The sequence below is a fragment of the Leucopleurus acutus genome (genome assembly GCF_964270905.1).
Source record: "Leucopleurus acutus genome assembly, chromosome: 19".
Taxonomy (NCBI): Eukaryota; Metazoa; Chordata; class Mammalia; order Artiodactyla; family Delphinidae; genus Leucopleurus; species Leucopleurus acutus.
Genome location: NC_139161.1, coordinates 17,013,565 through 17,066,200, shown reverse-complemented (window position 1 = coordinate 17,066,200; position 52,636 = coordinate 17,013,565). Strand labels below are relative to the sequence as shown.

Here is a 52,636-nt window from a genome sequence, read left to right as displayed (position 1 = left end):
AATTAAGACAGCCCTTTCATTCTCTTGGTTGATAGTAAAATTCTATCCCTTGGTGGGGAGATTGTGGGTAATACTGGTCCAGCTTTACAGCCAGGGAAGCTTTGGCTCAAAGAGATGGGGGTGATTGCCCGCGATAAAGTCGACACCACGTTTGCCTAAAAGTTGACTGGGCCTCAGTTTCCGCGTCTGTGAAGTGGGAAGAATAGCCCATTCCATTACCCCCGTCCCACCCCTCCCCGACGCTTCCAGCCCTCAGGGAATCGCGTCCTTGGCACCCCGCTCCCCAGGCGTGTGCGCCCAAGGCCCGCGGGAACAGGGTTGGGGCGCGGGCTCCTGGAGCGGCCCCCGCTTTGCTCTAGTCTGGGAGTGTCCCTGCCCTGCTTAGTCCAAGGGCCTTGGCGTAAGGGGCCGCAACTGCCAAGGCCGGGGGAACCGGTTCTCTCGGTTGCTCTTTCCTTCCCCGGCGGCTTTGCCACAGACGTGAACCCGGAGTCCGGCCAGCCCAGACCGACCGGCACCGCCCCCTGCTCTCTGGCTCCCATCTCCACCTCCCGAGAGAGGCTCGGCCTTGCGGCCTGCCCCCCTGCCCTGTGATCTCTACTTTGCCCCATGAGAATGGCCCCTAGGGAATGCACTTTGGGACAGTGACTACCCGTGCGGTGTAACCAGGGACCTCCAAAGCTCTCCTGGAGTGATCACCACAACACGACCCCCTCCACGCCAGCTCAGTCTGGCCCTTGGTATGTTGGGGGAGGGAGTCAGAGCCCAGTTGTAAGCCTGCCTGTGTGGCTGGTCTCTCCAAGCCTTTACATCGACCACAGCTACTGACCCACAAAGGTGACCTGGGACCAGCAGCTGGGAGCTCGGCCTCTTGCTGAGGCTGAGGGATCCAAGGCACAAGGTCTGGTCTGGTGTAGCGCTCCTTCTCCTTCTCAAGCTTTCCCCGATGGGGAAGGGGTGTAAACTGAGTCATTAAGCACGCTGGGCCCTGGAGGCGGGGTCCTTGAGCTGACGGGAGCTAAGCCACCAAACCCTAGGGGGGGACACCACTTCTCACGACCTTCCCCTGGACCCCCGCGCTCACTCACGTCGGCAGGGCTGACCTCAAGGAGCCCATGGGCTGGCTGGGCGGAGCCGGCGGATGTACGCAGGTTAGGCCCCTGCCATCTCCTTGGGCGGGGCTTCAAAGAGCTAGGCGGGAGAGACCTCGGGAAGGAGGAGCTGGCGAGGAGAGCAAAGAAGGAGAGGGCTGCCTTCAGTTCCCAAAGCGGCTGTGTCTGGGAGGGGCGAGGAGGAGCCTAAAGAAATCTGCCTGGGCCGGTGGGGACTTTGGGGGCGGGGCCCGGGGCAGGAGAAGGCCAGAGGGAGGGGCAGGGGCAGGGAGGGCTGCGACCGAAGGGGCGCTGGAGGGTCGCGAGCGGATCCAAGGGAGGGTAGGGTCCCGACCCTGCCCCGCTCCACCCCGACGCGCGACATTCGTTGTCCGCGAGCCTCTGCGTCCCGCGGGCGCGCTGCTTAGGGGCTGTTCGACCCGGGCTTGCAGTCTTGCCGGGGCGTTCCCAATCCGAGCAAGGCCATTTGCATCCTGAACTGTGCGGATTGCAGGCACTACCCGCTCCCGTCCCATCTACGTCCTCCCCAGGCTCTTTCCGAACGCAACTCGGCCGGGCCTGGCAAAACTTGGAGCGGGGTTCCCACCGCAGGGACGCTCCCCGGAACGCAGGGTCACTGGCTGGGTGGGGAGGGGACCCAACCCTCGGCTCCTTCCCCGACCCTGGGGGAGCTAAGAGAACGGAAGGGATGGGGGAGCTGGGAGGATCCCTGGAGCGCGAGGACGGACCCATCACCAGGAGGTGCACTGCGTCCACTGCCCGGGAGACAGACAAGAGCCACAGCGGCGCCAACGCCTGGGTCGAAGCTGGGGGCCTGGGCCTGCGCCCCTCCTGCCCCGGGACGGAGGGCAGCCCTTCGCCTCCCACCTCCTCCCGGGGGAGGGGAAGATCCGTCCCGCGCGGCCCTCCTTCCGAGCCCGCGCAGCTCAGGCTCCAGCGCAGTGCGAAGGGGCTGGCTCGCGATGCTCCCGGGTGAGGACCCGCCACCTGCGGTCCCCTTCCCCGGCCCAGATCAGCACCCCCGCCCAGTCCGGCCCTACCCTGGCACCTCGGGGTGTCCGACCGCTGGCCTCGCCTCCACTTGTCCTGGCAGCCGCGCGGGGGCTCGGCGTCCGGCGCTCCCTCCTCCACCGCCCTGCTCCCACGCTGCCCTGTTTCCTGTTCAACAATATAGCGAGGGAGGCACCGGCGGAGAGCACCCGGCAGAACTTCCTCCCGGACTGGGGTTGCGGCTCCGAGAGACAATCCCCGGTGTCCTAGCTTCCTGTCCCCTCTGGGACGGGCCAGCGCCCGAGGAGCAGAGGCGCCACCCCTTCCCCTGCACCTCCCGGGATCCTGGGCCACACCTGGCGGTCTCCCGGAGGTGGAGACGGCAGAACCAGGATGGTGGGATGAGAGGGGAGGAGGCCTTCTCACCAACTGCTGGCCAGATTTCCCTCCACTGCTCTACCCCACCCCTTTCCCCCACTGCCCTGCCTTGATCCTTGTGGGGGAGGAGGGCCTCCTCCAATCTGTCTGTAGGATAAGCTCAGAGCGGGCTCCTGGGGCTTGAACTCAAGGTGCTCACCTTATCTCTGCATCTCAGTTTTCTTTCCTACAAACTGGGGATTATAACACCTACTTCATAGGATTGTTGTGAAGATTAAATGAGATGCACTAAGCAAATGTATTGTTATGATCACGTTCTAAGAACACACATTAGATTAGTTATTACCACTAATTTTATTATGAGGTGAGCTGTCCTCCTCTTTGGGGTTGAACTGAGGTCTCCAATCCCCACTCCCCCCATCCTCCTTTAGGCAGGAGGGGGAAGGGAGACACAAGTGTTCTCAGAAACACCTTGCTAAGGATGCAGGACTGAGTCCAAAGGCAGCACACAGGTCATGTGCTCCTGGCCCTCCTCTGGGCCCGCCTCCTCTAGCCCGCGCACCAGGTCCCTCAGGTTTCCTCGGAGCCCACCACTGCCTGCCCTTGACGGAAGCTGGGGCTCATGCAGTGGGCGGAGAGTGAGTGGTCCCTCGAAGGCTGACAGGCATCTTCAAGGACAGGAAACTGCAGACCTGAATCTTTCAGTCCCATTTTCCTGCAACCTGATTTCCCTGGGAATTAGTCTGTTTCCTTCTTCTGTCTTTACAGTGGGCAGTGGCGGGCTTCCCACTGCAGGCGCCCCCCACCCCCACCCCTGGGACTTCTTCTGGAACGTCAGAGGAAAGTTGGCAGCCAAGTAAAGGCCACATTGAGCCCTAAAGCCATGAGCCCTGAATCGGGCCCTGCTCACAAACCTTTCCTTCCTGAGCCCCTTCTCTTGCCTTGGATAACCCTGTGGAAAATGGTTTCACATGTTCAAGTGTCAGGAGTCTGTGCTTTGACATTTAAGGAACAGGAAAGAAGCCATCACGGTGGGATTTCAGGCATCAGCTTCATTAGTTATATGAGTGTATGTAAGTAAAGCTCCCCAAAGGCCCTGAAATCCTACCCCACGGTGGGGGAGGGGGGCTGACGCCGGGGAGAGGCAAGGGTCGGGGGTAGACTGAAGAATTACTTCCCCTCTTCTCCATGCCCACTCCTGGCACACAAGCCCCCTGCTTGCAAATGTTTACCAATAACCACCCTCCTCCTGCCCTCCGTTGCCTACGGTTTGACTGACAAGAGAGCAGAGGCGGCTATCAGATGGTAACTGAGGGCCTGTGGTCTCCCCCAGTCAGTGGCAGCATTAAGATTCAGAAACCAGGGACTTCCCGGGCAGTCCAGTGGTTAATACTCTGTGCTTCCACTGCAGGGGACCTGGGTTCGATCCCTGGTCTGGGGAACTAAGATCCTGCATGCCAGGTGGCACAGCCTAAATAAATAAACAAACAAATAAATAAAATAACCGAATTACATATTAAAAAAAAAAGATTCAGAAACCAGACCACAGGTTAGAAAGATCAGGTCTTTACTGCAAAATCATTCAAAAATCACACGCAGCAGTTCCTTCGGTACATTGCAAAGCACTTCTCAGGGCCAGGGCCCCTCACTAGAAACAGTTTATTGCATAAAATGAAATTTTAAAAATAGTGTGGGCACTACCGAGGTTCACATCAGCTTCCCATTGGAGGTGAGGGTGTTAAAAGTCAACTCATCTGAAAGCATCAGCAGCTTTTTGGTATGGGGGAGGGTCGGCTCTAATGCTACTGATCTCAGGGAGGGCGGGGAGCGGGGCGTGCCAGGCCCCGCCAGACCAAAGTGAGCGCCTCCAGGGCCTCCTGCTGCCTCCTAGGGACCTTCCGGAATACAGAATATACTCACAGGCCCGAGGAAACAGGGCTGGGCTCAGGCGGCGCTGCCCACCCCAGGCCCACTCAGCGATCTGGACCAATTACGGCTCTGATCAGGCTGTGTCTGTGGTGGAGCATTAATGCTGGCTATGGGGGGTGGGGATGGGGGTAAGGATCCACCTTCTTTGGTGCACTGGGCACAGGTGTGCACCATCTTCCGTGATGGGGATAGAGCAGCTGTGTGACAGCCCCCTCCCCCATCCGCCTGCCACCTCCTCGATTCTATTGCACAATTTATCCAGCTCCACAGGGCCGGGCAGGTGACTCAGCAGTCAGATCAGCCCAAGGGAGAGGTGGGAGTAGGTTCGTATCTTGACAGTGAAGGCGGATCTCCACCTGAGGGCCCCAATCCAAGCTGAGTGCAGATAGGATGGCCAGAAGACCGCAGGGCTGAGGATCCAGGAGAGGTGGGGGGGAGGCAACAGAGAAATCATGCCCAGATTTCACCCCCCAACCCCAAGGGTCTAAATATCACTTTGAAAACAATTCCAGGCTCCACCCCAAGACCCCTTCAAAAGGCAGTCGTGCTCCAGTGAAATTTTCCAGTCTCTCGGCAGCGCCCCTCCTGGGCCAGTCCAGCAAAGCTCTGTGAACTCTCATGGCTTTGTAAACTGAGGCTGAGCATCCTTCCACGGGGGTAGCTTCTCCTGCGTGTCCCTGCACATCTCAGCAGCAGGGCTGACGCTCTTCGTGGAAGGACGAGGGTTCTGAGGGTTCCACAGTGGGGACCCAGCCTACCTCGGTCCTGGTGGGGGTCAGTCAGGCGGGGATGCATTCCTGCATCTGCAGCAGTCCCCCGCCGGTCTGGCTGCTTGTCGGTGGTAGGAGTGAGGAGGGTAGGGGGCTGAGGGATGGGCTAGATGATGACCCTTCCCTGGACCAAGAAAGGCTCAAAGTGCTGACAGTGCTGGTTCCGAGTCACTCCCCTCCTCCTGCGGGACCGAGATCCCAGGCTATAGGAGAGCCAGGGGCTCTGACACGGAGGAAGTGAAGGGCTTTTCAGGTGAGGAGGGGGCGGGGAGCAGAGAGGAGAGGGCGAGGAAACACATGGTCCTCAGGACTGAGCCTGCCTGGCCCCCCGGGGGTTTGGCACGTTGTACAGGAGCTGTCGGCAGCGAGCGCTCGGTAAGGGGGAAGGAAAGGTGCCCGCCAGCTGGCAGGCTCTGTCCTAGGGGGCCTGTCCACCCAGCCGTCACCCGCCTACAGGCCTGGCCTGAGCGGTTCCTGCACATTTGCTCAGGGTGAGAGTGGCTGGATTTCTTGGGTGACTTGTAGAGGGTCAAGAATAAAAAAATATTTTCTGTTGAAATATGAAGGGAAAAAACCCACCTTAAAAAAACTAGGCCTTTTAATCAGGAATGTGGAATTGAAAATGCTTCCCAAGTCTTATTTCCACAGTGTGTGAACAGCCCTAATGGAGATGGTGCGTCAGTGAGGCGATCCAGGCCAATGAGTGCAAAGCCCCCTCTCCTCCCGCATCCTTGGACAGGGGCATTTGCTGGTGTCCTGGCCTCCAGACGGGTGGGGGGCAGGAGGTGTCATCAAGAGCTCCCAAGGCTCCCTCTCATAGGCACATGCTCTGGTCACATCTGAGAGTCTTCCCGACAAGGGAGACATCTGTGACACCTTGAAAGTGTGACCCAGGCTGATGGCCAACCCAGCTGGGATGGCTGAGCCCCGGGTCCCGGGTGGGGACAGGAAATGGGGTTAGGCGAGAGTGCTCTGTTGCTGGTACTTGAGCCGGCGGGCACAGCGGGGGCAGCCCTTCTTCATCACGGCCTGACAGCTCTGGTGGAAGACGGTCTTGCATTCGCCGCACCTGGGAGAAAGCAGCAAGCACTGCTGGGACCGACGGGCCTCCCGGGGCGCGAGGCTGGTCAGTGCTCCCGACGGGGGCCTGCCACCCACGGCACATGGCGCTGCCCCTCCGTTCCGGGACAAAAGGTTCTTGCCACAGTGCTTACTAAGCCCCGCGATGCACACTGATACTCTCTATTCTATTTCCCTTTTATAAATACTGCTGAGACTCACAAAACGATTTCTTGCCTATGTTTCAAACACTCTGCAGTTTAAAAAACTCAGCCCCAGGTCTGTTCAGAGGTCAAATGCGGGTCCGGGGACACCTACTGAAAATGAACGAATGCTCCCACCAGTTCCGCTTTCCACTCCCACATGGATCGGAATGGAGGTTTGGGGGATGAATGTTTCCATTTAGAGGCTTCTGATAATGAGCAATAACTGGGGACAGGAACAATTGTTGCGGGGGCAGAGGCAGTGGCAGGCACCACCCACCAGGTGCCCGCTTTATGCCCGGCCTGTGCCAACACTCCAGGCCAGAAACCCATCCAGTTCCTCCTCCACCTGCTCATAGAGGACGAAACTGAGGTCCTCCCACCGCAACTCAAAGAGGCAGCAGCCACCTCTTCTCCAGAAACATGGATGGCTCGGTGGAGGCAGGGAGTCCTGTGAGGGCTTGTCTTGTCCCCCTCCCTGGGTACCGGGCCTGCCGCCCGGGGACTCCGTGGGGCTGGGTGGGAATGGGGGTGGGGCGGGGTGGCTGGCTGAGGGTCCGCATACCTGACTGTGGTGTCAAACTCAAAGGGGAAGATGATGTCATGGTGGTGGCAGATCTGGCAGATGAAGCCGCGCTGGGTGCACAGGTCGCAGTGGTAGACGTGCTGGGAGGCAAACTCGATCAGGGACTTGAGGAATCCTTCATACAGCCCGTCCGCGATCTGTGGAGGGCAAGCGTGGGCCACCAGGCCTTTTAAGCAGCTGTGCTGAGCCTGAGGCTGCCTGCAAGACGTGGTCTGCTGCTGCTCCTGGCACCCTGCCTGAAGAACTCCTACCCCAAGAGGAGTTTCCTTCCACTTGGGCAAGAAAACCTCCCGGAATCAGGCCGAGCACGTGCAGCCCTTGCGCACGGAGGAATCCACTGTACCCTCCCTTGAGGAAAGGAACGTCCCAAACCCTCACCCCTCCCTCTGCCCTCCCTGCCGGGGAGGGGTCCAGACGCAGGGAAGGGGCCGAGCCCTGTGAGCCTGGGCTTTGCTGCAGTGCCTGCTTGTCCCAGGGGCGCTGGGGGCTCAGCCACTGCCCAGGAAGCGTGGATGGCGGGACACCCGTTCCGAGCTACCAAAGAGCTGAAGACGGCTGTCTTGCCTCAGTAAACTGCAGGCACTCTCCCCGCACCCCATCATCTCCCTTTCTGATTTCTCCAGGAATAAGGTCCCTCTAGAGAGGTCTGGGGGGTGGCATTCTCACCTGCTGGAGGTCCGCGACACTGTACTTGTGAGGAGACTCCAAGAGATAATTCCTGTGGTTGAGTCTTCAAAGAAAACACAAGAGATTCCTTAGAAGGAACCCGGGCCAACCTGGGTTTGGTTTCATTCCCTCAGCGCTGCTGACCAGGCATAAACAGCTCCCGCCTGGGCGGAGCAGTCAGCCGCCTGGGCTTCCAGGTGAAAAGCTGTTGGGACCTTGGGTAAGTTACTTAACCTCTCTGAACCTTAGGTTTCCTCAACTGAGAAAGAGCGCTGTTCTGAGGATGAAATAATTTATTTAAAGCATCCGGTACAGTGCCTCGTACATAGTAAACAAGGAATAATTGTTAACCGCAGTTGATAACACTGCACTGCATAATTGAAATTTGCTAAGAGTAGAACTCAAATGTTCTCTGTCTCTGTCTCTCTCTCAGACACACACACACACACACACACACACACACACACAAACACCATGTATATATATATATAAAAATATATAAAATATGTGAGGATGATGGATATGCTAATTAACCAGATGGGAGGAATCCTTTCACAATGTAATCATATGTCAAATCATCACAACATACACTTTAAATGTCTTACAATTTTGTCAAGTATACTCAATAAAGCCGCAAAAATTTTAATTTGAAGATATAAAAAAATAAACGTCTATTTAAAAACTAATAATGATGAGGATGATGAGGAAAGCTAACGCTTGGTACCGAGAACGGGACTAAGCTTTATATATATTAACTCACTTAATTTTCACAAGACTCCTGTGAGGTTGACACTATTATAACCCCCATTTTGCAAGAGGAAATGGAGGCCCAGAGAGGTTAAATAACTTGCCTGTGGTCACACGGCTAGTAAGTGGCGGAGCTGGAGTCTGAACAAACGCAGGAGTCTGGCTCCAGAGCCTGCATCCTTTCCACCCAGTGAATGCCTGTAGGTGTTAACTGTTGTCATTATTGCCACTATTACATACCAGGGACAGGGCTGGGGACAGAAATGCACAGGACGTGGCCTCTGCCTTCCTGTAGCCCCTGGTCTAGTGGAGGGACAGACATTTAAGCATCTGGTTTCAGTGCTACGGGAGAGGAGCTGAGACACGTCCTGAGTGCAGCAGATCCCATTTCAGAGATGGGGGAGGGCGGGAGGTGGGGGAGGCAGAGGACGAGAGCTCAGCTGCCAACCCAGCTCTAGTTTCCACCTCACCAATGGCACAGATCCCAAGGGTCACATCCTGAGAGATGGAGAGGAAACACCTGCAGAAATTCCCCTGGTACAAAAACTTGTCTAGCCTTGCTGTGTGTCTGTGCTGGTACTGGGGTTGGGGGGAGAATTCTCCCAGTCTGAGGAAGCGTGGGAACCTGCCCCAGGATGCTCTGGACATCTGGAGGCGGGAAGGTGCCAGGCCCCGCGGCATCTGGAGTGGGTGCTTGGCTTTGCCCACCCCGTGGCCTCAGCTGTGGTCCAGGGAGGACCCCACCCGGGGCCGAGATGGCAAGTTCCACCAGGCAGGCAGGCCAGGCTGTGCTGCGTGGGGTGAGGATGTGGCCACTCAGCTCAACGTTCTGGTCTCCCCAGTAAACTTCCAGCTTTCTGGGAACAGGACGCTGCCGTTTATCACCAGGAAAATGCAGGGGGTGCGGGGTGCTGCGCCGGCAGGAAGGGTGGGGCTGATTTGGATGGAGAGTCCTCTGCCCACAGTCGTGGAAGCCCAGGGGGCCAGCCAGGCCCAGGGTCTTCCCTACGAGCCACCTACCCTGGGTCTGTCATACCCTCAAGTGAGGCCGTACAACTGTTGGGGGTGATGAGGTCAGGGAGGAGACCCTTTGCCAGGGCAGCCCCCTGAGAGAAAGGGGATCCCACATCCAAAACCTGCCTGTTTCTCCTCAGCCCTTCCCGTCCTCTCACCCTTCACTCTGGCTGACTCAGTCCAGGCCTCCTCACCTCCTGGGCCAATTCCTACACCAGCACCCACGCTCCACTGCTGCTAAACTGGTCTTTCCTAAACTCCTGACTGAACGTGACCATCCCTTGCTCAAAACCCCTCAACAGCTCCCCAATGCCAGCAGCATAAAATCCAGACGCCTTTGCTGTGGCACAGGGCACCTTCGAGGTCTGGCCCCTGACCCACCACCTGGCTGCCCTGAGTCCCCCGAAGGCCCTGGCGAGCCGTGCTCCTGTCCCGCCTCCATGCCGTGGGTTCCCTTAGCCAGGAAAAGCGGGCCCTCCCTTCTGCTTTCTTCTCTGCTTCTTTTGCTGAACCCCAGTTCACTACACACGTGATGCGGTTTGTGTGGTGGCAACTCTATTCTCCTGTGTGAGGACCAAGTGGGGTCTGGAGCATCTAACAGAACTGATGGTGGCCAGACTAGAGAAGGGGGATCCCAACTTTCTGCTTGCCTCTCTTTCATACTATTTGAATACTATCTTTGTAAAGAAGAAAAAGAAAAGTACTTTTTCTTTTTAAAAGAACAAAAGAAATGAACTTCACAAACCCTCAACTGATGCCACCTCCTCCGGGAGCTCCCCTGGCCCTTCCTTCCTTCTTCATGGCACACGCCGCCCTGACCCAGGGCCATTTGTCCACCTGTCCCTGTCCCGCCCCAGACACTGATCCCCTCATGTGGCCCTCACCGCAACTCTGGTAAGCCACGTCAACACAGGGATCACTGGCCCATTTTACAGACAAGAAAGCTGGAGCTCAGAGAAGTGAAGCAACTTCCCTGAGTCACACAGTGGATCTGGGGCCAGGCGGAGGCTGCGCCTGGACTCCTTCCCCCGCCCCACGCTGCTTCTGAAATGGGACTTCCACAGGCCTGGCCCTGAGCACCGTGTGCAGCGCTGCCGCCCAAGGATGGGAACAGAGAAAGAGGCAGGACTGTCCCCAGTGCCCAGGCAGGGCAGCCCGGACAGGCCAGTAAGGCTGCTGACCGAACAATCTCAGCACGGCAGGGATGGGTGAATGAGGCCGGCACCCAGGACCCACCCTACAGGCACCTGGTCTTCTCAGGTCTGCAGAGAACCCTGGACTGGGGAGGGTGACAGGGTCCCACTTGACCTGAGCTTCTGCCACCCTGGACAGAGGGGCAGGAGGGCAGACTCTGGAGCCCTGGGTCCTGGAATCTCAGGAAGGATGGGAGTGAGTAGGGACCCAGGCACTCAGCTGATTATGGAGACAGAAAGAGCCTCCCCAGAAGCAGCCTTTCAGGTCCCTCACGGCGGCCCCCAAAGGGCTTTCTGTCCTTCTGGTCCCTGTGGAGGAGACCAGGGCTCAGCTGGCTGCTCTGGGAGCCTGGGAGGGGCCAGCCTCTGCTCTCTGCCTAGGAGAGGGGCTCCCCGCAGCAGTCTCTCCCTGCGCCGCCCTGACGGGCACCAGGACTGAGCAGGGAGCCCGTCAGACAGGCGGTCTCTGGGCCAGCGCTGTCGGGAGGGGTGGCTGCAGGGGGAAAGTGGAGGGACTTGTGAGCCACTCCAAGACCTCAGAAACCCAGCAGCGAAGCCCAACTGGGCAGCCGGCAGCAGCTCATCCGCCTGAGCTCTGCCCTCCTAGGGCCCCACAGAAGGTGTCACCCCTCAGCCCCGACTGAGCACTGAAGGTCCCCTTCAGGCCCTGCGTACCAAGCAGCTTCTTGAAGGGCATCCTAAGGGTCCCACACAACTCTGTCCTCTTGCTAGGATTTGGGGACGGATGCTGCCACAGCAGCAAAGGCAAGCCGCATGGGGTGAACGGCTGGCGGGAACCAGAGGAGCCAGGGCGACACAGCCCTTCTCACCTCTCCAGCCTCCTCTCACCACATCCCTACTTCCCTCCTCACCCCCTGGAAGTTCTGCCTTCCACGCATGGGGCCTTCATTCACAGCCTGAGCACACCACTCCTTCTATCCGGAAGTCTTTCCTGCGTCTCCTCGCTTTCCCGCTCGTTTGGCAGGTCTAACCTTGGATGTCAGTTCCTCCAGGAAGCCTTCCCCACTCCGCCCTCCTCCAGTCTGGGTTAGATCCCCCGCCCCTCCAGTAGGACTTCCAGGGCGTCCGACTCTCTCCTCCAGCCCTCACTCAGCAGTAAGGTGCTGCCTTACTCACCTGCCATGCAGGACCCAGGTCCACCTTGCTCAGCACTGGGGCCCATGCCCCAAGCCCAGTGATGGACCCTGAGCACGTTCTCAGTAAATATTTGTCAAACGAATGAATGAACAAATACAAGCACAAATAAAAGCCACTCCTAAATGCAAAGGGAAGGCGTTCTCCACCCAGCCCTGGCATTTCTTCCAAGAAGCTGCTTTTGCACTGACCCCGTGTGTATGTGTATTTGTGTGTGTGTTCGTGCGTGCGTGTGTATTTGTGTGTGTGTGTGCGTGCACGTGCATTTGTGTGTGCGCGCGTATTTGTGTGTGCGTGTGTGTGCGTGTGTGTGCGCGCGTGTGCGCGTCCATGCACGCCCAGGGTGCTCACCTCTTGCTCAGCTCCTTCAGGGCTCCGCTTCGGCACAGGCCCAGGTAATCCCCCAGGAGCTTCAGCTGCTCCCGGCTCCTACCGATGAGGTGCATCCGCTCCACGTGCTCGTACAGAGACGCGTTCACCAGCTGCAGGTTGATGAGGGGCTGGGCCCGGATCCGCGTCAGGAACTTCAGGGCCTGCCTGCAGACCTGGGGACACCACCAGGCAGCGAGGGTGAGACAGGAGGGCCATCTGGTGAGCACCTGAGGGCCAGGCACTGTGTTACCTACTCACTCGCTCACGCCTCCCACCACCTGCCGAGGGAAGTGGTACCATCCTCATTTTACGGATGAGGAAACTGAGGTTCAGAGAGAGGAAGTGACTTGGCCAAGGTCCACAGCTCGCACAAGTCATGATGCGAACCCCGTTTATCTGACTTCCAAACCCACTCTTCCCCCTTGACACCAGCTGCTGCCCCTCCTGACAGTGCTGGGACGGAGGAGGGGCTGCTCCGGTCAACACGCCTCTCCTCCTGGGCCTCACAGATCCTTCCCACTATTTCCTGTCGTCCCTGCCCCCACCTTCCTGCCGAAAGGAAACAGGCACTACCCCGGGCCGACTCAGGAACCAGGTGACGGGTGTGAGTCAGGCTCCAACCACAGTAAGCTACGGATCACACACAGCTTAACTAGAGGTTTCCTGAGCTCCCTCCACCCCTGCCAGCAGCACCAACCAGGGCCCCCCAAGTCTCCATGTGGATTTGAGTGATCAATCTGGGCCTCTCCCACGTGACAGGACTTTGAAGGTTCTACCCTCAGCCCTGACCCTGACGCCAAAGCCAACTACTGAGCACCTACTATTTGCCAGACGCTGGGCTAAGGACCTCGACCACATCCTCACAACAACCCGAAAGGGAAGGTGTCATCATCCCCATTTTACACATGAGGAAACTGAGACTCAGAGAAGCTAAAGTGGCTTACCCAAGCCACCGGAAGAAAGCAGAGCCCGGGTCTAAACCGAGGTGTTGTCTCTGCACACTTGGCTGCCTCACGTGCTGAAGAGGAGCCCCTCTCCCCTGCAGTCTCCTCCTTGCCGTGATAAGGATGGAGGAGCTGAGATGTTCTCCACTGTCAACCACCCTGCAGTGCTCAGGAGTCGGGCTTTGGCTCCTGGTTCGCCCCTTCCCAGCTGTATGACCTTATGAAACTTACCTAACCTCTCTGTGACTCAGTTTCCTCATCTGTAAAATGGGGAAAATAAAAGCACCTAGCTCATGGGATAATTTTGAGCTTAGATGAAAAGAAAATCCATGTAAGCATATCCTCTGTAAAGGGGAGCTGCCATCAGACTCTGTGATGTGCCTGTGGGTCCCGGTGTCTGTCCCCTGGCTCAGGGGGACGTAACAGGGCCCTCAGGAGACCGTCAGGCTGGGGGCTGCTCCACCAGCTTCACCAGCATCTCTCGCCTCCCGCAGCAGCTGACAACTCCATCTTTTCCCATTTCCCAGAGCCCTGGGGAACCAGCCCCCAGCCGATAGGCAGCCCACTGGCAAAAGCCTGGTGAGTCCGTGACTTGGGTCAAACTGCTGCTCCCCAGCCCTTCCCACGACTCAGCCCCAGGCTTCTGGCGAGGCTCAGACGAAATACCACGCAGGAATGTGCGCTGAAAACTGCCAAGTTCTGCCGACAGGCATGGGCTTCGAGCTCCCCAGGGACTGTCCCTCCCCCGTGGGTGTGGAGGAGACAGACAAAGAGAGAAGCCCCAGGCCTGGGCTGACATCCTGCCAAGTAGTGCCAGCCAGACCTTGCACAAGTGGGTCAGCCAGAGTGGTAACAGTGGACAAAGGGCCCTTAACCCGCCGATCAGCCACTTTCTAGTGTGAATTTTCATGTCCTTCCCAGGCCCGGGATCTTTGAGAGAACTGGATATTTCCTGACCTCAGGCATGCCAAGGGAAGTGTTAGAATTCTCCAGTTGGAAAAAGGAAGTGGTACCAAAATTACAGCAGTGAAAAGAAGGTGGCTCAACAGAGGCACCTGGGTGCTGTAAGCAGGGAGGGTGTTTTATGGGCAGAGGGTTCTTCGCATCTGCGGTGATCTTGAGGCTTAATTTTCTCCATGTAGTTAGTTAAATACTTACCATTGAGGGCAGGGGTGGGGATGAGGTAACCAATAAAAAAGCCAAAGTGAAGCTAATGTCTTTGGAAGGTTCTCACCCCCAGCGGGGTGGGGGTCAGGGTGGTACGGGCTCTGAGAACCATGTTCCCTGGACTCTGATGAGGACATGTGAAGACACCTCCACATAATGAGACAGCACGGCCGGCAGGCCTGGGGGTCTTGAGAGAAGCAACCAACCTCTTCCCGGTGTTTCTGTGTCTTGTCTTAGCAGAAATCTGTGCCTTTGGAAGAAAGCCAAGTTTGCGCCCCTTGAGGCAGACCCTCAAGCAAATTAGGGGCAGAAGGTGAGGCCTCAGGGCACTAATGTAAGGCACCAGCTAAGTGACTGGTGGGTACTGTCTCTTTTGGTCCTCACACAGCCTGGGGACAGACGCTGTTATTAATCCCCCTTTACAGACGAGGGAAGTGAAATTAAATAGTCTGCTCATGGTAACACAGCTACGTAAAGTGGGTAAGCTCAGCTGAAGAGGAAAATCTGAAAGATCAGAGAATACATCTTATGCGGAAGCATTTGGTGAACATAAAAAAGTACCCAAGATGTAATACTAACTAAACAAAGCACGTTATAAAGCAGTATGAGTCCAGCATGATCCCAAACTTTACAAAAAGTAGATGCAGGAGCTTGTAATCTTGGGGGTGGGGAAGAAAGGCTAAACAACCGAATAAAGACGATTTTGAACGGTGGAAAAAAAAAAAGTAGATGTATATGTAAAAAACAAAAATGCATGAAAAATGCTCCCAGGGAAAGTGCAGCCAGCTGGCTAGCCCACCCATCCATCCACCCATCCATCCATCCACCCATCCACCCACCCACCCACCCACCCATCCATCCACCCACCCACCCACCCACCCATCCATCCACCCACCCACCCAATCCATACTCATCCACCCACCCACCCACGCATCCACCCACCCACCCATCCACCCACCCACCCATCCATCCACCCACACTCATCCTTCCATCCACTCATCCAAATCTACCCACCGATCTACCCATCCATCCATGCACGCATCTAGCCACCTAACCCATCCACCCAACCATCTATATCTAATCTATCCTATCTATCATTTCCATCTATGTATCTAGTTGTTGGTGCTTTAAACAGTTTTATCTGTATCCATGGGGAGCTGCAGCAAACCATCCTCAGATTCCCACCTGAGGACCAAGGTAGGCACTGACAGAGCTGTGTCCAGGGGCTGGAGACCAGCACCCAGTTACTTTCTTGGTCAACTCCCCCACATCATGGGGCCTGAACTAGTGACCCGGGCTTCCCTAGAGCCAAACTCCCCCAAACATACGAACAGCAGCCACAGAGAGGAGCGACCCCCGCTCTGTCGCTCGGCAGCCCCGCGCGGCCGCGGCAGGCTGGGCTGCAGACTCACCGGGCGCTTGGTGAGGTCCCAGTTGTGGATGATCCTGGCCGGGATCACTGAGGCATCGTCTTGATGGCAGATGTCACAGTAGTAGAGGCCAGAGAAGGCACAGAGCTTGGGCCGTACGAACGAGAAGCCGATCTGCCGGGAGCAGCCTGGGGAGAAGAACAGGGAGAGGGTGAGCAGCGGTGGGGACGGAGTCAGCGCCTGCGTGACCCGGAAGCGGCCAAGGCAGAAGGGGCCCGCTATCTAAGGAAAGTATCCATAGAAAGATTAAAAAGGAGAGTACGAGGATGAAAACCACCACCGCTCCTATGCCCACCAGTCAGAACCAACCCTATTAATTAATCTTTACGACAAAACACTGTTAAGAATTATCAGCGGCATTTCACAGCTGAAGAAGCTGATGGACAGAGAGGTCAGGAAACCTGCCCAGTCACACAACGATGGAGTGGCACAGCTGGAGTCAGATTTGGGTGGGGCTGGTGTAGAGCCCTCATTCTCTTATTCCCAGCTGCCTCTCTTCACTGCTTGCACAACAATGCCAGCCTCCTCTAGGTCCACTCCTCCATGGCGGCCCAGAAATGGAAGCCACGGAGTCAGGGTCTCGCCAAGCAGGGCAGGAGCTGGGGACATGGGGCTGGCCACAGGGAGTGGGTGGGGAAGCCAGCCAGAGGCAGGGCTGTCTGGACATGGCCTGGGGCCAGCTGGAAGCCACAGCTGCCTGATACCTCGGGACAGTGGTTCAGGGCCAGCTTCAGTCCCTCTGCTGGAGGGCCCTCCACAGGGGGGCGGGGGAAGGTGGGGGAACCAGGAGTGGGGTGTGCCCAGGGCACAACAAAGGCCTGGCTCGAATCCTGAGCACAGGCCCTGCCTCCTACAGGGCCAGGGAAAGAGTCCCTTCCACCTCCCGGGGACTAGAAGGACTGGTTCTTCTGCATGCTAGCTGTCTCATCCTGACCGAAGTTTTGCAAGGTTCCAATTCCCTACTACTTGCTCTTCTGTGGGGTTATTACAAAGTTTAAATGGAGTTTTGAAAGCGCCCTGTAAACTATGAAATACAAGCCAGATGTCAGAGGTTGATGTCTGCCCGGCCACTGAGCTGCGCTCGCAGGCAGAGAGGAGGCCCGAGCTCCCCAGTTTCAGTTTGGCCGGCAGGCTGGCGGGCGGCAGGCGTGGGGAGAGCCACCCACCAGCATCCACGTCCCCAGCGAGGGAGCCCTCCTCCCAGCCCCGGAGGCCTGGCCTCCTCCCTGAGACTGGCGCCCACGTGCTGAAGGGCAAAGTGTGAGTGCTAGGGTCTGGCTGGTGGGGGGCGAGGGGTGAGCAGCAGCTTGAAGATATTTTCTGCGGGAAGCTCTGCTCTGCTTAGCTACTCCATCCTCCAGGGGCACCAGCTGCAGACCACTCCTCTCTAGATGCCTGAAGCAGGCTTTGGCCTCCCGTCCCACAGCCTCCTCACACTTCACCCGGAGGGACCAGGGTGATGGACGTGGGTGTCTGGGTTGGGGAGAAGAGCTAGAAATGGAACGTGAGCAGCAGAAGATCACGAAGCCTTGAAAGCAAGGGAGCGGAGAGGCCCTGTGAGGGCCTGGAAAAGAGCACACGTTCTGGGACCATCAGGTCCTCTGCGGGCTCCACCATCACTCGCTGTGTGAGCGTGGGACAGGTACTTACCAGCCCTGTGACTCAGTCTCCTCAGTTACAAACAGAGACAAATCCCCACAGGGTTGTTGTGAGGATTCAACAAGGTTATCCAAATAAAGCCTCTGGCCCAGGGCCCAGCACAGGATTTGACGATGCTAATGACAGAGCAGACATACTGACGTAGAAGAATACGCATAATATACTCCTAAGCAGAAAAAAGCCAAGTTGCAGAGCAATAGTTATAGCTGCGCCATCTAATACGGTGGCTACGAGCCACAGGGGCCCATTTACGTTTAAATATATTTACATTAAAGCAAATTGAAAATTCAGTTCCTTCCACACTAGGAAGCCACATTTTAAGTACTCAGTAGGCACATGTGGCTTGTAGCAACCGTACTGGACAGCACAGATCTAGAACATTTTCATCATCACAGAAAGTTCTGTTGGACAGCTCTGAGTAATACGAGCCCATCTTTGTAATTTAAAAAAAAAAACTGTGTCCACTTGCAAAAGCATGCAAAAATGTTTTGGAAGGGTACCACGCCCCTGCTCCAAAAGAATACAATGTGATCATGGAACGGCCTCATTTGCTACAACTTCCCCAGGGCAGGATGGGGGCACTCGTGGGGAGCAGGAAGGGGTGCAGAGCCTAGAGTGGGAACCCCACCGCGGGCAGAGCGAGGCTAGCAGGCTGGGGGCAGCAGGACAGCGAGTCGGCACCTGCACAGAAGCAGCCCTGGGAGTCGAGGCCTTTCTCCGTGGGGATGGCCACCAGGTACTGCAGCAGGAAGCCGTTCTCCCGCGTGGCGAACTTCAGCACCTCCTGACAGTTTTCATCCAGACTCCCACCGAGTGTCACCGCCTCCTCAGCTGTCTCCAGGTAGGACGCCAGGACCTTGCGCACCAGGTCCCTCCACAGGGCGGCCTCCTCAGCGTTGCCGGCCTGCAGCTTCAGGACGGCCTTGGCCGTGATGATTTTGAAGAAGGATGGGCCCCCAAGGCTCGTGTCCGGCAGGATATCTCGGATGGTCTCGACTCCATGGCTGTCACTTAACATCTTCTCGTTGTTTCTCACGCGGAAGCACTTCAGAGACTCCAAGGACAGGGAGAAGATACAGGGCATCCAGGTCCGGTCTGTGTACAGGTACAGAAGGGATTCCTTAATAGCGTCTGGCTCGGGAACCTGGGAAGAAGACCAGTCAAACTGCGGGCCCTGGGGGGTTTCAGGCTCTGAGAGCAGGTCCGAGTGGGAGGGGCGGCCACCCTGGGGGGCCTCTGGAGGGTCCTCGGGCTGGTCTGGGTACTGGATGGTCACCCACTCCTCCTCCTGCTGGGGCCGCCGACACTTCTGCAGCGCCTCGCGCACACGGTCCAGCCAGTCCTCGGCTTCATCGCGGCATGAGGAGCGCAGGGTCAGCTTCTTGCCCGAGAAGACCAGCTCGAAGCGGCCGTCGCTGTGGGCCGGGCCCACGGACTCACAACGCAGCAGAGAGCAGTTCTCCACGCAGGTGCGCTCCTCGCCGCTCAGGTAGAGGCGCAACTCCAGCGGGGAGAGCTCGCAGAAGAGTTCCTTCCAGATGCCCATGGCCCCCCGCCGCTCCACCGTGCCCAGCTTCAGAAGCCCCCGGAATGGGTTAGACAGCCCTGGAGGCAGAAAGAGGTGCTTTAGACGACGGGCCTGACCCTTCACCACCCAGGAGAACGTTCGGGGGGCCTGAGTCCTGTCCTGCGTGCAGACGACGTGACCACCAGGAGAACACAGGCCCGCCATGGGCCAGATGGGAACACTTTTTGAGAGCCTCCATTCCATCCTCACCCCAGCTGTTGATCTTGTTCTTGAATTTCACCGAGAGAACAAAAGCACTCAATCGCCTCCACATGCCCCCCACTACCCCTCTCCCTTCCAGCATCTGCACCCACACTCTGACTGCCCCCGTCGCCAGGGATGAGCTGACTACGCTTACGTCTGAGGCCAACCCTCCCATCTGTGCATCTGTGCAGGGGGTCCCACTGCCCCCCACATACTCAAGGACAAGGACGTCCCTCCAGCAATCCTCCCTCCCTCTCCTGCGCTGCCGTTTCCTCCCTTCTCTACTGGATCATTCCCACCAGCCCACAAACACACTGTTATTTCTCCCAGCTTTAAAAATAACCTCTTGACTCCACTCGCATCTCTAATTACCACCCTGTGTCTCTGTCCCCTTTTCAGAAACCTCCCTGGGGAGGTGTGGGAACTGTCTCTAGTCCCCCTGCTCCCATTCCTGCTTGAAGCTGCTCCAGGCAGCCTTCTGTCCCCTCATTCCACAGAACCTGCCCTTGGGAAGGCTACCAGGCCCTCCTTGTCGCCAAGTCCAGAGGCCAATCCTTGGTCCCCATCTGGCCTAGCCCATCAGCATCACTGGACACAGCTGAGCCCTTCCCTTGGCTCTTCTCAGCCATCACTGTCCCCCCTCCTGTGTCCCAGGCTCCCCCTCCTCTCGCTGGCCTCTCGATGCTGGAGGCCCCGGGCTCAGCCCTGGATTCTCTTCTCTACTGACACCAGCTTCCTAGCTGATCTCCCCTGGTCTTGGGGTTTTATGTCAACACCTCCCCAGTTTTTATCTCCAGCCTGGACCTTGCCCTTGAACTTTAGATTCTGATCTTCAACTACTCTGTGTATGTCTAACAGGCTTCTCAAAGTTGACATGTCCAAAAATGAATTCCTGATTCTCCCACTCCAAACCCGCTTCTCTCCTGAAGTTCCTCATCTCATAAAATGACTAACTTCATCCTTCCAGCTACTTGGGCTAAAAACCTTGGAGTTATCCTTGATTTTCTTTCTTTCACACTCCACATCTAATCCATCAGCCCATCCTCTTGGCATATCCAGAATCTTCCTCCACTTCACACCGCCTGCACCACGACCTCAGGGCTTCAATCCACCGTCATCCCTGGCCTGTTACGGCCGTGGCCTCCTAACTGGTCTATGTCCCCTTGTAGCCCTTCAACAAATGAGCCAGTATGACTCCCCCTTTCAAGAGACAAGTCAGATCACGTCTCTCCGCCCCAAACCCTGCAAAGCTGCTGTCTCCCTCAGAGCAAAAGCCAACGTCCTTTCTGTGGCCCACGAGACCCTCCATCACTCTGACCTCATCTCTAACCACCCCCCTCCCCATCTCCTCTGTTCCAGCTACTCTGGTCTCCGCTCTTTTCCTGGACACGCCAAGTACGTTCCCATCGCAGGGCCTTTGCACATGTTCTCCCCGCTCGAAACACGAAGATCGTCTCGTGCTTTCCTCCTTCCCTCCCCGATTTACTATTCCCCACAGAAATTATTATTACCTGCCCACACTGTACGTTTACTTGTTTATTTGCTTATTTCCTGCCTCTCACACTAGAGTATAAGTCTCATGAAGATACGGACTTTGCTTTGTTTCCTGCTGTGTCCCCAGCACCTAGAACAGTGCCTGGCACATCACAGATGCTCAGTAAGTATCTGCTGAGTGAGTGAGTGCGTGTCTATGTACCACACACAGCCCAATGCTCCCTGCTCCCTGGGGGTCAACCATCCCCTGAACCAGGGGTTCCAAAGGACACACACGTCTCTCTCCCAGCCTGGACTAGCCTTAGAGATTTCAAACCATTGTGTAGGGTCTTCCCACCCTTCAGGGTACCTGATGATGCACGCATAAAACACACCTTCTCTGGTACGGTTGCAACCATCACATGGGCTGGAAGAAAAACCTAAAAGGAGGCAGCATGGAGACCAGGGCTCTGCCCAGACTCCCCGAGCCAGGGCCCCAGGAACCTGGCCAGAATCCTCTGCTGGGTCATTGCAAACAGAAAATGAGGAGAGAAAGAAACTGACTCTAGAGCACATGTGTTTGTTTGTTTCTGAGGGTTACAGAAAAATTAGGTTATGGTTATTTAATGCTTTCTGGAATTTCACAGGGTGTGGAGATCAAGGTGGCCTCACTGTAAACTGCACATAGAGGACACTGAACAAACAGCAGATCTAATAAACCCCATCAGCTGTTAAATAAACTAAGAGAAAGGCCTTGGGAAGGAGCAGTTGAAACACCTGGGCCTTTAAGAGGCCGGGGTTTGCTCTGGGCTACAGACAGAATCACGATGTCTATATACTCATAAGATTATCTTATGTATAATCATAAGATTTATAGGAGAGTTTCAGGGAAGATATTTTCCATTTCAATATATGAAACAGTATTTGTGTACTCTGTAGGCAGTTTTGAGCATTACTTTATTAACATTTTATGAGAGGGACTTCCTTGGTGGTCCAGTGGGTAAGACTCTGCACTCCCAATACAGGGGGCCCAGGTTTGATCCCTGCTCGGGGAACTAGATCCTGCACACATGTCGCAACTAAGAGTCTGCGTGCCACAACTAAGTGTCCCCATGCTGCAACTAAGAGTCCACGTGCCACAACTAAGACCTGGCCCAGCACGTATGCATGAATGAATGAATGAATGAATAAATAAATAAATAAATAGGGCTTCCCTGGTGGTGCAGTGGTTAAGAATCTGCCTGCTAATGCAGGGGACACGGGTTCGAGCCCTGGTCCAAGAAGACCTCACATGCTGCGGAGCAACTAAGCCCGTGCACCACAACTACTGAGCCTGCATGCCTAGAGCCCGCAAGCCACAACTACTGAGCCCACGAGCCACAACTACTGAAGCCCATGCGCCTAGAGCCCATGCTCCGCAACAAGAGAAGCCACCACAATGAGAAGCCTGCACGCAGCAACGAAGAACCAGTGCAGCCATAAATGAATGAATGAATGAATGAATGAATGAATAAATAAATAAAAGATTTTATGAGAAAATATAGTACTCTTCCTGAAATGCTTTTCTGAATTACTCAGCAAGGGTGCTCCTTATTACATTTTGGGATGAGGTTTTTCTTGGGAGAAGACACTGCCCGGTTGGTAACGGAAAAGGGGACTTTTGAACTGCTTTCTGAAAGGCACTGCCCGCGCGCAGTGCAGCGCCCGGAAGCCTGCAGAGTCGCTTACCCATCTGCCTGCGGTGCACCACCCTGAAGTTCTTATGCTCCGGCGTCGGGGCGGCCTTGCTTCTCCTGCTTCCTAGGGAAGGCACACAAGCTTTGTCTAAGGTCTCCATGGAACAGCTTCTTCTTGGTCCTTGCGTGAGGAGACCAGGCCTCGGCTCTGGAGTCCCTCTGGGAGAAGCCACGGAAGCATGGGAAGGACTCTCTGCGGGCTGTTCCCGGGGAGGCCGGTAGAAGTCATCTTCTGAGATCCAGCTCGTGCTTTTCTATTGGGAAAGAAGTAAAGACAGGTTGTTTTTAAAAACGTCTTTATTGAGACATGATTCACATACCATAAACTCAATGCACTGAAAGCATGTAATCCAGTTTTCCTGTCTTCACGGAGTTGTGCAACCATCACTACAATCTGAGTTTAGAACATTTTCGCTGCTTCATAAGGAAACCTCGTCCTCATCAGCCGTCACTCCCTGTTTCCGCTCAACCCCCCCATTTCTAGGCAACCAATAACCTACTTTCTGTTTCCAGAGGTTTGGCCATTTTGGACAGGCATAAACGAAATTTTATAACATGCGGTCTTTTGGAACTGGCTTCTTTTCCTTAGCGTAATGTTTTCAGGGTTGATCTATGGTGTGGCAGGTATCAGTACTTCATTCCTTTTTATTACCAAAGAGTATTCCAACATATGGATGTACCACATTTTGCATATCCACTCATCAGCTGACGGACGTTTGGGTTGTTTCCACTTTTTGGCAATTATGAATAATGCTGCAGGGAACCTTGACATACAAGTTTTTCTGTGGACACTTGTCTTCTGTTCCCTTGGTACATACCTAGGAGTGGAACTGATGGGTCATATGATAACTATGTTGAACTTCTGAAGAATTTCCAAACTGTTTTCCTAAGTGGCTGCACCATTTTACATTCCCACCAGCAACATAGGAGGGTTCCAATATCTCCACCACCTCTCCACCCTTTGTTATTATCTGTATTTTTGATTATAGCCATCCCATATGGCTGTAATAAGAAATGGAATCTTATGGTTTTGATTTGCATTTCTCTAACATCTAATGACACTGAGCGTCTTTCCATGTGCTTATTGGTCATTTGTATATTTTCTTTGAAGAAAAGTCTATTCAAATCCTTTACCCATTTTTAAATTGGTTTATTTGTCCTTTTGTTCTTGTGTTATGGGTTGAACTGTGCTCCACCCCCCAAAAAAGATATGTTGAAATCCTAACCCTCAGTACCTCAGAATGTGACGTTAGGTGACAGAATGTGAAAACAGGGTTGCTGCAAATGCAGTTAGTTAAGATGAGGTCATACTGGGGTAGGGTGGGCCCTTCATGCAGCGTGACTGATGTCCTTATAAGAGGAGAAAAGACACACAGAGAGAGAACACCACGCGAAGACAGAGACACAGAGGGAGGCCACCATGGGATGACGGAGGGAGGGCCTGGAGTGATGCGTCTACAAGCCAGAGAATGCCCAAGACTGCTGGAGACACTACACGTTAAGAGAAAGGCGTGGAACAGATTGTGCTTCAGAATCTCCAGAAGGAACCAATCCTGCCTCCATTTGGATTTGGACTTCTAGCCTTCAGAATATCAGATACAGTAGTTCCCCTTTATCTGTGGTCTCACTTTCTGCGGTTTCAGTTACCCACAGTCAACTGTGGTCCAAAAATATTAAGTGGAAAATTCCAGAAATAAACAATTCGCAAGTTTCACACTGCGTGCATTCCGAGTAGTGTGATGAAGTCTTGCACCATCCTTCTCCATCCCGCCTGGGCCGTGAATCATCCCTTTGTCCAGTGTATCTCACCCACTTGTCACTTACTTAGTAGCCCTCTTGGTTATCAGATCTCCTGTCACGGTATCACAGTGCTTGTGTTCACGGAACCCTTATTTTACTTAATAATGACCCCAAAGCACGAGAGACTAGTGATGCTGGTAATTCGGATCTGCCAGACAAGCCGTAAAGTGCTTTCTTTAAGTGAAAAGGTGAAAGTTCTCAACTTAATAAGGAAAGAAAGAAATTATATTCTGAGGTTGCTAAGATCTACGGTAAGAATGAATCTTCTGGGAGACTGTGAAGAAGGAAAAGGAAATTTGTGCCAGCTTTGCTGTTGCACCGCAAACTGCAAAAGTTATGGCCACAGCATGTGATAAGTGCTTAAAGGCATTAAATTTGTACAATAAGATATTTTTTTTGGGGGGGGGCAGGCCACATTCACATAACTTTTATTACAGTATACTGTTATACTTGTTCTATTTTATTATTTGTTATTGTTGTTAATCTTTTACTGTGCCTAATTTATAAATTAAACTTTATCATTGGTATGTATGTATAGGAAAAAATACACTATATATAGGGCTAGGTACTATCCATGGTTTCAGGCGTTTACTGGGGGTCTTGGAACGTATCCACTCAGATAAAGGGGAACTACTGTAATACATTTCTGTAGTCTCAAGCCATCCATTTTATGGTCTTTTGTTATAGAAGCCCTAGGAAACAAACACAAGTTACAATGTTTTTTTTTATATTCTGGACACTAGGCCCTTGTCAGATACATGATTTGCAAATAACTTTTCCAATTCTGTGAGCTGTCTTTTTACTTTCTTGATGTTGTCCTTTAAGGCACAAAATTTTTAAATTTTGATGAAGTCCAATTTATCTATTTTTCCTTTTGTCTCTGTGCTTTTGGTATTGCACTTAAGAAACCAGTGCCTAAGCCAAGGTTACAAAGACTTACTCCTATGTTTTCTGCCAAGAGGTTTACAGTTTTAGCTCTTACATTTAGGTCTACAATCAATTTTGAGTTAATTGGTTTTTAAAAAGAATTAATGAATTTTTGGCTGCATTGGGTCTTTATTGCTGTGCACGGGCGTTCTCTAGTTGCGGCGAGCGGGGGCTACTCTTTGTTGTGGTGCGTGGGCTTCTCTTGCTGCAGAGCACGGGCCCTAGGCGCGTGGGCTTCAGTAGTTGCGGCACGCAGGCTCAGCAGTTGTGGCTCGCGGGCTCTAGAGTGCAGGCTCAGTAGTTGTGGCGCACAGGCTTAATTGCTCCGCGGCATGTGGAATCTTCCTGGACCAGGGCTCAAATCCATGTCCCCGGCATTGGCAGGCGGATTCTTAACCATTGCGCCACCAGGGAAGTCCTGAGTTAATTTTTGTGTAGGGCGTGAGGAAGGGATCCACCTTTATTCTTTTGCATGTGGATATCCAGTTGTCCCAGCACCATTTGTTGAAGCGATGTAGGGTTTTTCAGCACTGCTTGTAGGGTTTGAGATGAGGGAGGTGTGGGTGAGCGGGACCCAGAGACCTCACTAGCTCCCTCTGCCCCTGCTCCCCACTTCTGAACAGGCCCCTGTGGCTCCAGGCAGCCAGGCCCTAGCCCTTCCCTTCTGTTGCTGTCTCTCCGAGTCTGAAGTTGCTCACTGGCTGAGGAAAGTGGGTGGCTCTGGGGTCAGGAGGCTTGTAGGAATGGACTCTGCCTCCTTTTCTTCACTATTTCAAGTGCTCCCTGCCTTTCCGTGCCTAAGTGTGGAAGAGCAGAGGTGAGGAAGCTGGCTGGGCGCCTAAGTGGCTGTCTACACAGAGGAAATGAGTCACCTGAGGGGTGGGACAGCCCAGCTGTTTTGTTAAGTGCCACCGACCTCATCCTGATGTTGCTATTTCCACCCCCTAAATTAAGACTGCCCTCCCTGCTCCTGCAGACAGGGAATGGGGGAGCAGGGCTTGGAGCTACCCAGAATGCCCGGAAGGATTGGTTTGGACAGTTTAATCCATTAAGATGCTGCCAAATTTTCTCAGTCAGGAGCTTGGAGGTGGGCGGGGGGCGGGGGGGCTCACAGAGCTGGGCCTCCAGAGCTTCCTCCCCAAACCCTCAGATTGGCAGGTGCTTCCTTCTGCCAGTGACAGGACAACGTGTCAATCAGGGTGACTGCTAGGGACTATTTACAGCTCTGAACAAAGCCTGTCTAAGTCATCATGACCCAGGGGAGCTCCCCAGGGAAAATGGGCTGGAGGAGCAATCACATGGCTGTCCAGGCCACCTCCTGGAGCCTGGCACACACACCTGGGAAACCCTGCAACGCTGCAGCCCCGGATAATGGCCCTAATGGGAGAGACCACTCTCCCTTGAGGCTCAGCTCAGGGGTCATCCATCGCCTTCTCCTGGAAGCTGTCCTTACTCACTCACCCCCAGCTGGGTTTGGGACCCCTTCTGGGCTCCCATGGCATTCTGTGTTCACCCCCATCCTAGCGCCTACAAAGCTGTTTGGAATGGTCATCCTTCTTTGTGCCGGGCACAGAGCTATAAAAGATGAGGGGATACACCTTGACTATGCAACTATCTTTAACATAAAGTAACACGGATGGGGTGAGGAAACAAGGCAGGAGACAGATGTGGATTTTGAGATGGTGTAGGCTCACTGGCGAGGGCCTCTCTCTCCTTGGAGATGTTCACACCTGGTCCAGTGGCCCCAGGCCGGCCACCAGGAAGTGATACGCTAGGGAAAACCTTTTGTTCTCTTAAGCAACAGAGAAAAACAGCAGGAACACTGGGTCCTTGGAGCTTCTGCACATGGGCCTGGACTGAGCTCTGCGGCTGTGCCCCCCTCCAGGACCCCCAGTTATTACACGGAGCGGGGGAGAGGGCAGCACACCACTGTTTCCCCTCCCCCACTAAACCTTCCTGCCTCCTGCTCATTCAGGGCCCCATATCTGGCCCGTTCGCTGCCCCTTTAACAGTGGGGGGAAATCACCAATGACCAAGGATCTAAGCCAGAGCAGCACCTGCCACCAGGACCCAAGACAGAAGAATGCCACTTGGAGTTACTACAGGGACCAGGACACTGTGTACAACAGCTAAATCCCAGAGAGGGGACTGGCAGAGGAGTGGGACGTCAGGTCTCTGGACCACTTTCAAAAAATCCCTTTTGTTCAGTCTGTCCTCATTATGTCAGGCCAAGGGACTGCCTGTTCCCCCTCCTGGGGGAGGGGACCACATGCCAGAGGCCAGTGGTCCATGAGGGCAGTGATTAGGGCCAAGTCTTAGAATTCAGACTGTCCTCTGGGAGTTAAACTGAGAAACCAACTCACGACCTTCCGGATGCCACAGAGTCACCCTAGTTTCCCCACTCCTGTCCTTCCCAGCACTTATCACCAGTGTAATTATGATGCAGATAGTTATTTGTTTAACATAGTGTCTGTCCCCAAGGAGCAGAGCCTTTGTCCTGTTCCATCGCTGTACCAAGTGTAGTGCTTGGCCCATAGCTGGGGCTTTTAATTAAATTAATTAAAAACAAAATTTTAAAGAAAGACTGAATGGCTCTCGGGATTATAAAACTTGATAGTGACTCCCTCCCCCCCATAAAGTGTCAGATAAATAGCAGTGACTAAATGACAGAAGCATAGAAAGATGAGAATCGCAGGGGCAGCACAGTGACTATCTCCTGAGAAGGGAATGGACGGACCCACAGCTCCCCTCTGGAGACAGACTCTGGGAGGGCCGAGCATCTGAGGTTCTCACGCTGAACTCGGCACCCGGTGCTTCGATTCCACGGTCCCCAAGCAACCTGCAGCAACCAGACTCCCCTGATGCCGGCCAGGAGGCGGAGGGTGACCTGGTCAGACCAACCTGCCCGCCCCAGGCACCTGGTGGAGCACTTCTCAGTGTAAACTTACAAGCTGGCATCTCGGGAGTCTCTGAACAATTTGAGAACTATTCACTGATACCTATGCTTTCCCAGGTACAGTGCTCAGAACTGACAATATAGAAGTGGACGTGGGACTTCCCTGGTGGCGCAGTGGTTAAGACTCCACGCTCCCAATGTAGGGGCCCCGGGTTCGATCCCTGGTCAGGGAACTAGATCCCACATGTATGCCGCAACTAAGAGTTTGCATGCCACAACTAAGGATCTGGCAAGCCACAACTAAGGAGCCCGCCAGCCGCAACTAAGACCCGGTGCAACCAAATAAGTAAATAAAATAAATATTAAAAAAAACAAGTGAACAGACGTGGTCTTTTGTATCATGGAGCTAATATCCTGGACAGAAATACAGGAAATAAACACGTAGACAATGAAAGCGATAACAGAATCTAAGCTAGTGATGAGTGTCATAAAATGAAGCAGGTAAATGGGAAAGACAGTCATTGGGGATGGTGCTTTTGAAACAGGGTGGTCAGGGAAGGCTGAAACGACAGTGAGGAAAAGCAGTGAGTTGGGAAAGGGTCCAGGCAGAGGGAACAGCAAATGTAAAAGCTGGGGCTGGAAGGAGCGGGCTCTGGAAGCAGGTGCACGGAGGCAGTGCGGGGGTGGAGGCGGTGGGGACCGTCAAGGCTTGGTGAGCAGAGGAGGAGCTTTGCTGACGAGGTAAGCTGTTCTGTCCATCAGCTCTAGGACCCTGGCAAGATAGGATGTCGGAGCCAGCAAAGCAGAAGCCAGATCCTCGACAGGAGTGAACTCACCACAGTCAAGGCCACGCTGGGGAGCCCTGTTGTGGCCCACAGCCACTGTCCACAAGGGACATCCCTTTCCTCTAGCTCGAGTGGGGGCTTCAGAGCCTTTCTCTTCAACCTTCGGTGTGTGCTGCTGGTTTTATAGTCACAACCTTCAGGGTCCTGTGACATTCTGGGCCTAAAGCCACCTTCAAGATAGCAAAAACTGGGGAACTCCCTGGTGGTCCAGTGGTTAGGACTTGGCACTTTCACTACGGTGGCCCGGGTTCAATCCCTGGTTGGGGAACTAAGATCCCCTAAGCCACAAGGCCCGGCCCCCCCCAAAAAAAGAGAGCAAAAACTGAGAGTCTGACCCACACTTACACAGTTCCATGATTTACACAGTCACACTCGATAAATGGTACTAAGTCAATCAGATATCCATTTGGAAAACACCTACCTCACACCATATACAAAAACTAATCCCAGATGAACCATAAACCTAATTGTAAAAGGTAAAATATGAAAGCTTCTAGAAGAAAATACAGGGATTTCCACAGCCTTCATAGCCTTGGGGTAGACACAGATTTTAAAAATAGACACAAAACACATTGATCCAAAACAAAAAGACTGATAAATTGAAGTTCATTAAAATTAAGAACTTCTGGGACTTCCCTGGTGGTCCAGTGGGTAAGACTTTGAGCTCCCAATGCAGGAGGCCTGGGTTTGATCCCTGGTTGGGGAACTAGATCCTGCATGCATGCCACAACTAAAAAGTCCACATGCTGCAACTAAAAACCCCACATGCCACCATGAAGACCCCCGCGTGCTGCAATTAAGACCCGGCGCAGCCAAAGTAAATAAATAAATAAATAAATTTTAAAAATTAAGAACGTCTGTTCAACAAAACATATCATTAAGAGATTTAAAAGGCCAGCCATAGACTGTAAGAAGATATTTGCTATAAACATATATTTTTCTCCAGTAAAAGACACATCCACAGTATATAAAGAGCCCCTACAAATCAATAAGGAAAACACATACAACTCAATTTAAGAATGAGACAACTGTAGTGAGGTGGATGGACCTAGAGTCTGTCATACAGAGTGAAGTAAGTCAGAAAGAGAAAAACAAATACCATATGCTAACACGTATATATGGAATCTTAAAAAAAAAGTGGTTCTGAAGAATCTAGGGGCAGGACAGGAACAAAGATGCAGACGTAGAGAATGGACTTGAGGACACAGGGAGGGGGAAGGGTAAGCTGGGACGAAGTGAGAGAGTGTCATGGACTTATAAATACTACCAAATGTAAAATAGATAGCTAGTGGGAAGCAGCCGCATAGCCCAGGGAGATCAGCTCGGTGCTCTGTGACCACCTAGAGGGGGTGGGATAGAGAGGATGCGAGGGAGACACAAGAGGGAGGAGATATGGGGATATATGTATATGTATAGCTGATTCACTTTGTTATAAAGCAGAAACTAACACACCACTGTAAAGCAATTATACTCCAATGAAGATGTTAAAAAAAAAAAAAAAGAATGAGACAATGACTTTAAAGGATGCTTCCACAAAGCAAATGAAAAGGTATCAATATCATTAGTCATCAGCGAAATGCAAATTAAAACCACGGTGAGATACCACTACACACCTACTAGAGTGGCCAGAATGTAGAAGATTGATAATACCATTGACTATGATAAATAACAATGAAAATGCTCATATATTGCTATTGTGAGTATAAGTTAACACAAGCACTTTAGAAAACCGTTTGGCAGTATCTATTAGAGCTAAACATATGCCTACCCAGTGACCTAGCAATTCCACTCTTAGATGTACACCCAGAAATGAGCACACAAGTTCACTGAAAGGCAAGTACAAGAATGCTCACAGCTGCTTTCTTCATAATAGCCCAAACCCGAAAACAACCCAAACGTCTGTTAATGGGAGAATGGATAACGATGTTGTGATATATTCTTACAGTGGAAGACTACAGAATGACGGAAAAGAGCAAACTAGAGCTTCAGGCTACAGGTACAGATGAATCTCACAGACACAGTGTTCAGTGAAACAAGTAGAAGAGTACATACTGTATGATTCCATCTATAGGAAGTTCAACGACAGGACAAACTTTATGGACTAGAAGTGAGAATGGTGGTTTCCTCTGGAGCAGGGCAGTGAGTGGCAGAAGGCATGAGGGAAACTTCTGGTGGCTGGAAATGTTCTGACTCTTGATCTGGATGGTGGTTACAGAGTGTGTATGATATATAATTATTCACTGAGGTGTACACTGAGGCTCTGGGTACTTTAAATACACCATTCCTCAAAAAATTTTTAAAGGGGAAAAGTAGGACAATTCAGTGGGGAAATAATAGTCTTTTCAACAAATGGTGCTCATACAGCTGTATAACCACATGCAAAAAAATGAAGTTAGATCATAGACTTAAATGTAAGAGATGAAACTGTAGAATTTTTAGAACACATGGGAGTAAATCTTCACGACCTTGGATTAGGAAATGAGTACTTAGGTATGACACCAAAAGCACAAGTGACGAAAGAAAAGACAGACAACAGCAAAATTTAAAACCTTTATGCTTCAAATGATATAATCAAGAAAGTGAAAAGACAACCCACAGAATGGGAGAAAAATCTGCAAATCATTTATCTAATAAGGGTCTAGTGTCCAGAATATATAAAGAACTATAACTCAATTTATTAAATAACCCAATTTAAGAATGGGCAGGGACTTCCCTGGTGGCGCAGTGGATAAGACTCCATGCTCCCAGTGCAGGGGGCCCGGGTTTGATCCCTGGTGGGGGAACTAGATCCCACATGCACGCCGCAGCTAAGAGTTCGCATGCCACAACTAAGACCCAGCGCAACCAAATAAATAAATAGAAAAAAGAAAAAGTCTGTGACAACTGTAATCTGTTAAAAAAAAAAAAAAGAATGGGCAGATGTTTTGAATGGACATTTCTCCAAAGAAAACACACACGTGGCAATAAGCATTTAGATGAAAAGATGCTCAGTATCATTAGTCATCAGGGAAATGCAAATCAAAACGATAATGAGATACCACTTGTCACCCACTAGGATGGCTATAATAAAAGCAAAACCAAGAAAAACAGACAGTAAGAACTGCCGGTGGGGATGCAGAGGAGCGCACTGCTGGCTGAGATACAGAACAAGGCAGCTGCTCTTGGCAGTTCCTCAAAAGGTTATATACAGCTACCATAGGAGCCCAAAATTCTACTTCAAGGTATGCATTCAAAAAGCTTAAAAACATATGTCCAAGCAAAAAATTATACACGAATGTTCACGGTAGCATTAGTCATGATAGCCAAAAGGTAGGAAAAACGCCAATGTTCATGAACTTATTAATGGATAAATAAAATGTGATACGTCCATCTAATGAAATCTACAATGGGATACTGCTCAGCAATGAGAAGGAATGAAGCACTGATACAGGCCACAACATGGATGAAACATTTTGCAAACTGAAAGAAGCCAATCACAAGTGTCACATATTACATGATTCCATTTATGTAAAATGTCCAGAACAGGCAAATCTATAGACAAAGGAGATGAGTGGTTACCAGGGGTTGAGCGGGGTGAGGTAGGAGGGGAAAGGGACAGGAGTGATTGCTAACGGGTAGGGGGTTTCTTTTATGGGAGATGAAAATGTGTTAAAATTAGACTGTGGTGATGGTTGTACAAGTCTGTGAATATACTAAAACAAATTGAATTATACACTTTAATTAGGTGAATTGTATGGTATGTGAATTATATCCCAATAAAGCTGTTAAAAAAAGAGAGTGGACATGCCTCTTCTGTAGTCTATTTCATGGCGCTGGCCCATCCTGAGTTATAGGATCTGAAAGCTACAGGCCAAAGGAGAGATGTGTGTGGATGGAACTGAAAGAGCAAGGTTATATCCCCAACACAAGCCCCAGACAGCGGCTAGGATGAGCTCTGGGTTTTATGTGTCTGTGTCCACGTGCACTCCAATTCCTACTTCTGCTTTTCATGACCCAAGAACAAACGTGAAATGGCACAAGAGCTTGGGTTCACAGCTTGGCGACTGCTTCCCGGGGCCCACAGTTCCAGCCTCTACCCTCGGGGCTCTCTCCAGGACAGTCCCAGAGCTGGCTTCCTCAGGTCATCAACACACTGGATTGGCTTATTCTAGAACCACGCTGTCCCACAGAAATACAATGCAAGCCACATAGGTCACCTTAAACGTTCTAGTGGCCACATTTTAAAAAGTTTAAAAAAACAGGTGAAATTAATTTTAATAATATATTTTATTTAAAATACATATTTTAAATGTTTTCATTTTAACATGATCAATAATCAAATTACGAATGACACATTTTACATTCTTTTTTTTCCTACTAAGTCCTCAGAATCCAGTGTGTATCTTACTCAGCTTATCTCAGTTCGGACGAGCCACGTTTTAAGTGCTCCAGAGCCACACGTGGCTAGTGGCTGCCCAAGTGGACAGTGCAGCCCGAAATCTGCTTCGTGTTGCAAAATGAGTATTTTCAAAGCCTGGTGCTTTACGAAAATGTTAATTTAATAATAACAAGTACTGAGGAGGAAACCAAAGCTCAGTGAGGTGAAGGGCCTCGCCTAAGGCATAAGGGCATAACCCCTGTGTGGCAGGGGTTAAGAGAAGAGAGTCTGCAGTTGGGTGAGAATTACCTGCTCCACAGGGTCCATGTGCAGATGACAGGAGACACCCATGGGAAGAGATGGGTGCACAGCCCGGCTCACATCCACCACTCACACCCCAAGGAACATGAGCTCCATCACCACAATGCTATTAATACCAAACCATGCAGGGCGAGAGGCTCGGGGGAAAAGGCAGAGACCACTCGGGGTCACTAGCTGGAGAAACCCCGCACCGCCTCTGAGACATTCACCAGCGCCCCCGCAAAAACCCAGCTTGTACCACTCACCGGACTGGTGGGCGAGGGGACCACAAGGCTCAACAGAGGTCCATCCTCCTCCGGAGGCTTCCGCTGGCCACTTCCTCGGCCGACTGCTCTGGTCGCCTCCCTCACAGGACTAGGAGGCTGCTGGCCTGAAGCGCTCCCCCAAGGGACAGCTTGGGCACTGCCCGGCTGTGGCCAGCCCAGGGCGCCAGGTGCCTGGGAAAGCGGCTCCTGCTTGCGGTCCCCCTCTCGAGTCCCAGGGGATGCTTGGGCGGGGCGGGGCTCTGCAGGTACCTCAAGGCGCAGGGGTGTGCTGGTGTCCAGGCCGCGGAGGGCGAGCAAGGCCTGCAGCGTGGGAACCTCCGCTTCGTGGCTCAGTCTGTCGGTTGGCACAGAGTTCACCTGGGCTTTGCTGAATTCCGACAACACCCTGGAAGTTTTTAAACAAAGAAACCTGTGTGACGGGCTTGTCAGCTAGAATGCCCAAGGCTAAGTGGAAAACTGCTGTTTTGTGATTGAACAAAAAACAAAACAAAACAACCCCCAACCCCTTGATCATCGCTGCGCTCCCAGCTCACACACACAGACGCTCCCACCAAAGTTGCTCCCCGGCTGGGACTTGGGCAGGTTGGGTAGGCAGGTGAGTTGTGCGGCCCAGGATCTCAGCTGACAGAGCCCACAAAGCAGAGGACAGGACTAGGGGCGAATGGGAACTGACCGCCTTTCAGCCTCTGAACAGGCTAACGGTGGGCCTGAAGAGCTGGCTCAGCCAAACAGCTGTGTGGCCGGTCCCTGCCCCAAGGCGACCTCAGCAGTGCCTCGGTGAACAGCACGTCTCAGAGCTGGGCTCCAAGACTCCGCTCCCTGGGACACGGGCTTGGGCGAAGTGAGGACCCGCTTTGCTCCTGGAACAGTAACTGGGCAGCAGGGTCGGGGTGAGGGGCTGGGTGTGGATCCACAGAAGCCTCAAATCCCCAGAAGCTGCTGCTGGAGCACAGTGCATACAAGCTGTGACACGGGGATGTGTTCCTGATGGGACTGGCACTTTCTGCCCCTCAGTGGTGTGTCTGGGGCCGGGGGAGCCAATGTCACTGCCTTTGTGTACACACACACACACACACACACACACACACACACACACACACGCACACACACACACACAGTTCTGGGACTTCTGGAATGTGCACTGGCTAGTGGCTGCTTCTCCCTCCCTCTCCTCAGGCTTCCGAGAATCCAAGTTCTGTTTCTGAAGTAAACCTACTTGCTGTCTCCACCTCTGCTTATGAATCCAGTGAGGACATCATGGGCAAATACAGGTTCTGGTGGCAAGAAAGCTGTCTGGAGCCCAAGAGATCTCACCATCGCACGTATCTGCCCTAATGGCTTAGACTGGGTGCAGAAGACACACCAAACTCCCCTTAATGCGGTTACGGAAAAGAGGATTTTAGAACTCAAGTTTTCATCTGATTGTCTTCTAGGTGAGCTCTGCTCTTATTTACACCATCATAACCCCAAACAACATAGACATTTTGGACAAGAAGAGGTGACCAACCCATGCATTTCTGGGCAACTGATTTTCAACAGAGGTACTGAGACATTTCAGTGGGGAAAGAATAGTCTTTCAACAAATGGTGCTGGGCTAAGTGAATAGTTCCATGCAAAAGAATAAAGTTGGACTCATCTCACACCATATAAAAAAATTAACCCCAAATGGATCAAAGACCTAAAGGTAAGAGCTAAAACTATAAAACTCTTAGAAGGAAAGAGGTGTAAAGCTTCATATCTTTGGATCAGGCAATGGTTTCTTAGATATGACATCTAATGCATAAGTGGCTAATAAAACATATAACAAAAATATTTGCATATAAAATGTGCAAATATTATTATATATCTGATAAGAGTCTAGTACCCAGAATATACAGAGCTCTTACAACTCAACAATAAATAACCCAATTTAAAAACAGGCAAAGGACGGGACTTGCCTGCTGGTCCAGTGGTTAAGAATCTGCCTTAAAATGCAGGGGACGCGGGTTTGATCCCTGGTCAGGGAACTAAGATCCCACATGGCACAGGGCAACTAAGCCCACGTGCTGCAAGTAGAGAGAAACCCGTGGGCCGCAACAAAGAGCCCATGTGCCACAACTAAGACCTGATGCAGCCAAAAATAAATAAATAGTACAGATGAACTGGTTTGCAGGGCAGAAATAGAGACACAGATGTAGAGAACAAACGTATGGACACCAAGGGGGGAAAGTGGTGGTGGTGGTGGTGGTGGGGTGGTGGGATGATTTGGGAGATTGGGATTGACATGTATACACTGATATGTATAAAATGGATAACTAATAAGAACCTGCTGTATAAAAAAATAAATAAAATTCAAACAAAAATAAATATTTTTAAAAAGAAAAAAAGCACAATGCTTTCAAAAAATAAATTAATTAAAAATAGGCAAAGGATTTGAATAGACATTACTCCAAAGAAGATATATAAACGGCCAATGAAGACATGAAAAAGTGCTCAGAATCATTAGACAATAGTGAAATACAAATCAAAACCACAACGAGATACTACTGTATGCCCAACAGGATGGCTATAATAAAAGAGACAGAGAGGGCTTCCCTGGTGGCGCACTGGTTGAGAGTCCGCCTGCTGATGCAAGGGACAGGGGTTCGTGCCCCGGTCCGGGAAGATCCCACATGCCGCGGAGCAGCTGGGCCTGTGAGCCATGGCCGCTGAGCCTGCGCGTCCGGAGCCTGTGCTCCGCAACGGGAGAGGCCACAACAGGGAGAGGCCCACGTGGAGAAATTGGAACACATGTATACTATCAGTGGAAATGTGAAATGGTGCAGCCCCTGCGGAAAACATTTGGTAGCTGCTCAGAAAGTTAAATAAAGAGTTATCATGGGACTCAGTAATTCTACTCTTAGGTACTTACCCAAAAGAATTCAAAACATATGTCCACACAAAATACTTGTAAATGAATGTTCACAGCAACATTATTCATAATAGCCAAAAAGTGGGAAAAAAAGGTCCATTAATTGATGAATAAATAAATTGTAATATATCCATACAATGGAATATTATTTGCCCATGATATGTGCTATATAACATGGTTGAACCTCGAAAACATTGTACTAAGTGAAAGAAGGCAGTCACAAAAGGCCACATATTGTATGACTCGACTGATATTAAATGTCCAGAAAAGGTAAATTCATAGCTAATGGGTAAGGGACTTCCTTACGGGTAATGAAAATGCTCTTGAAGTAGACAGCAGTAGATGTTGAATTCACAACCTTGTGAATATACTGAAAACCACTGAACAGTACCCTTTACAATGGTGAATGTTGTGATATGTGAATCATATCTTGATAAACAAAGAGATGACCTCTCAGAGAAAGCTGTAAATGTGTTTGTGGAATAGTTACAGAGGGGACGCAGGTGGGGACTCGCTCTTGCTCTAAAAGCCACACTCTAAAAACAGACCCACAAAAAATCCAAGAGTGCAATTTGCAGTGAGGAGGCAATGATGAGTTCTGGAAAGAAAGGGGTAGTTTCCACAGGCAGAGGAGGAGGGGCATTTGCTAACCACTTATATGTGTCCAAACCACGAGGCCCCCTTCTGAAATGAACTAGGGTGTCAGACTTTTTACAAGGTCCTCTGTGAGGTCCCGGCTCCTCATGGGCTCCCAGGAGGTGGTGTGGTGAGTGATTAAAAGCAGGGGCTCCCGAGTCCACCTGGCCTTGCTTAACACACGGCTGTGGGCCCCACAGTGTGAACATTATGTTCATGGACTTAATTCCCTTACCTGGAAAATGGATGTGGTATCAGCACCCATCTTTTATGACTGTGACAAAGATTAAATGACATAATACAGGTAAAGTGCTTACTTAGCACAGTGTCTGGCACAAAGTGACCAATAAATGTTAACCTCATTATCATTGATAAGACTGCTTAGCCTCTGTATACACAAACATAAACGTGTAAGGAAAGGAACAGATTTACTGAAATACTCACTAGCATTACCAAAACAGTTACCAATTAGAAGTGAATCCTAACCTATAAGAAAGATTTTAATGACAAGCGAAGACTGGGTGTTAGAATAAGTGAGTGACTTAATGCTTAGAGAAATGTCACCAAACAGCAGGAAGCTTGTGTGATCAATTAGAGCTTCTGGCAAATCAAAACCAAGATCAAGGGGAATTCCTTGGCAGTCCAGTGGTTAGGACTCTGCACTTCCATTGAAGGGGGCACGGGTTCAATCCCTGGTCAGGGAACTAAGATCCTTCAAGCTGCAGGGCACGGCCAAAAAACCCCCCAAAAACAAAAAACCCAGGTCAAGGTGAAATGAAGCTCACAGAGCTTCATCAGAATTGGTGAAGGATCCAGTGAGAATAAGAGAGACACGTACATCAAGTGGAAAAAAGGGCTAGAGATGAGATTTTGAAGGAAAGGCAAAAGAAAGAACATTTTTAAAAATTTTGAGGAAAATGAAACATAGAAATGAAACTGGGGGAAAAAAAAAAGGAAAAGAAATGAAACTGAAACCACTACAGTCCTTCCACTTTGGTCTGGTTCAGGGCCGTGTTTCCCAAAACCTTTCTATTCGAAAATTGTTTTTTTTTTTTTTTTTTTTTTTTTTGGCTGTGCCACCTGGCATGTGAGATCTTAGTTCCCCAACCAGGGACTGAACCCAGGTCCCCCCTGCATTGGAAGCACAGAGTCTTAACCACTGGACTGCCAGGGAAGTCCTCTATTCGAAAATTTTTAAACTTTGTGCTTTCATTTAGAGAACATCTGGAAAAAAGGTATATGTATTATAAATACTTATGTATGAAGTAAATTAAAAGCATGGCCTGGAGAATCTGAATGGCCACCTTATAAAGTACCCCTGAGAAGTGATCCTGAGCCTGCGGTTTTCCTGAACATGCGGACTATTGTGTTGGTGATACACAGTATTATTTGGCAGTCAAGAGCCACTAATAAAAGCAAAGAGGGCTTCCCTGGTGGCGCAGTGGTTGACAGTCCGCCTGCCGATGCAGGGGACACAGGTTCATGCCCCGGTCCGGGAAGATCCCACATGCTGCAGAGCGGCTGGGCCCGTGAGCCATGGCCGCTGAGCCTGCGCGTCCGTAGCCTGTGCTCCGCAACGGGAGAGGCCACAACAGTGAGAGGCCCGCGTACCGCAAAAAAAAAAAAAAAAAGCAAAGAGGTAGGCTGCACATGCTAAGAATCATTTCCCCCAAGGGAAGGCCTCATGACAATGACCTCTGACAAATATTACTAACCAAGGTTTTGCAGCAGTGTATGTGAGGGCAAGCAGTAGGAGAACGGATGTCACAGGTACACCAGTAAAATGACACCACCACCCAGTGAGCATGCATGCTGTGTCAGACACTGCTCTAAGCATTTGACAGACCTAAATTCATTTCATCTCCCCAGCATTCCTTTAGAGCATTCTTATCCCCATTTTACAGATGAGGACATCAAGGTCAGAAAGGTTGAGTAACTTGCCCGAGATGGCAAAGCTGGTTGATGGAGGGCTCAGGCAGTCCAGCTCCTGAGTCCACACTTTTTAACCACTAGACTGTACCTATGCGTGATATAATTATAATTATAATTCAGGATATAATTATAATTCAGACCCAATGAACACAAAAGAAGCTGTGTGGGACAGTCGATCCTCTCTTCACAAGGCAAACTATAATTTGGCTTCTGCAAAACATTAATAAATTTCATTTGGAATGTTATGGGTTTTGCGCTTCATGTTTAATTTGTAGATTTTTTCTTTTTGGCTACACAGAGAGGCTTGTGGGATCTTAGTTCTCCGACCAGGGATTGAACCTGGGCCCTGGCAGTGAAAGCGCAGAGTCCTAACCACTGGACCACCAGGGAATTCCCAGTTTGTAGATGTTTTGACTTTATAGCTGTAAGAGTTTTAAGCACAACGTGTTTATGCCTAATTTTAAGTTATATACATTTAAGTAGCACAACAACTTAAGCAAACTCTTACGTGTTGGTGAGAATCTTTACCATTAAAACATATACTCTACGAAATGCTGGTCTCTGTGAATGCTCCAAGACAAACTTCCAGCCCAGCTCTAAGAATGATGGCGCTGGCTGCGTGCTTGTGTGTGTGTGTACGTGTGTGTGTGTGTGTGTGTGTGTGTGTGTGTGGTGTCTGCCGCTTCCTCACATCACTGTCCAGTGTTGGTCTGTACATCCTGACCCTCTTCCCTTGAGTTCCCCTGGAATACCCAGGACAACACTTCCCATGCAGGGTGGATGGTCACTGATTCAGGGACCTTAAGCTGGAATTTTCCAATCACAAGACTCATGAAAGATAAAGGCGAGGCACATGACAAAGAGGAGGCTGGCTGGTCTGCGGGAGGAGGGAGAGACAACCAAGGGCTAAGACAGGAGACTGAGCCTCAGTCATGCCACGGGCCCAGCATCTCTGGGGCGGGGGCTGCTCCTTCCCAGCACGTTATATCCAATCCTTCCGTTTGACATGTGAAAATTCTATCTGATGTGCTCAATGTTCGGAGGCCATTTCTGGGACCTACCAGACATTCTGATGTGTGCATCTCACTCATGGGTATCTCACTTGATTCTCAAACAGCCCTATGAGGGAATTTCCATTTTAAAGATGAAGAAACAATAAAATAGGTAACGAATAAGGACCTACTGTATAGCACAGGGAACTCTACTCAATATTCTGTAATGACCTATATGGGAAAAGAATCTAAAAATGAGTGGATATAAGAATATATATAACTGAATCACTTTGCTGTACAGCAGAAACTGAAACAACATTGTAAATCAACGCTACTCCAATAAAAATTAAAAAAAAAAAGAAAGAAAAAGATGAAGAAACAGAACCTCAAAAAGAGTTAGCCGTGTACGAGACATTACTGGGCTTGTAGGTGGTGGAACGGGGCTTGAAACTAGATCTGCTCCAGGGCCAGTCCATGACACCCAATCCTGGTGTGATTCCCACATCGGGTGGGAGCCCTGGGAAGACCTGAACCAAGGTGGGGGGAAGGGTGGGGAACAGCAGGAGTGGAAAGGTCCTGAACACAGCTGATGTAACACAGGTCCTACTAGAGGAAAGGCTTCAGAGACGGCTACCATGTTTTACCTATGAGACGAGCAAATTTCCAAAAGCTTGATGATACCTTCTGTTGACAAGCCTGAGAGGACACAAGCACAACCCTGATGGAGTGCAAATAGGCAACATCTGTGAAAATCACAAATTAATTTATTCCTTGGCTCAGCAAGTTTGCTTCTGGGAATTTACTGAACAGAGATAGCTTGCGTAGGCCCAAAGGACCACATACACAGGTTATTTATAGAAACACTGAACTCCAGTGTCCATTGAACTCAGGGCTGATTCAATAAACTAAGGTACATTCATACAATGGAAAAATCTGTAAAAGGAAAAAATAAAAAAGAAGCTCTGATATGAAAAGATCTCCCAAACAAGGTATAGAATAATTTATACTAGCTTTCGTGGAAAGAAAGGAATAAGAAATAAGAAAGATAATAACCTATAAGGGAAAAGAATCTGAAAAACAATATATTTTATATATATATAACAATATGTTATATATATTATATATATATATATAACATATTCATATATATGTATAAATAACTGAATTACTGTGCTGTACACCTGAAACTAACACAACATTGTAAATCAACTATACTTCAATTTAAAAAAAAAAGAAAGGGCTTCCCTGGTGGTGCAGTGGTTGAGAGTCCGCCTGCCGATGCAGGGGACGTGGGTTTGTGCCCCAGTCTGGGAAGATCCCACATGCCGCGGAGCGGCTGGGCCCGTGAGCCATGGCCGCTGGGCCTGCGTGTCCGGAGCCTGTGCTCCGCGACAGGAGAGGCCACAACAGTGAGAGGCCCGCGTACCACAAAAAAAAAAAAAAAAAAGAAAAAAAGAAAAATTTAAAATTTGTACATTCATATTTGTTATAGATGCATTTAGAAATTGGAAAAATATGCAAGAAATTAATAATTATGGTTACATAAATACAGTGGGAAAGACTTTTCACTGTATATATTTTAGATTTTTTTAAACTATAAAAATATATTATCTATTCAAAAATTAATGTTAAAAAGCCTGAAGGAAGGAAGGCTCTGGCCAGGCTCCCTTCTCCAGTCCAGTTCGTCATTGCATGTCCTCCTCCTCCACACACTTGCTCGTCCCCATTTGTCTGCCACCCCCGTCCTGGCATCACTCAGGTTTTGTGTCCCCCAGAAGGTCTTCTGTGAGGTCCCAGAAGATCACCCTTATGCTCTGTGCTTCACTGCATTTTTTTGGAAGTTGTACATAGAGCTCTGAACTATAAGTTTCCTTCTCTCTAGATGAAGACGACAATAATATTTCACACTAAATCTCAGAGATTAAATAACTTGTTACAGGTCACCAGGACAGAGATGGGGCTGGAACCAACTCTGAACCCCATCTAAATGCATTCTCCCCACTGGCCCCAGTCTGCCTGAAGATACAGCTCCCAGCAATTCCAGTCTCTGGGGGAGAGTCCCTGCCCCCTTCGTCTGTCTACACCCTAACAGAGTTCCGTGCTCAGTGACAGGCAATCACATGCCCCAGGCAGGGAGGGAGGGCAAGAGGAAGAGAAGAAGGAAGGAGAAAGAGAGGGGAGGGGTGGGGGAGGGGTACTCACTCTTGCAGAGACAGGTCCGAATCGTCAGCATTTGCCGTCCCCAGGTCTGAGTCGCAGGACATGGGCTCCTCGGAACGGTCTGGACTCTTGAAGCCATTCTCTTGGAGCAGGCAGCTGTCAGAGTTGAGGCTGCAAGAGAGCTGAGATGAACTGGCCGTGTCCAGACTGAGGGAGGAGGCCGTGAGCCCCCTGTTCCGTCGGATCTTATGGCCCGAGTGCTGGACCTCGATGTCCTCCGAGCCTGAGGAATGGGAGATGGAATCCAGAGACTCCTTCCGCTGTAGTTCCGCTCCAGAGGTAGTGAGGGGGTCGAGCTCCGAGAGCGGGCAGAGCCCGGAGAGGGCCAGTGGGGTGAGCGTCCACTCGTTTAGGATGGCAGACTTGTAGGAGAGCTCGAAGGACAGGGACGTCAGGCCCTGCAGGAAGCTCAGGAGGAACTCGCCCTCCTCGGCGTCACGGAGCAGGGCCGTGGGCTGGTAGTACTCGCACAGGCGGGCCTGCTCCTGCAGCAGCAGCTTCAGGTAGCACTCCATCAGGCCGTCATTGAGGGCCAGCCGCAGCCAGGCCCGGCAGCGGCCCACGTCCGTGCTCACGAAGATCAGGTGCTCCAGTTCCGAGATGATGTGTCTGGGAAGGCGGAGAACACACGTGTTTTCAGGAAACAACTCCAAATCATGGACATGTCATTTTATCCACTGGTTAGCAAGAGCCAGTAACAACGACCACAAATATACATAGGCATGAAAAGCTCCTGGATAACAGTGTTCAAAGGGGAATTTAGAAAGGTTCAGCTCTAAACCCCCAACTTTTTTACATTTAGTGTCATGAAGGATTGTTGCCATTTTCATGACAACTACCCGTCCGGCCCCTGACATCATCTGCTCATCCAGGACATGTCTGCTAAGCCCCTAAATTTTAGGTTGAGGTCCTTGGAGCTGCGAAGACACCGGGTAAAGTCATGGTCCCTACCCTCGGTCCAGGAAACCGCCTTTCAAGGGCATATTGAGGTGAGCCCTGTTGTTAGCAGAGCTGGGGTGAGGGCTGGGTAATCACCTCTGGGTTGGAGTAAGAAAAACACCACAGAAGAGGGTAGTATCTGAGCTGGGCCTTGAGAGACTACAAGAGGCAAAGATGGATGGAGAAACTTTTGAGGCACAAGGGACTGACGGAGAAAAAAGCATAAAGGGTAGGAAAGCAACAGACTGTAACAGGAGTGGGGAGCGCTCCAGTTACAGCACAGGGACGAAGAGTGGGTGATTGGGTTGCAAAGCCAGGTAATGCAGGGCCTTGAGTATCAAACGGGGGAGGCAAAGCGGGCGATGCTCCCCACACCTGGCTGTGCACCCGAATCACCTGGGGAACTAGGTTAGGATACAGGCTCCGGGGCCCCAGCCAAGTGAAGCAGACCCCAGGCTGGCGTTTGGGAGCCTGTGGGCTACGGGTTTTTGCTCAGGAAAGTGACGTGCTCGCAGCTATGCAGACTTCAGGGTGGGGTGTTCCTACCCAACCCGACCCCACGTGTACCAAACTCAGCTCCTGAATGCCTCGGTCTGATGTAAATGCCCCTCCTCTGACTACCGCCATCCCCTGTGCACGTCTCCTCCACGGGAGTGTGGACCGTACTCTGCAGAACCCAGTGATGGAGCTCCAGTCAGCTTAAGCTCAGTAAATGTTGGCTGACTGACCAAAGGAAAGACAGAATGAGATAAGGGGGACAATTAGAAAGGCACTGCCACCCAGGAGTCAGGTAAGAGCCTGAGATAGGGCAGCGGCAGTAGCACAGGAAGGAAGATTAGAGACTGACAAAGGCACCTTCGGGCAGGAGGTGGCATTTAATAGTCCCGAGAGGCACAGTGTCAGCTGCCTGCTCCGAAGCCCAGGCGGTTCAGGGCAGGGCCAGCAAGACAAGTGTCTCAGAGCACACATTCAGAGGCTCTAGCTGGATGCCACTCTTCTTAAGAAAAAAGAAGCAAACCCTACCTTGTTACAAGTATGATACGTAGCACACAGATGTGCAAACATCCTAAGGCAGGGTCAGCAAACTTCTGGAAAGGGCCAGACAGTAAAGATTTCAGGCTCTGCAGGCCGCACAACCTCTGTTGCAACTACCGAATTTGCCAGAGGGTGGTACAAAGAAGGCTCCTGCTCTTGCTTAGGGCGCCCAGCCCAGGGGCTCGACGCTGCCCCAGGCCATGGCCTGAGGGGCTCACTGAGCCCTGGTCTAACATCCCCCCACCCCCACCCCGCTTGGTCCACCATCTCCTCTCCGGGACACAGGGCTCTCTGTGTCTCTCCCGCACGGCTGGAGGGAAGAGCCCAGCATCCCGCACTCTGAAGCTCTTCCCCGACGTGAACCGCCTCCACCCCCCCGCCCCGCCGCCCCCAGCAGCTCTCACTTGTGGGTGACAGCTTTCAGGAGGGGCCAGAAGACGGGCTGAGGCAGAGGCTTCTGGTGGGCACTTTTCTTCCTTTTCCCTCCGGCCTCGGCTCGGATGTGCTTGGTATGCAGGCCGTGGATGAAGACGGCTTCCAGGGCGCTGCACATGCTGTTGGCATCTCCGTCTTCACTTGTGACTGCTGTGTCCAAGGACACGTACTGCTTCTGCAGTGCCTTCACGGAGCCCACTAGCTTCTTCTTGATGACCTGGGTGGCGCCAGACATAACACAGGCCTTTAGAGGCTCCTGTGGCGACCCCTGCAATGTGACTCTTCCTGTGGCCAAACACATGGGTCCACATGCATGCACAAATCTACATATCTGTGTAGCACAACGAGTGCAGGCTAACAGTAGAAAATAAAGAGAAAGCAGAGAGAAGTAAAGGAAAATCGCCCCAAGATGTGTTAGTTTTTGCAAAGATAGGTGTGTTTTTAAAATTTCTTTGTTTTCTATTTTTTATTTACTTATTTATTGGCCGCACGGAGAGGCTTGCGGGATCTTAGTTCCCCGACCAGGGACTGAACCCGGCCCACGGCAGTGACAGCGCTGGGTCCTAAGCACTGGACTGCCAGGGAAATCCCTGTTTGTTTTTTAAACCAAACTTCAGTGAGCTGACAGCCATATACACCTTGTGTTTAAATACTGGCTCCATCAGAGTTACAGCTATGGGAGCTTGGGTAATCCATTTAGGGCAGGGGTGAGGCTTTCCACCTTAATCACATGACCAACATTCCACTGAGAGTCAACAGGTTAAGAGTCAAAAAGTGCTGCTTTAGAACAATAAAAACACCCAGAAACAGGAGCACGGTTTACATGAAGAAAGATCCTAGACCTGGCAGTCAGAGCCTGGGTTTAGTCTCAGCTCTGTCAGTCACCAGTTGGGTCACCTCAGATATTTCACTTAACCTCTCTAAGCCTCAACTTTCTCATCTGTTAAATGGAAATAATACTTGGTGATTTACAGCTGGGGGTATTACTCTTTGAAAGTAGGACTAGTGTTTTTTTTTTTTTTTTTTTTTTTGCGGTACATGGCCTCTCCCGTTGCGGAGCACAGGCTCCAGATGCGCAGGCTCAGTGGCCATGGCTCACGGACCCAGCCGCTCCGCGGCATGTGGGATCCTCCCGGACCAGGGCACGAACCTGTGTCCCCTGCATCGGCAGGCGGACTCTCAACCACTGCGCCACCAGGGAAGCCCAGGACTAGTTTTTTATTCATCCTCGTGCCCTCAACAATGGGCCTGGTTTTTGGCACATGTACTCAGTAAATGTTTGCTAAATGAATAAATTATAAAATATACCTAAAGTCCTTTGAAAATACATAGTTAAGATCGTTCTATCATAATATAAGTACATATGTCAAAATTACCTAAGGGTTTGGAAAAGGACTGGAAGGGATTGCAGAAAAACTGGTTTGAATTATTAGGTGATAGGATTATGGACAAATATTTCACTGTTTCACTTTTATTTTAGCCAACACAATTAATGTTAATGTTCTTTGAAAAGTTAAATGTTCCTTTTTTAGAACAGCTTTAATGAGACATAATTTACATATCATAAAATTCACTCATTAAAATACACAGCTCAGTGGTTTTTAGTACACTCACAGAATTGTGCAACCATTTCCGCTATCTAATTTTAGAACATTTTTATGACCCCCAGAAGAAACCCTGTACCTATCAGCAGTCACTCACTATTCCCCTCCCCCAACCCTTGGCAACCACTGATCTACTTTCTGTCTCTATGGATTGCCTATTCCAGACATTTCTTATAAATGGAATCATATGATATGCAGCCTTTTGTGTCTGACTTCACTTAGCGCGTTTTCAAGTTTGTCTGTGTTGTAGCATATATCAGTCCTTCATTCCTTTTTATTGCCAAATAATATTCCATTGCATGGATATATCACATTATATTTATCCATTCATCAATTAATAGATATTTGGGTTGTTTCCACTTTTTGGCTACAACACTGCTATGAACATTCATGTTCATAGTTTTTTGTGTAAATATATGTTTTCAATTCTCTTGGGTGTATACCTAGGAGTGGAATTGCTGAGTCACATGCAACTCTATGTTTCACTTTTTTTTTTTTTGCGGTATGCGGGCCTCTCACTGTTGTGGCCTCTCCCGTTGCGGAGCACAGGCTCCGGACGCGCAGGCTCAGCGGCCATGGCTCACAGGCCCAACCGCTCCGCGGCATGTGGGATCCTCCCGGATCGGGGCACGAACCCGCGTCCCCTGCATCGGCAGGCGGACTCCCAACCACTGCGCCACCAGGGAAGCCCTACGTTTCACTTTTTGAGGAACTATCAAACTGTTTTCCACAATGGCTGTACCATTTTACACTCCCACCAGGAAGGTATGAGAGTTCCACCTTCTCCACAACCCCACCAATACTTATTATTGTCTGCCATTTCGATTACAGTCATCCTAGTGGATATGAAGAAGTATCTCATTATGTTTTGTTTTTTTTTTTTTTTTTCTGGCCACGCCGCACGGCATGTGGGATCTTAGTTCCCCAACCAGGGGCTGAACCCATACCTCCCCGCACTGGAAGCACGGAGTCTTAACCACTGAACCACTGGGTAAGTCCCTCATTATGATTATTTTTTCTTACTATTTTACTTTTAAAAAAAAATTTGTATTGGAGTATAGTTGCCGTACAATGTTGTGTTAGTTTCAGGTGTACAGCAAAGTGAATCAGTTATACATAGACATATATCCACCTTTTTTTTTTTAGATTCTTTTCCTATACAGGCCATTACAGAGTACTGAGTGGAGTCCCTGTGCTATACAGCAGGTTCTTATTGGTTATCTATTTTATATATAGTAGTGTGTATACGTCAGTCCCAATCTCCCAATTTATCCCTCCCACACCTTGTCCCCGGTAACCATGAGTTTGTTTTCTACATCCGTGGTGACTCTACTTCTGTTTTCCTCATTACGGTTTTGATTTGCCGTTGTCTAATGTCTAATGATGTGGAGCGTCTTTTTATGTACTTATTGGTCATTTGTATTTCTTCTTTGGAGAAATCCTTGGTCCTCAGGTAACCTACATGCAATCTCCATTGTTTTTTGTAAATCTCCATTTCATCACCAATAAGATGATCTAGAAAGGGCAGGCTATCCTCGGAGCCTGCTTCTGCTATAACTTTTTCTCAACTGCAGGCCTCTCTTTCTGAACAGTGCAAATGCATTTCAAAGTGAGAAAAAACAATGAAATGGCTGTCCCAGGCACCCCTTCCCCCACCCTTGATTCTCCCTTGTTGCCTACCGGGATGGCAGCCCGGGGGTCCAGTCCATTCTCCACCGCTGAGAGCATTTCCACTCAAGCAGCAGCTCCCCAGAAGAATCACATGACACCTACAGGGACAGACACAGCCGGATGAACAATCACTGTGCCCAAACGATCTCCTCCCCATGCCCCACCCCCATCTTACTCAACCTGCAACTGCAAGGACTTTCAATACAAAAGTAAAAACTGAGAGTGGATTTTAAGGATGGAAACAAAGAAGGAAAAAAGATTTCGTGGGGTGTGCCATGGGCGGGTCTATCCCAAAGGGTGGGTAGAAAGGGCTCTTGACGCCACTCCAAATGCCGGCACAAAAAAGCAGGGAATAAAAGGCTAATTTAGGGACCTCCCTGGTGGCGCAGTGGTTAAGAATCCGCCTGCCAATGCAGGGTACATGGGTTCAAGCCCTGGTCTGGGAAGACCCCACATGCCGCGAAGCAACTAAGCCCATGCGCCACAACTACTGAGCCTGCACTCTAGAACCTGTGAGCCACAACTACTGAGCCCGTGTGCCACAACTACTGAAGCCCGCACGCCTAGAGCCCGTGCTCCGCAACAAGAGAAGCCACAGCAATGAGAAGCCCGCACACCGCAACGAGGAGTAGCCCCTGCCTGCTGCAAATAGAGAAAGCCCGTGTGCAGCAATGAAGACCAAACACAGACAAAAATAAATAAATAAATAAATTTATTTAAAAAAAAAAAAAGGCTAACTTAGATACAGATCTGAGGCTGCAAGGGGGGATGCTGCAGCTGAAGGTGCCAAGAACCCACAGGGGCCGGGAAGCAGGGGCTCACAATTCACATTCAGGGCCTGGGCTCTGCAACTGTCCCGACTCCCGTCCCATCCCAGGGTCGGCCAGCTCAGTGGGGAAAAGTACAACTGAAACGCCTTCAAAAGGAAGGGCTCTCTCGCCACACAGCTGCTTCTCCTTTGGGCTGCAAAGGTCTAGCTTGAGCAGCACAGGGACATGTCTAAAGGGGAACAACACGGGTTCTGATCTCAATTTGTCACTAACCAGCTAGGCACACTGGGGCACGTATCAGACCTCTTAAGTGGAGACTATGAGTATGGAAAACGCTGAGCGCAGGGCCTGATATTTACCGAGGATAAATGGTATCTCTAACCCCAGTGGATGCGGCCGCCCAAATCTACAGGCGAAGAATGCCACTACCTAACTAAGCGTGTGCTAGCAGCTGAAGTCAGTACGCAGAGAAATCTCTCGGGGCAGCTGGCTCTCTCCCGGGGTGGCTGAGGCTAAGGTGGGGTGGGGGCGAGGACTGCGGCCTGAGCATGAAGGGGCTGCTGCCTGGCCTGCCCCACTCACATCTAAACAAATCTCTAGTGGCCACACAGCTAAGCATGAGGGGACACCACCACCAACAAAAAATAATAAAGAGAGAGAAAATCAAGTTACTGCTTTCTCTGCTCTCAAGAACCCATGGCCCAAAGAAGTTAGTAAAACCAAGACCTGTTAAATGGGTTTTGTGCCCTTTACATGTGTTACCCCATTCATTCCTGACAACCATCCTAGGAGTGTCTTATCATCTCAGTCTGACAGATAAGAAGTAGAAGCTGGGCTTCCCTGGTGGCGCAGTCGTTGAGAGTCTGCCTGCCAATGCAGGGGACACGGGTTCGGGCCCTGGTCTGGCAAGATCCCACATGCCGCGGAGCAACTAAGCCCGTGAGCCACAATTACTGAGCCTGCGCTCCGCAACAGAAGAGGCCGCGACAGTGAGAGGCCCACACACCGCGATGAAGAGTGGCCCCCACTAGCCGCAACTAGAGAAAGTCCTCACACAGGAACGAAGACCCAACACATCCAAAATTAAATAAATAAATAAATTTTTTAAAAAAAAGAAGTAGAAGCTGACCCAGGTCGGGGAAATTCCCAAGATCCCAGGGCTGGTAAGTGGCCAACTCTACCAGCCGCCGCCAGGACAGCAGCAACCCGAGCTCAAGAGAAACCCCCAGATTCCAGGAGGAGTGCGACCACCTCCCTTCTGGAAGAGGCGGGTGTGGGCTGGGGCTAAGGGGGCGACGGGCGAGGGGGCAGGGGAGGCCTGGGAGGAGGGCTCTTCAGCCGGGGGCCCCGGTGAGAGGCCACAGTGGAACACTGAGGTCAGTCTGGCAGGAGAGGTTTACAGGGGGACACGAGCATGATGCTTGGAGATGAGAGAGGCAGAGTGGCCCTAAATGGTAGGAGCTGCTCTGATTCAATCCCTGGCCTGTGGAGTGGGCAGTGGGTAAACAGGACCCAGAGCCAACCTCTCCAAGTAAGGACATGCAGAGGGAGGGAGGTGTGTGGAGGGCGGCCCCCGCAGAGCCAACTCTGGTCAGGGTGTGAGAGACCCCAGAACACGGGTCCCCGGCCTCAGGCCTTGTCTGACTTACCTCACCCTCACCTCATCCCCCTCCCACCTACCAGGGATTCTTCAGGGCTCTCCTCCACACTCCAGCCACCAGCGCCCCAGACAAGGGGACACGTGCTGCAGACAGTCCCTCTGGACAATGTTCCTTCCAGGCCACCCTTGTGCAGCCCAGGAGGCCAAATCCAGGTTCTCTGGCTCCAAGACCCTGGGTTCCAATCGCCTTCAGCAATCCCAGCAGCCGAAGGCCTCCCCTCCGGCCTGCCCTTCTAGAGCCTCAAGCTGCGAAACTGCCCTTCCCTCAGCCAGCCACGGGCCAGGCCAGGAAGGGCTCAGGCCTCAACAATCTGAAGAACAGCCCGGATCCATTAAAGCCTCCTTGACTAATTAACTGAAAATAGTATTCATGGGACGGAGGGAGGCCTGTTAGTAAGTGGGTCCTCCAGCCCAGTAAGGGTCTGCTAAAAACCCAAAGCAAACTGATGCTGAGAGGTCAGAGCAGGGGGAGACACGTAATCGCCCCCCAAAACCAAGAGTCAGAAAAGCCACAAAATGACTGACGACGGTGCAGAGGAGTCCAGAAGGAGAATGGCCACTTGACAATTCACAAAACAGGACTGAGGCTTTGGGGTTCGGGCCACAATCCAGGGCACAACTTTCTTTGCAAGAAGCCAAAGCACCCCACCTATGTGGGTCTGCTCCATCATGCCTCAGGGGGCAGGAGACACGAGAACTTGCTGACGGAACTATAAGGGGGCTTTGGGTCTCCTGACTGCTGGGTCAGCACTCCGTCATTCTCCAGACCCCCAGTCCACCTTCCTACGGGACTGGTTTCACTTCCTGTCCCCAGAACAGTCTTCATTGACACCAAAAGCCAAAGCAAAGAGAGGCGTGGCTGCAAGGAGACCTAGGCTAAAAAGAGTTAAGGAGAGAACGTGGGCAACATTACCAAAGAGCTCTTCAAACATTACTGGTGGAGTTTAGCAGAAAAGGTGACTTCTGTCTGCCTTTTAGGCAACTCCTAACCACGAGAAGTCTACCTCTCCCCGTAAGTGTTGATTCATCCTGACATGGCTCTCCTAGCTTCTCTAATCTCATTTAATTCTTAAAACAATCCTGGGGACTTCCCTGGTGGTGCAGTGGTTAAGAATCCGCCTGCCAATGCAGGGGACACGGGTTCGAGCCCTGGTCTGGGAATATCCCACATGCCACGGAGCAACTAAGCCCGTGTGCCACAACTACTGAGCCTGCACTCTAGAGCCCGAGAGCCACAACTACTGAAGCCCATGCGCCTAGAGCCCATGGTTTGCAACAAGAGAAGCCACCACAATGAGAAGCCCATGCACCACAACAAAGAGTAGCCCCTGCTCTCTGCAACTAAAGAAAGCCCGCGCACAGCAATGAAGACCCAACGCAGCCAAAAATAAATAAATAAATTAATTAATTAAAAAAAACAAAAAACAATCCTGTGAGAGAAGGATGATTATCCCCGTTTTACAGAGGAGAAGACTAAGGCTCAGTAGAAAAGAGCCCCAGGTAAGGGACAAAACTGTCTGGTTTCCTCATTCTAAGTCTTGTGTCAGACTTCACCAGACCAAACTGTCTCAGGTCTCTGGTTCCAAGAGTTTCAGGCAAACTGATTACTTATAGACTAAGTAATAATTAACTTAGTACTCAGAAAGCTCCATTTTTATCAAATAAGGCTAAAATCAACAAGAAACAATCTTACCCATCAGGTCTGTAGTCCCAACCAGCTGAAGCCACGTCCTTTCCATGGTACACAGGTTTCACAGCTGTCCTTTCTTAAATGTTCCAACACACAGGCAGGAATTGTTCTGGTTGCTTTTCTTTATTATACTGCCTGGGCTTCTGCAAACATCCAGTTTCACTTCTTTCAGAGACCAAGGAAGAAAGAAAAAAAATGGCTTATATGAGACTTACCTTAAAAGAAGAAATGGATGGCTTGGCTTCCCCGCTTCTGAAACACTCCATCCATAGGTAAACAGCAACCTCTTCTCCTTAGAGACTTCTCAGCCATTCCTAACAGCCTCCTCTCTACAGCCTGAATCCAATCCTGTACCGGGCTGTTCAGAACAAACAGCCTGACGTTTAAGCCATCCAG

At 51.1% G+C, this 52,636-nt stretch overlaps 1 protein-coding gene across 2 annotated transcripts; it reads right to left on the bottom strand.

The window, feature by feature from the left end:
- Positions 1-5,507: 5,507 nt before the first annotated feature.
- Positions 5,508-52,387, bottom strand: PLEKHM1 (pleckstrin homology and RUN domain containing M1). 2 transcript variants are annotated; one of them, XM_082861334.1, is made up of 13 exons: positions 52,244-52,387; positions 48,130-48,218; positions 44,815-45,062; positions 42,419-43,045; positions 33,746-34,151; positions 22,347-22,608; positions 18,056-18,979; positions 15,698-15,843; positions 12,154-12,347; positions 7,694-7,757; positions 7,007-7,164; positions 6,557-6,667; positions 5,508-6,248 (listed from the first exon to the last, which is right to left on the bottom strand). In XM_082861334.1, exons 2-13 carry the CDS (start codon positions 48,175-48,177, stop codon positions 6,137-6,139), a joined length of 3,300 nt encoding a protein of 1,099 aa, XP_082717460.1. In that variant the 5' UTR covers positions 48,178-48,218; positions 52,244-52,387; the 3' UTR covers positions 5,508-6,136. The 2 variants fall into 2 exon arrangements, with proteins under 2 accessions (XP_082717460.1, XP_082717459.1); XM_082861333.1 differs by lacking the exon at positions 6,557-6,667.
- Positions 52,388-52,636: the final 249 nt, after the last annotated feature.

Excerpts from the sequence above, each read along its gene's own strand:
- PLEKHM1 (XM_082861334.1), bottom strand. The coding sequence starts at position 48,177 with ATGCTCTCAGCGGTGGAGAATGGACTGGACCCCCGGGCTGCCATCCCG. Across the intron at positions 12,348-15,697 it reads GGGACCTCACCAAGCGCCCG|GTCTGCAGGCAGGCCCTGAA; the intron begins GTGAGTCTGCAG and ends TGGTGTCCCCAG. Across the intron at positions 6,249-6,556 it reads GGAGCATTCGTTCATTTTCA|GTGCGGCGAATGCAAGACCG; the intron begins GTAGGTGTCCCC and ends GCTTTCTCCCAG.